Below are 72,089 nucleotides of genomic sequence, written 5' to 3'. Positions count from 1 at the left end.
TGGTCTTTAAATGGACAATACCATGGAGTGTAGTCAGTATATGGATAAAAAAGTATCAAACAAATGGGTATCATAACATATGTAAAGAATATGATAAAAAGTAAAACTACCTGTGTATGCAGTAGAACCCGAAATAAAACTTGTCTCAAAGTTTTATGGCTACTCAGGAAGAAAGAATTAGTAGAAATTTAGGTAAATAACACATACCAAAGAACAGTTAATTTTTTTAGTTTGATAACTTATCTTTATAGACTTTTATGAGCTGAATCCAAATCTGCCTTGGTTTTTTGTATCACCCATATTTTTCGAGCAATATCCTTTTTAATATATAGTATAAAAATCCTATGCTATATGGAAAATGGGGAAATTAATGAAATGCTTTGTTACAACATGAGCATGGTTTGTGTTTACAGTAAGCTACTTAAAACAATGATATATGTTAATGTAGGTTTCACTTGTCAGCTGGAATTAGTTTGTATTTTCTTTCTCTTTTTTCTTTGAAGCTTCTTGTGTAACTTTTTCTATAATGAGTCGCTTGCTGAACTTCTCAGTGAAGTGACCAACAGTAGTCCCCCATCACGTTGGTGTTCCAATGGCCTTGGTAGCGTTTTTCCCTCACTTCAATGTCCTGGTCAAAACGCTCTCCTTGCACCTCACTAACATCTCCCATATTTTCTGGGAAGTAATCAAGGTGACTGTTCAAAAAGTGAGCTTTCAGGCTCATTAAACATGCTAAAGTTTTAAACTTGTTTAACATTGTAGCTATAATAGAAACATATTATGGGTCTTTTTCATCTTCTAAGAACTTTGTAACGACTTGCTTGAATGATACCCATGCTTCTTTCTCATTTAAGGTCATTGTGGATTCAAAGTTAACATCAAACATCAATTTTCTAATGTCAGGTACAATAAAGACTCCTTCCTTTAGTTTAGCACCTGAAATGTGTGGAAACTTTTCGCAGAGATATTTAAAACATGGTCTATCTTTAGGCAAAGCCTTTAAAAACTGTTTCATTAGGACTAACTTTACATGTAGAGGTGGTAGGAGTACGTTTTTTGGATCTACAAGATATTTGCATAGAATGTTCTTCTCACCAGGTTTTAAAGACTCCCTTACAAGCCAGTTCTTTCTGCACCAGTGTTGATACCTAGCCTTACTGTCCCATTTACACAAGAAATATAGAAGTCACCTTTCTGACCACAGAGCATGCATGTTACTTTTAGATTGCCACATATCATCCAACCATGAGCAGAATAGCCTATTTTATTTAGCACTATTTCTACGTTTTCATAGCTTTCTTTCATCTATACAGAATGTCCAACAGGTGTAGATACGTACTTGTTAACACTGTGTAATAAAACAGCCTTTAAACTAGTTTTGGATGAATCAATAAATAGCCTTCAGTCTTCCTTTTTGTATTACTTTATCTTCGTCGTTTACCAGCCATGGCTGGACAGACTGTGTCACAAATACAATGTTTATCAACTAACATTTATACAACACCATATACAAAATTTATATTACAAATAAAAGAAAATATTCAATACCAAACTCATTCGTCAGACTGGGAATGTCTGAGCAGTACACTAAATCACCTTCCTGCTGAAAAAATTCTATAAATGTGTATGCTGGATCCAACTGCCAATAAGTTCTTTTCTTTTAATCTAAAGCCAACCAATTCAGATTTTTCTTTCGTGAAGTCCAGATCCCTAACCAAACCGTTAAGGTCAGCCTGAGTAAACAATTTGGCCTCTTGACATTCTGTATTACAACGGAATTCATTATCATCTGGTTCATATAAATCACATTGTACATCAGAAAATACTTCAGTTGGAATAGGATTTAAATCAGCTGGTGGTTCTGGAACCGGCAAATCTGCACCATGCCCTACTGGTTGGATGGTAGATGGAAGGTTAGGGTAACTTATTATCTTCTTGTAGGAATCATCAGAATGATTTCTTGTCTCTCTCTATATCGTAGGAACAGCAAATCTAAAGGCTTCTTTTCTCCTTTTTGGACCATTTTCTCAGATCTTCAACATACACATAACACACCTTATGCAGTGCCCAAGATTTATATTGATCACCAAGTTTAGATCCAAAGTATGATAGATAAACCTTTTTCACAAAGTCTAAAATGTTTATTTGTTGTTTTTAATCACAAATTCACCACAAATATAACAAAAACTGACAGCAGAGTTTTTATAACCATGATTAGACATTGTACTGAGCATGTACAGGAAACAGGAAAGTGAGGTTATGTTGTCAGTAAGCAAAACACCATTTGTTAACACAAAAATAGACTCAACCTTTTTTTGCCAGTTAATGTTTGTCAGCAGTGTTCTACATTCATTGCACCTCCTTCTATTTAAATTATTTTAACTATATAAAAACTGTTAAATTCTTTACAAATCGCTAACTGTAATAAATGTAACTGTAAAATGTGAAGAAATGAAATTACTATGAAATGAACACCCTTAGCTGCTTACAGACTTTGACATACCTCAACAGGGACAGATGAAAATGTGTGCCCCGACTGGGACTCGAACCCGGGATCTCCTGCTTACATGGCTGAGACACCGAGGACACAGAGGATAGTGCGACTGCAGGGATTTATCTCTGGCACGCCTCCCACGAAACCCACATTCTCAACGTATTGTCCCACAACGTATTGTCCATCTTTGGCCTGTGTAACTATTTCTCTTATTTCTTTAAATTTGATTTTTATTGTATTATGTCCACCTTTTTTATAAAAAAAGAAATTTTTTTATAATCAGTGAATGTAATATGAAAAATATTCATTCCTCTTAAATTTCTGTTTATTTTATAATAAAATATACATTTTAATGAAAATAAATAAGTTAGACCTGATATTTGGGGGATAGTAATAAAAAAACAGCATGTTCTACGTAAAATTTGTTATGAGAGTGAGTGAGTGAGTGAAACGAGTTTTATTTTAAATATTGATCTAGAACCTACTCTTCTTTACTACTTGAGGTGTAGCGACTGACTCCTCATCATTAGGTCAGCCACTCGAATTTCAATAGCCTCCGTCAGAACACAGTCCCAAAATGACGAGGTCTTTCTTAATATTCCCATTTCTTCATACTTCATTGAGACCCTGTAGCCATGCAATGTCTGTAGCTGCAGATTTTGTTGTTTGCTTAAGCTCTAACACCCGTCGTGTGGAGCTGCAAGTCGTCTTTCGGCATGTCTAGCTATGCAGGCGTTTTCAGAGGTGGACAGAAAATGCATTTAATATTACGTCGAGCCAGCGTTCTGCCGATTTTACCAGATAATTTGCCAGCATATGGCAGAGGTCTCATTGTCTTATCTTCCTCATTGTGTTCTTTTTGCTGAGCCTTTACATACTGCTTGAAACCAGGATTCCTCCCCCCCCCCCCCCACACCCCCCTCCCCATTCCCGCTCTTCCTTAACTCCCTTGGCAGGCTCTTCATCCAGTATCGCACAGGCCCTGTGTACCAATGCACATCATACCTCCACAATCAATGTGGGCGGCTTTCCTGTACATGTTGTATCCCACAGTGCCGTCCGTTTTGCGCTTGACTAACTCACCCAAAAAGGGCATTCTCTTCTAGCTCCACGAGAAATTTGATACTGGGGCACTGAGAGTTCAAATGCTGGAAGAACTCCAGAAGTTTTTCACTTCCATGTGGTCACAACACAAATGTGTCATCAACAAAGGCTTCAAGGCAGCTGCTTTCAGACCTTTCTCATCGAAATCCTCCATAAAGAAATTTGTCACATCCGATAATAGAGCACATCCATTGCGACGCCATTCGTATGTTCATAATAGTCGTCATTGAAGACAAAGAATGTTGATATGAAAACAAATTGAAAAAGATTAGTCGTTGTTGGGTTGAATTTCTTTCTGATTGTGTTGAGGAAGTTAGAAAACTGGACTCTGGTGAAGAGAGAGACCACATCAATGCTCACCATAAGGTCCTGGTCATGAAGGTGTAGTTCTAGTAGCTGTTAAATAAAATCTGTAGATTCCTGATGTGGTGCTGACTTTTACAAAGGAAGGGATTTAATACGCGTAGGTGTGCCTACATTATTCACAATTGGATGTAGTGGAACATCTTGTTGGTGAACTTTTGTAAACCGTAGAGCCTTGGTGGTGCAGCCGCTTTTGGTCGAACCTCAGCCGCCCATCACACCACGAGAAGCACTAATCCGGCCCTAGTAAGGGGAAGGGCCGATACACATGTCGGAAACTGGACGCAATACCTGAGGAAGTACACACACATCACTTACAGATGGCTTGTGTACTCTTGCCTGATTCTTGGGAAGATGTCTGTTGGGATAATGAGGACCGATATCGATACATACTACCAAATAAGTCTCCAAGTTCCAACGTCTGGCTGTGAGAGAGTAACACCCGCAAGAATAGCCATGACGAACGGTAATCAACGTCGGGGGAAAGAGATTGATGATGCAGCAAAATTAGTTTTGGAAAAGGGACAAAACTTCACACCATCACCCACTGCTGTACCAGGCGCAAATTGCATTAGTGGTATAGAACAAGTAATTGTCACCCTCTCCAAAGAAAGCGAAAGGAGTTGCGATTTGCGAAGTATGGAATGATCTTGTAATAGCCATTCTACTTGTGGGCAAAGGAAATGCCAATGTACTACTTCCGCTGTCACTGTACAACCACAAAATGTACAACTTACCGTAAGATCCAGTGTACAGGAAGCCTACCTACAGAGTGAAAAATAAGACCACTGAGATTTTATGTCAGTCCCTACCGAAGGAAATCGTTAAGAAACTTCGCCCATGAGCTGCTGCACCATCAAGTGTCTACAGCTTATCAAAAGTACACAAATTAGATATTGCTCTTCGTCCTATTGTGAGCAACATAGGCGCACCTAAGTACCAGTTGGCCAAATATCTAACGGCAGTATTATCAGCCTATATCTTTAAATTTCAGCACAACATCACAAACTCTGTGCATTTCATTCAACAGCTGTAAAAACTACGACTTGACGGTCAAGACCTTACGGTGAACTTCTATGGGGTCTCTGTCTTCAGCAGAGTATAACTTGTTGCCTCTCTGAAGTTGATCTTGGAGAAGTTCAACCCGACAATGACTAATCTCTTCCAGTTTGTTCTCACATCAACAGTCTCTCGTTTCGATGGCTACTATTATGAACAAGAAGATATCGTCGCCATGGGCTGCACTCTGTCACCGGTTACGGCAAACTTGTTTGAGAAGGATTTCGAAGAGAAGGGTCTGGAAACAGCTGCACTGAAGCCTCTATGCTTCTCCAAATACGTTGATGACACAATTGGGGAGGGGGGGAGGGGGTGGCCACATGGGAGTGAAAACTTCTAGAGTTTTCTCCAGCATTTTAAATCTTGGCACCTCAGTATCAAATTCACCAAGCAGCAGGAAAAGAATGGCGAACTCCTCTTTCTGGACCTCTTAGTCAAGCGCAAAACATGCAGCGCTATGGGACATAACATGTACAGGAAAGCCATCTACACCAATTTGTATCTCCACGCTGTCAGCTGCCATCATTCTTCACAGAGGTGAGGATGCGTTATGTACCCTGGTACACAGAGCCTGTGCAATGTCATACGAAGTAAGCCTACCAAGGAAGCTCAACCACTTTAAGGACATATTCAAGAAGGATGGATACGGCAGGAGACAAGTCCGACTACCTTCAGGCAGAAGATACAGACTCAGCAAATAGATCTCAACGAAGAGGATAAGACAATGGGCAAAATTTCTAATAAATTCGGCAGATCCTAACTCGTCCTAACATTAAACGCGTTTCCCGCCCATCTCCTAAAACGCCTGCAGTGCTATGCACGGTGAAAGACGATTTGGGCCTCTGTAAACTGTATTCCATGTAAATGCAGTAAGACATATATCAGGCAGACTGTGTGGACAATCGAAGAATGATGCAACGAACACAGAAGATACACTGAACTTAAGCAACCAACAAAATCTATGATTGCAGAAAGTTGCATGGCTACAGGGGACTGAATGAAGTATAAGAAACGTGTTAACGCAGACCTCATCGTTTTGGGGCTATGTTCAGAACGAGGCTATTGAAATTCGAGTGGCCAGTGGGCTAATCAACAGAGACAGTGGCTACCCGTCAAGCAAGGCTTGGGACTCAGCACTCAGCCAACTGCAGTCACAACATTGGTCAAGAGCCAATGGGGTTGCAGAAGCACTGAGGGATCGAGATTCGCACCCACACTTCGGCGATGCCACCACCCTCTACCAGTCCACCTGACTCATTGTGCGACCAGTGGATGGGGGGGTGGGGTGTTAGGGGTGAGGAGAGATCATAGTATAAAGGAAATGGGATGTTAAGAAGACGCTCGTTCTACAGGTGTCACACAGGTATGGACACAGATGACTTCGAAAATAGTGATGTGAACGACTAGAATTTTCATGTGCGCTTAGTAGAAACCTGGAGATGATGGAAACATACGCTGTCAAAATATCGTGTTACGAAGACAACTGCACCTGGTTGGTCACCTGAGAACATTACAAGCATAGACAAAACATGATTGGCGGTTTGTTATTCGAGAGGTACTACAGAAGAGTCAGGAAGACTGGGATCCTTGGTGGTTGATATAATGTGATAGTTTTAGCCAACAAATAAGACATGCTCTCATTATAAGGCAGCAGGCGGAATTATGGTCGAGAAATGCTCATCTGAAACTAAAGAGTGATTAGATTAGACTAGGTTTACTTTCATTCTAATTGATCCATAGTGAGGAGGTCCTCCAGGATGTTGAACATGTCAGAAAAACAACAATACATGACAAATATTTACAACAAAAACAAATAAGTTAATGTACCAGTCCACAGGTCCCAAGCAGAATGAGCGTCATTTTTTAATGAACACCATATGAAAGGATCATTTTACAAATACTAATGCACTGAATTTAAAATAAAAAAAGTTTTTTTATTTATTTATAAGGTAATAAGCATGTAATACAACTACTGAAATACTTATTTACAATGAACACATTACTACACTGAAATGGTGCAGAAGTTAGATTGTACTTACACACACACACACACACACACACACACACACACACACACACACACTTACTTACAATGAAAACATTACTGTTCTGAAATTGTGCAGAAGTTGTATTGTACTTTTATATATATATATATATATATATATATATATATATATATATATACACAAATCAGTTGGTTCTACTCAGTAATTCATCAATGGAGTAGAAGGCGTTGGCCACCAATAAATCCTTTAGGCTTCTCTTGAACTGAATTTCATTGGTTGTTAAGCTTCTTATGGCTGCTGGCAAGTTATTGAAATTGTGTGTTCCTGAATAATGCACACCTTTTTGTGCAAGACTAAGTGACTTTAAAGCCTTGTGAAGATTATTCTTATTTCTAGTGTTAATTCCACGAATTGAGCTGTTGGTTTGAAAAAGTGATATATTTTTAATGCCAAATTTCATTAAAAAATAAGTATATTGGGAAGCAGTGTTTAGTATCCCTAGTTCCCTAAACAGGCTTCTGCAGGATGTTCTTGAGTTTACACCACATATAACTCTTACTGCACGTTTTTGTGCCCAGAAAACTTTAGCTTGGCTTGATGAATTACCCCAAAAAATAATCCTATATGACATTATGGAATGAAAGTAAGCATATTATGCCAGCTTTTTCATTTTTATATCCCCTATGCCTGACACAATTCGTATTGCAAATAGAGATTTGTTAAGACGCTTCAGCAGTTTTGTGGTGTGCTTTTCCCAGTTGAATTTATTATCAAGCTGTAATCCCAAGAATTTAACACTGTCCACTTCTTCTATCTGCTTGTCATCGTATGTTAGGCATATACTCGTGGGACACCCCTTACAAGTTCTGAACTGCATGTGGTGTGTTTTATCGGAGTTTAGTGACAAATAATTGGCTAGGAACCAGTGATTAATGACCACAAATATTTTATTAGCTGATCTTTCTAAGGATACACTTGATTTGCTAATTATTGCAATGTTTGTATCATCGGCAAACAAAACGAACTTCGCATCTGGTAATGTTACTGATGAAAGATCATTGATATACACAAGAAAAAGTAAGGGCCCAATAATACCCTTTGTTTCCTGCCAGAGATATAGCAGAATTTCCTGCTACACTATACTATTCTAATTTGCTTAAAAGGATATTGTGATTTACACAGTCACATGTCTTTGACAGATCTCAAAATATACCAGTTGCTTGAAATTTTTCATCAAATGAATTAAGCACATTTTCATTGTAAGTGTAGATAGCCTCCTCAATATCAGAACCCCTTAGAAATCCGAACTGTGACTTCGACATTATGTTATTTGAGATAAGATGGTTATAAATCCGATTGTACATTACTTTTTCTAAAATTTTTGAGAATGCTGGAAAAAGTGAAATTGGACGAAATTTGATGCTATTTCTTTATCTCCCTTCTTAAACAGTGGCTTAACTTCAGCATATTTTAACCATTCAGGAAATATTTCACTGATAAATGACTGGTTACACAGGTAGCTTAATATGTTACTTAACTCAGAATCACATTCTTTAATTAGCTTAGCTGATATTTCATTATACCCAGTAGATGTTTTTCATTTTAAAGCTTTTATGATGGACATTATTTCTGCTGGGGTAGTGAGGGTCAAATTCATATTATGGAAGTGCGGAAAGGTGTTAGGAATTGAAGGTTGTGGGAGTTCCTGTATGTTTACTCGATACACAAATTATTGGGGTTGTAAAAGTAACAGAGGGTAATATAGAAGAGACAGCTCCAAGATCTTGTGAAAATGTGGGGTCTAAAGCATCTGAAGTGACAAAAGAAGTATGTGTGCTCCGTATGCATGTAAATGGGTGATTGAGTAACAACATGGAAGATATTGAATTTTATGCAGCAGTATCCAGCCCATTCGTTGATAATGGTTGTTGTTTTGAGGCTGTGGCGCCTGGTCCAGACGTCCAGGGAAGCAGATGTGCCACTAATTTTTGCGTTGCATGGAATGGAAATGCAGATGGTGATTGAAAGCAGATGCTATGGAGGATGCTCATTAAACTATTGATAATGTTAGTCAGTGTTGCAATATGTTGTATAATGAAAACATGCAGGCACACAAGCAATAAGTATGTTTCCAGTCAATGCAGTTAAACTAGTGCCTTAGGGCGCTACAATAACCCCCACTCCAGCTCCAAAGTTTGGCCTCCTGCACCTGTAGCATCACCACCTAACCTGCTCAGGCTCCAAATCCACTAAAAAGCCTGACCTGAGGGGTGACGACTACACTACCATTTCTTGGCTATTAGCAAAGGTGAACTTGACTTTCTCAACATTCACAGCTTGTGCATGATATATCATGGTAGAGAGATAACATGGACACAGATGACTTCAAAAATAGTGATATGAAAAACTAGTATTTTCATGTGTGCTTAGTAGAAAACTGTGCATATATAAAATGTTGGTTATTTTTCATAAGGTATAATACAGCCAAACTACAGGAAATATTAGTATTCAGTCTCTAAAGGAAGATTGTCAGGGCTCTGTATTTAATTATTAAGAGTCTGTGCTCTCACATAAAAAGGCACTGGAATTGGTTCCAGTATAAATGCTTTTTCAGAAATGAATGTGAAGGTAGTACAGTCGTTCAAGAAGGAATGTTTTACATTTTCTGAACATTTTGTTGACAATTAAGAATGTATTTGTACTGAAGTGATTCTGTTTCAATATTACCAACTGATTGACTGTTACATTAAGAATATATTATTCATATTGTATAAATTTTGCCCACAAAATCCAATTCAATGTCATTTCGATTTTATTAGGGCAGATACAGTTGTATAAACTTAGAAGGTGGAGTTACCTCAAGTACTGCAAACTACTGTTTGCAATAGATGATATTCTAAAAAAGGGTTGAAGATGAAGCAGAATATTTACTAAATTTATATTTTCCACTGTGTGTGACAGTATTAAAAGTGATTCTATTTTAGTATAAGGAGCTGGTTATCTTTGTAGTGTGAAAAATACAAAACACATCAAAAGTGTGGAAATTGTAAAAAAAAAGTACACTGTACGATTCCTTGTTGCTTGTAAATTTTCAATCAGTTACATGTGCATGTAACTTTCGTTGAAATGTAATAAATTTTATATCTGGAATATTTTTTCTTTGAGTGTTTCCTTTCTTAGTCCTTCTTTATTGCGTTACAAAGACAAAGACGAAATTTACTGATGATTTTATCTAGTACAATGTTTTGACATAAACATTAGTGGGGTATAAAAAAAGACTGTAGTAGTTGATATAAACATTAAGTGCCATGCGGGATTAGCCAAGCGGTCTAAGGCTCTGCAGTCATGGACTGTGCAGCTGGTCCCAGCGAAGGTTCGAGTCCTCCCTCGGGCATGAGTGTGTATGTTTGTCCTTAGGATAATTTAGGTTAAGTAGTGTGTAAGCTTAGGGACTGATACTTTTAGCAGTTAAGTGCTATAAGATTTCACACACATTTGAACATTAAGTATGAAAGCAGAGAGAACATTATGCAATGTGTGATGGAATTTTCAGTTCAGTATTTGGCGTAAACATTTCTATTTGTGTGTGTGTGAGCGACTGTATGTGCATTTTCTTAGCGAAACTTATTGACAGATGATCTAGTACTTTATAACCTGATGCTAAAGAAGCATATGGAAAATACTGAATTCTTTTTAAAACAACAAAAAAACAAAAAGTCTCCATGTGTGTGTGTGTGTGTGTGTGTGTGTGTGTGTGTGAGTGTTGTACCATTACCTCCTTTCTGCATAATTGTTGTGGTGTTGAATTAATATAGTTATTCCATGTAAGTCAGTGAAGATTGTTACATGTGGTTTGAAATATGTGCACAGGCGTCAGTCGCAACCTACAGCGATGATAATGTAATGTATCAGTTTAAATTTTACATATTGTATTTGGGAATGCTACGTATATTAAGGGCGCGAGTAGATGCGTCTTAAATATACGTAGTGTGACTTAATCTCAGTATGCAGTCAAATAGTTATTTATTGTTAATGGAAATGTTACACTCTCTTTCAATGAATGACAACATAACGTAACCTGCAACTAACACAAAGATAATACAGTGCATGAAATGAACTTTTTTCCCAGCAAATTAATTTAATTTTACACAGAAATAAAGCATGGTACAAACACCAGCGCATTATTAGGATAATTGCAAAGAATTTCTTTATCACTGTAATAACTGAGTTAAGTTTTTAATCCTTTGAATGAACTGCAAATATATTAAATAACAGGTGAAGCCTCATTTAAGCCTTGCAGTGTTAAATCTCTGAATAAGTTTCGTAATCAAAAATATTAACTAACTTTAATATTGAAATCTGACTGTAAAAATTCATAAAAGCACTTAGAATTATTTTCCTTTGCGAGTGAATCTTGCAAACACTGAAATATTTTTTAGTGCACGTAATGGTGGACTCAGCGCCAGTCGAAGCCAGATGGGCAATCGACAGCACTATTATTATTATCTTTAAATAAAGTTCACACAGAGTGAGAAATATTTTTGAAAGGAAACATAAGATACTTTCAATTAACAATATATTGTAACTTTAAAGTACAGACAGTGAACTACACATACATGGACCCACAGGTGAGAAAGAACAAACAGACGAAAAACAGAGAACAAACAGGGGGCGAGCAACATGGCTCTTTTGTATATATGTTACACTTGAAGTTCCATGCTTTCATAGAATGTATTGAAATACAGTACTTTTAATGGAAAATATTTACAATATTTGTCACAAAATATTATCAGACTCGACAAAATGACTTATAATATTACAGATATTACTACTTTCTTATTTTGCATTACCTTCATATCGGTAAATAAATAGCGTCATACATTAGATAGGCTTCCAGGTGACGTCATAGTATGTGTGTATGTTTCTGATAACAAAACTATTTGATAAATAATCAGATGCCACCATCTTGTGGTGTGATTAGCTGAATCTCAAATTTTTAAATTTACAGCTATGTGGCATAACTGATTTCTTAAAAATTTACCGCCATCCACCATCTTGCAATTTTTAAATTTCCTGCCTTACTCCATCCTTAATTTTTTTGATTTCACTCCATCCGACATCTTTAATACTTCAATTTCCCACTAGTCACCTTCTTGATGATGTCATGTTTTCAATGTCTTTGATGCTGTCAAAGGAAGAGGGGGGGGGGGGGGGTGTAGATTCTCTCAGGTACTAGTGATGTGGGAAGTGGTCCAGAATTGTCACAGCCAATACAAATCTTTAATCAGTCTTAAACTTCACAATATTACCCTTAAGACATTTAATATGCTTTGACAGGTCACAGAGTACATTTTTGTATCTGTCTCCTTGCTGTGCTACTGTTTGTTTTTAAAGTAATATACCTGTAATAATATGAGCAGCATAAATAGCTGAACTAAGGGGCTTCATTAATTCTAGCAAGTGGTTTCTCATCAAGGTTGGGATCATCGTGTGGTCTCAAAGACAACACCATTCGTTGGTGTTTTCAAATACTTCGCTACTGTGTTTGCAGTAGGAGGACTGGTACTACTTTTTATTTCTGTACTTGCATGGTCTGCAGTAAGAACAAAATTTTCATCTTATTTCAGTGTATGCACAGATCTTTTTTGTGTTGATGCGAGAAGAGCTTTTCAGAATGACATCCACTACCTATGGATTTCACAGATATCATTAACAGCATACACACTCCGTTATGTACTAGCACTGTGTGATGCTTACGGTAATCGGACTCTTTGTGGACAATACTTGTGCTATATGGAACTGATACAGCCATTATGTAAGATTAGCAGACAAAATGTGACCCTAAACACTAATATAAGTTGTGGCACTAAACTCGTGCATATGTGCCAGTATGTAGAGTCAACAGAGTAAGATGATTCGAATCGCAAAAAAAGAGGTGGAACTTCCTGACAGATTAAAACTGTGTGCTGGACTGAGATTCGAACAGTGAGGTTTACCTTTCCTCGAGCAAGTGCTCCGGCTACTGAGCTACCCAAGCACGACTCACTGCTCGTCCCTATCTCCCAGTTTCCAAACTTCACAACTCTCCAACGACTAGCAGTCCTGGAAGAAAGGTTACTGCGCAGCCTGGGGGATGTTTCCTAAGTGAGGTCCCGAGTTCCTCGGTCCAGCGCACAGTTTTAGTCTGTAAGGAAGTTTTATAAAAGCGCACCCTCAATGGCAGAGTGAAAATTTCATTCTGGAAACATCCCCCAGGGACTGCGGCTAAGCCGTATTTCCGCAATTTCCTTTCTTCCAGGAGAGCTAGCCTTGCAAGTCTCGCAGGAGAGCTTCTTTGACGTTTGGAAGGTAGAGGATGAGGTGCTGGTTGAAGTAAAGCTGTGAGGACGGGTCGTGAGTCGTGCTGGGCTATCTCAGTCACTAGAGTACTTCGTCACGAAATGCAAACGTCCCCATTTCGAGTCCTGGTCCGCCACACAGTTTTAATTTTCTGGAAAGTTTCATAACAGCACTCATTGCACAATGACAATTTCATTCGGGATGTAGCGTGTTTGGGCGTACACAGGACCACAACGCGTATGAAGTTGTCGGATTTGTTGATGTGTCGATGTCATCTGTTCAATGTGTATTGAAGGAAAGTTGTACCACTCGCAGTCCCGTAGTACTGTGTGAGAACAGTGGTCATGGAAAGATCGTAGCCATCATAAATGGAGTCGAGTGTCACACGTAGGCAATGACAATCGGTTTCATATCCAACAGGAATTGCTATTGACAGCGAATGCAGGTCTATTTGGACCAGTTTAAGAGCGATGAACTGCATTTAATGTACATCTGAGGTCGTGCAGCTCGCAAAAGGCCATTGCTCAGAGCAGCACATTCGGGGAGGGGTGGAAACACCGCAATAAATGTATGCTTCAACATAAATCCAGAGCCGGCCGGAGTGGCCGAGCGGTTAAAGGCGCTACAGTCTGGAACCGCACGACCACTACGGTCGCAGGTTCGAATCCTGCCTCGGGCATGGATGTGTGTGATGTCCTTAGGTTAGTTAGGTTTAAGTAGTTCTAAGTTCTAGGGGACTTATGACCACAGCAGTTGAGTCCCATAGTGCTCAGAGCCATTTGAACCATAAATCCAGATTGTACGTATATAGATTGAAGCGATGGGTGAAAATTTGTACCAAAGCCGGGAATCTAAATTGGGTCCCCTCCTTACTAGGCAGGTGCGTTAGCCACTAAGCCAGCTTGGTAGTCCACACAGCTGCAAGGATTACCGTGGCGTGCCTTGCTCATGAAGCCAAATTCTTACTGCCACCCCAGCCCGCTTTAAATTCCCCCTTCCGCACAACAGAATTGCCGATGTCATCTCATATGCATAAGTACCCTGTACCTGGGTTTCAAATTTGATACTGCCCCCCCCCCCCCCTCCCGCCCCATTTACGTTCGATGGTTAGGTGCTATTCCGGGACATGAAGAGCGTCGGCAATTCTGTTTGTGTGAAAGGGGGAGTTTAAGGTACACTGGGGTGGAACCGAGAATACGGATGGAGGCGAGAGTGTGTCAGGGTAATCCGTGCGACTGCGTAAACTGCTGTCTCAAGATGGCTTAGTGGCTAAAGCATCCGCCTAGCAAGTAAGAGAGCTGCGTTCAATTCCCGGCCTTGGTACAAACTGTCAGTCGTCCTTGTATTTCTGTTCACAAAATCATATCTCTATGAGACCAGTAAAGTGGCTGAAATTATGTCATTTCATTTTTAAACGCAGATGCTAGCCGAGCCTGCAGGTTTCACTTTTGTATTTGATCACGAAACGCAAGCTGTGTAATATCCTCAGTAGGCTGCGTGCGAGCGTGGGGAAATTCTTGGTGCTCCTATAGTGGGTGCTTCCGTAACCGAGGTAGCCGAAATGTTTGACATTTCAAGAGACACCGTAACGAATTTTGTACCGCATACCGGGAAAGCGAGAAAACGTCATCCGCTAAGTCACAACACGGACGAAAGTGTGTGTTGACTGATCGTAAGGAACCGTCATTGAAGAGTATTATGATGAAAAATAAGGAGACAAAGGCTGCAAAGCTCACTGCAAAACTGAATGTCGCACTCGCGAACCCTGTCAGCACCAAAATATCAAGGGAGCCCCAAAGAAGGGAATTTGAGGGAGACCTGGGATTACAAAACCACTCACCAGTGATACAATGCCCATAGAAGGAAAACGTGGTGCCGAAGACATAAAACCTGAATTACAGATCAATGGAGGAAGTCACTCAGTTTCACACTGCTTCAAACTTCTGGGATGGCTTAAATCCCAAGAGTGAAACATGACCGGAGGGATTGGGGGGGGGGGGAGGGAGGGGGGAGGGGGGCGATTTGGTGAGCCAGACAGTGGTGTTCCGTGGGTCTCGTGTTGCTCTGCAAGGTCTCATTACTGTCAGGCTGTCAAAGATTGTGTGAGGCGTTTTGGCTGATGATAACCTTCCCATGGTACAGTGTTTGCTCCCCAATTGTGAAGCTGTGTTCCACCAAGATAATAGGACCCTGTCACACAGCTCGCAATGACCAGAACTGGGTCTGAGAGCACGGGGATGATTCTCTCGCCTCCCCTGGTCACCATAGTCGCCAGATCTCAAGCCTTTGTGGTCTACTTTTGAAAGAAGGGTTCGTGATCGCTATCGACCTCCATCATCGGTACCTGAAGTGCCTCTATTTTACAGGAGGAATGGTATAAGATTTCCTTGAAGAGCCATGTAGGACCTGTATTTACCTATTCTGAGCAGTTTTGAATGCAAACGGGTTTCCTAACCTACATTAGGCATGGAAATGTGTTGTAATTTAGATGTTTCCATGTTTTAATGCACCCCCTGAAAAGTTGCAAGCTTTAGTGGGCCTAGAGATGGTTTCAAAAATTCGATTCCATTTCTGGGGAGCTTTCCTTGTAAGTGCTCTTCATACCAGGAACGTATGTGTTCAGCTCTATGAAATAGGCTGTTGTCATCCTGGAAGATGGGAGCATTCACAGCATACTTATCATGAAGATGTAGAAGAAAGGGCAAGACTTGGTCACCAAGGGAGTCCCATAAGGCGCCTCTGTAACTGCTAAATTGAATGAGTGGGCCCAAGTCATGGTACGAAAAACACCCGCAAAACATCACTGAACCACCTCTGGCTTGAGCTACAACCTCCACACATTACACCCTGCAGCCATTCACGCAGGGGGGCCCCTTTGTTGCGAGTAATAGAAGAAAAAATTTTGAAATTTATATGATGGTATATACCCTTACAATAAGGAGTTTTGTGCAGATTGCTTGCGTAGTGTTATGGTTAAGGTACAGTCCTCACATGTAAAGGCTTCTGGCTTCGAATCTCATCAGGTGTTTTCAATTTCTTTTATTTTTAAATATTTAACAAAATGAGTTTGGTCTTTATTCATATTCTATTAATTTCCTCAAAAATAATTTTTTAGTATTTCTAATGCTTCGTTGCATCATATTAGTCACCATATTAATTTCTTCAGTTAGTATCGTTTATTGTTTCTATCATTCTATTTGCACTTGGAGTCTTCGTTAACGTGTTTTTAATTATTTTTGTGTATTAATTTCGATTTAATTCCTTCCCTTTTATCATCCTATGTTCTCGTCCAAGCTATTGCATTCATTATTTCTATTTCTGATTTTGCTTGAATTTCGTTACACTTATAACCTCTTCTTTCGTTTAAATCTTCAAGAGTCCAAGCAGAAAAAGAATGACAAAAAAATAAAAAACGACACCAACTGAAAAAGTTATATGGTGATAAAAATGACGTCACGTGACAAAGGAATAAAAATAAAAAATAGATTTAAATCAGTTAACTGGATAAAAATAATGATCAAATTCATTTCGATAAATTTTTGGACAACATGGTCGTGGAGATGAAGCAGCATTTAGTACGATTAATCAATTATTCAAAAAGTCTTAGTCGTATTTATTATTATTATACCGCATAGTTTCCTGCCGTTATGTAGACAGGAGTGACATCACCAGCAGTCGACCAATGGTGTAAACGCCCAGAAGATGACCCCTACGTCGGTTTGAAATCGATTGGCGGTATAATAATAATGATAATAATAACGATTTAGACTGTTTTTGAATAATTCATTTCGATAAAGATTTAAACATAAAAAATTTCAAAGTAGCTAATGAAATTCGAACCCACAGCCTTTTGGATGCGAGGTTTATACCTTTATCACCATGCTACACAAGCACATTATTTTTTCAAGGCTTTGTGGCATCATGCGAAATTCTGAATTTTTTTCTTCGATTACTCGCAAACGCGGGTGCACCAGGGTGAATGGCAGCGAGGTATGATACCCGGCGAGTGGCTTCAGCTGAATATGGGAGACCTAAGGAAACCTGTTGACTTTCTTACGCGCCGAATTGAGGCCATTATCGAGGGCAGAGGCGGTATTACGCGATATTAGCACAGTGTCTCATGATGATAATTATTAATTTTTCGGTGTGCTTACAATTTAAATGGATAGTTTTCAAAAATAATTCTAATGTATTGTTTATTTATCAGTTTCAGTTAATTCCATGACTACTTTTGACCTACCTGCATCATCTTCTGATCTATGTAGTTGCATCAGCAATTAGTCGTATCTGAATCAGAATCATACATCAGATTACCGTCAGTGACGTGTGAGTTAGTTAGTTACATCTTCCACAGATAATTTGAACGATTATTTTATAGAAATCATGTGAAACGAGTCAGTTTACAGGATATGACTAAGCAAATTGTGTTAACATTAATGAACACATTATTTTTTAGTACAAGTGTACTTAAAAACTAGTTTTTTTTCCTCAGGTTACGAGTTTTTAAAGAGAAATTTCTCCATGGAATAGAAGGAGTTGTCCAGAAGAAATGATTTGAGGTTAGATTTAAAACTTGTTTTTCTACCTGTCTGATATTTTGGACTGTGGGCCAATATTACATAATTTTTGCTCTCGCTCTTGTGCAATAAATACTATCTTTCCAATTATTTCATAAGACAGCATTGAGTGGAAATGTGCAAAATACGCCAGGAAGTTAATTCGTTTCTTTACTTGAATAGCAATAACATAAAAGCAAAAGCAGCTGAAAATACGATGTCTGCTACGGAGATATTTTTTTCAATTTCTTTGTGTGAGGCACCACATCCGTGTATTTCTTAAAGAACATTTCAAAGTTTTCCACCTCGGCTGTTTTTCATAAATATTCACTTTATTGTATCTTGCACGATTGGTCAATTTCGGCCTTAAAGACCATTTTCATGTGGAGTAGGTTTCAATGTGTTTTTCAATTATAACAGATAAGCTCTTTTTTATGTGTGTCATGAATTCATCATTTTGGTTGACTTTAGTGACACCCGCCACATAACTTTTTGAGTAATCGTTATTTTTATTTCTTGATTTACAGAAGTCGACGTTTGATTGCCAGATGGAACTTTTATTCAGCAATTATGAACATTCTCCTTCCATTAACTTTCATATTGTTCTCCATTATATTTATTCATTTCTTATGTGCCCTTACAGTCGTACAGTCCTTCGTGGATGCTTTTTGGACTGCTGTGAAGAAACAATTTTGTGCAGCAAGTTACGGTTTCTGAAGGAGGGTGTGGGGGGGGGGGGGGGGGGGGGAAGCAGGAAGCTATACAAGTCTTCAGATATCATAGAACAATGGGTGAAATACTGAACTTATTGCAGCCTACTCGAAAAAAGTATTAGTTAGAGAGCAGTTTCTTGTGGACAGGGGTCTTGCTTACAACGGGCACTGGGCACTGATTTAGGGAATCCAGAGACCTTGAGCTGCAGGGTGGTGAGTGACGTCAACTTTGTAGTACTACGAAATCTGGGAGTGTTCAGCGAAACCTTCTGGGCTATAAAGGTCTGATTAAAAGGTCTGCAAGTACTGTACGCACGAAAAGTAACTGAGGAGCTTAGAAGTCACGGGGCGAAAGTGCACCGAGCGAGGCTGTGCAGTGGTTAGCATACTGGACTCGCATTCGGGAAGACAACGTTTCAAATCTACATCCGGCCATCGAGATTTAGGTTTTTCGTGATTCAAACGAGTGTCAGGACGGTTTCTTTGAAAAGACATGATCGGTTACCTTCCCTACCGTTCCAAAGTAATCCAAGCTTGTGATCCATCTCTAATGACCTCGATTTCGACGGGACGTTAAACGCTAATCTTCCTTTTTTTAGGTGTAGAGCACAATGAAACGTACTTTACCACGATTTAAGGAAAATAAGTGCAAAGTTGAGCAAATGGCCCTTTCTGTGGTTGGATGTAATCTGGTATGTAATACAGTTTCCATTTTGTCTGTACATCGACATTAACGTCAAAGAGTTAAATACTCTGAATGTATATCGATTAGTTGACGTTCAGAAATTCATTAATAGAGCATAGCACTTATTTCATTTGGATCCTGTACTGTAAATTGTAATATGACAATGTAAAGCAGGTAAACACAGGATTCTTCTGTACTCTCACAAAAATGACTGCAAAAAACCAAAATCTTTCACATGTGAAGAATCTACACTTCTGACTCAGGCTGCGCCGCAAAAGTACGCGCAGATCTCCATTACATTCTAGTTTGTGGTACTACTGTCGTCTTTGATAACCGCTTCGGCTCTCCTCTTCGTGAGGGAGATTTATGTTAAATCAATGGTAGCTTGATGGAATGAAGCACCATGTCCGTGATGTATTTCATGTGTATTGGATTTTCCACCGTATGCTTCGTATACCTTTCACTGTGTTGTAGTTCAGGATTTCAGCTGTTTTGAAGTCTGTCTTCTACATCCTTATGATAGCAAACGTTTTGGAAGCTTTAGCAACTAACTGTAGCCATTGTTCTGGGACATATATATCTCGCTAACACTGATGTTTACTTTTATCGATTATCGTGAAATCTAGATCACATTCGTTAAAAGAGCGTCCTCCCTTCAAGTACTTATGGGTATTAGTTCCAATTGATAAACTGTTCAAGACTCGCAGTCTTAATTTCGCCACATGGTGGGTTTCGTTTTGCTCAACACAGTTGTCACTAAACATTTCATTGTGCTCCGCACCTAGACGTAGTACTACCAGGAAATTCAGTAATCAACAGTTTATTCGTAGCGACCACGATAAAGTTCATCCACACTCTTAATCTTCATTGTGTGATTCAGTTTTCAGTGATTTCCCCCCAAAAAATTCTGCTGAAAATCTTGCCTGCAAAAACCTTTCCAAAATAAGAATTCATTTCAGCATCCATATTCATCACTCCCGAATGAAAGCCGACTGCCTGTGAGTGTCAACATTTTGGGGTTCATGGTTGTCTCAACTGCTCACCAAGCAATGCATTTACAATCATTCTTAGTAAGAGTACTTATTTCTGCAGCTACATTTCAGCACCTGCTTGACTTGCAACAAAACCCTGCTCATTCTTTCGGTAGACTTTGATACCCATTCATGTGTGCAACGAACGTTATGCACATGGAACCTGCACTTACACCAAGGGCTTCTAGGCGCCTCAATTGAAAGCATTTCACAACTCATCTCAAAGCGTGTGTCCAGTTCTATGAATCTGTGTACTATGAGCAGTTCACTTGTATGCTTGATTTGTATTTACCGTATGAGTACGCCGACAGTAAACTGTTCGCTAATTGTTTTTAAGACGTCACTTTCAGTGTTTCATGAAATTGTGGTCGGTACGAAGTGACTGATTCTAAACAGATCTTATTGATATTACAGATTGTTTCATGAATCATTGATCTCTAACAACTTCCTTTTTTAACACAAAATAGGTTTATCGTGGTTGGTCTCTCTGAGGACCGAGCGAGGTGGCGCAGTGGTTTGCACACTGGACTCAACTTTTCATAACTGGGATTCACAGTCATGTGAAATTTCTTGAAAGATATCATTTTTACGCCAGTGACTGTTAAACTTTTTATTTCCACTATTGCAATTTCGGCCTTAGGCCATTATCAAGTGCAGATGTTTTGGCTTTAAGCCAAATGTGTCAGCTTGTATAAAGTACACATGGCTTAAAGTTCAAATGGTTCAAATGGCTCTGAGCACTATGGCACTTAATTTCTAAGGTCATCAGTCCCCTAGAACTAAGAACTACTTACACCTAACTAAGCTAAGGACATCACACACATCCATGCCCGAGGCAGGATTCGAACCGCTCGGCCACTCCGGCCGGCCATGGCTTAAACCTAAAACATCTGCACTTGATAATGGCCTAAGGCCGAAATTGCAATAGAGGAAATAGAAAGTTTAACAGTCACTGGCGTAAATATGATGTCTTTCAAGGCACTGGACTCACATTCGGGAGGACGAAGGTTCAATCCCGCGTCCGGCCATCCTGATTTAGGTTTTCCGTGATTTCCCTAAATTGCTTCAGGCAAATGCCTGGGCGATTCCTTTGAAAGGGCACGGCCGACTTCCTTCCCCATCCTTCCCTAATTCGATGAGACCAATGACCTCTCTGTTTGGTCTCTTCCACCAGATCAACCCAAGTTCTTTCTCTGTAATAAGTTATCCAATTTTTATGAAATTGTAATCATTCTGTTTGTCTGTACATGAACATCACATCTACTGATTTCCATCGCATTCCGATAATTCCTCCGTATTTTATATTTTATTTATTTATTTATGTCTTAGAGTGTATATGGGAGTAACGCTCGACAGAACTCTTATACTCAAAAACCATTATAAGAACAATGAAATGAAAGTATCCACACAAAAAATCTCATTCGTTAAATTGGTAGTGTGAAATATGGCTTACGCCGTTAAACAGTCCGTCTGTGTTGTTCTGCTGCTGAATATGCCTCTCCAATCTGCTACAGACCATCGTATATCATATTTGGATACAGCGTCAATGAAACATGCAGGCTGATTACAGATTGTCTCAAGCCTACTCCAACAAATAAACTTTGTTACGTAGCTGGACTAGCGACACCCCTTGTACGCAGTTAAGTGGCTGCTAAGGTTTCAGTGCTGATGATACGGATTGTGGATATGATCAAGAACAAACTACAAGCCCCTTGCTTCGGTGCCTTCTGCTCCCAACTTACTGCTCGAAAAATGATGCCGCACATGCTATCCAAGTGCCTTGGAGGTTGCTATGTTCTGGGTACACGGTACGTGAAGATACTAGTTCGCTATGTGTGTTGTATTTCACCAGTATAAATTATATACTTCCTGATTTGATTATCGGAAGGTATATTTGTATGCTTCTAGCTCCAGAATAAATGAGGGTACTGAACTATAGATGATGACGAAAATCTCAGGCGAATCGTAAAGGGCACTATTAACTGTGATTTTTTCTGCCTGCCTTTCCAATGACATTGAAATTAAAACTTACAAATAATATTCAAACATTTCATTACGATAGCAAAATATACTTGCCGATACTGACTAACCAACAATATGAAAATATAATTCTGTAAATAAATTTTAATGGGTAGTTGCTACCGTTACTTACTAACCCTTTTAATTACTAAAGCCACGGTTTCCAGAGTTTCGTAAATATTCACTATGGATGTAGTTAGATAAGTGAGTGTTCCGAAGCATCTTCATACATGTCACCTTTCAGAGTTAATGCTTAAGATAAGAAACACAGATTTTTTTGTGTAGTGGTATTAGAAAGAATTTATATTTAATGTGAAACTAATGTTGTTAGAATCCTCTCCTGTGACTTAAATAAACAAAAATAATATATGTTCGCAGGAGTGCGAATGAAAAAGTGGAATCGTTAGGCGCGACTGTCTTCTTGATTCTTCATATTTGTGACTTTTAGATAAAAAAAAATGACTATTATTTTGTTGTTGACCAGTAACAAAAAAAATTCACTTCTTACATCCCTTCGAGTCCGGAACGCACAGGATCTTGATTTAGTCCGTCGAAAGCGTTGTTGTAGGGTACTTCTGAGTAACAAGAAGTATTTTGTCAGCCTGGACACTATAAGTAATATACAATGTTTGAATCTGATGAGAATTCCTAATGAGCAACTGATCAGCTATTATGAAGTTATCTTCGATCGTCTTTTGTTTCTTCTTTTACTTGATTTTTGTTTAGACATCATATTAGTATACGTTGGTGGCGGCTGTAAGAAACCTATGAAAGGTGCGAAACAGAATTCTACTAACATGTAAACATCCACTAAGTGGATAATGGGATGAACGTTTTTTATGTGCTCTTGGCGGAGACGTTTTTAGACTCATATCCATGTTTTCCTGTGTCAGGTCGAGAAGATGTTGAAAGAATATTTATGGGAAGCAAGGTCTGTGGGTACGTCACGAACTCTGAGGTAAACATTGTAGCGTATTTCACACGCTAGTTTGGAGTACATTTCCGTGTCATGACTGGAGATAAAGGATTGTCAAAGAGCAAGACAACAATGGAATTCATGTTTTGTAAGGAAATTTATTACATTTAGTTGTATTCATCACTCATGCAGCAAAGAGACTATGTTTACAAGAATTGTAGAAAAAAAATTCAGTCTGAAATTTCACATTCGACTTCACACGTAAGAAGTTTTACACACATTTTACAAGTTAAAAGATAACGCTGAAATTTACCTTGTAAATTGGTTTAATAATTACAATTCTAGTCTCTGATACTACTATTATGGGAAGAATTATAAACTCCAACCAGTAATAGTTAACACAAAGTAAATGCATTCCTTTAACATGGATCAGGAAGCGAGATGTAGTTCGCTAGTGATGATCTTTCCTGAAATAAAAAGTATTTTTACTGTGCATGACTTAGCAGTGTAGTTTAATTAACGATGTGATCGATATGGCGCTGTTCCGTAGATATATATGTATATATATATATATGTTTCCATTTTGTCAGCGCTTGGGGAAGGTCGGATATTCGGTAACACACCGTAACGAACGAATCCTTCCGGGTAAGCATTCGGTATATTGGATGTCGTAAATGATTTTTCTCGCTGTCTTCTTTTTTTACGAAGTACTACGCGTGAGTGAAAATGACTGAGGAACGATTACTCTTAAACGAGACAAGACTAAACATCATTTTCACTGCCGTAAACGAAATAATAATCACAACACATACACGACAGACGACCTTTTAAAGATCATATTTCAGGTGCACTGACTGGTGTGCCTCTAGGTGTACCTAAGCATTAAATTTATTGTATAAATATCTAGAATGAATGGATTATATCGTATATGTGAGACAGCTGTGAAGACGACACGGCGTACTTGCTACAACAGCGTAGATTTTTATGCGAGCTAAGGTAAGAACGTTGTCACGGTAGAGAGGGTATTTTTACAGATGCATTGTCGATTTACGGTTGTTGTAGGTTCGAGTCGAGTGACTTACAGCGGTGATAGATCGTCGCTATTTACTTTATAACCGTAATGCGTGCTTTCTGAGATGTTAAACACGACATACTGCATAGTTTAGGGATATTTGTTTTTTTAACATTTTTCACGCTTGAATAACTTTAGCGTTGTATCGATCTGTTAAGTTTGGCCAAATATGATAGTAGTAGGCAAGCTTTGTGATGGTTCCGAGACAGTAGCGGACACACATTTGGTGAAAAATCGCGAGGCGGCAGGATAGGAGGAACAGAGAGGTGAGGCAAGAAAGAAGTAGAAAGGACAGTCCTTTTTTTTTTGTAGGAAAGAAGTGAAGCGGTGTTTCACGTAGATTGCTGGCTGCCCGACGCGTGCTGTCCGGGCGAAGCAAGACGTCGGTTCTGCTCGCGAGGTCAATCGACTGAGGGCGAAGAAAGCCGATCCGAGGTTCACGTGGGGTAGGCGAAGGATGATTTTTGACGCGTCGGGCAGCGACGCGAGGATTTACGGCGAAGGTGAGGGATGCGAGCCGCGGGGGCTGGGGGTGCTACTGTCGGTGCGGCGGGCGGGCGCGGGCGCCGGCGCCGCTTAGGCCTTCTTCTCCTTGTCGGCCGCGGGGGCGGCGGTGGGGATCTCGGGGTACTCCAGCTTCACACCGGGCTCGCACTCGATGATGGGGCAGCAGCCGGGGAAGGGCGCCGTCTTGTTCGTCTTGTCGCTGAGCTTGCACTTGGGGTTGGCCTTGGGCAGAGGGCCGCAGTCCTCGACCAGCTCGAACAGCCTGCCGGCGTTCTCTCCCTCGCCCGGGGTGCACGTGGAGCGGCCGCAGAAGGGGGTCAGGTCCCAGGTCTGGCCGGGCTCCACGAAGCCGCAGCGCGTCGACGCGAAGCACATGCCGGGGAAGTCTGCAACAGGAGCGCCACGTTAAGTCCAGCACTCGAAATGACTCGCGACTGCACAGTTTCACATGCGGCTCAGGAACGCTTTAAGGCAGGGCTTCCCAACGTGTGGTCCGCGGACCCCTTAGGGGTCCGCCGGCTCTTTCTAGGGGGTCCGCGGCCACCTTCCACCAAATCGTGTAAAATAATGAGTAAAGTTATTGAATAAAAATGTGAAAATCAAATTCATCACTATTTTTTTTTCGTGTAAAAAACATGTGTACTTTTACTTCAGGTCGTATTCCCAAGCAGCCTTTGCGGTTCCTAAGTGAGAAAGCATACACAGTTTAGTGCCGGAGAATGCGGCTTCTCTGATCGACTGTTCGCAACAATACGGGGGTCGTTTGTGCACCGGCTCACGGCGCTAGATACGCGGAAACCTTTTACGCATGTGCGGAGCGAGCTTCGTCGACCAATCCCAGCGCTCGCTGGCACGTATGCGGCCCCAGGCATCATTGAATGTTGGACGACCAAAGGAAGACACTACAGACATTTGAACGTTTTTCTTCGGATTTCACGAAAAACCAAAGACACACACACACACACACACACACACACACACACACAAATGTTACGAAATACGCATGCTCCTTACACAACAGTAGCCAAATAGTGGAAGTGAACAGTCCGTAAGCGGCAGCTTGTCAACAGCGGACAGTTTGGACGTGACATTGATTGCTCTTGGAGGAAGACAGCTCCATCGTGTGAAATTTCAATTACCAAGTAATTTTAACCACGCTATAGTGTGTTGAACAAAGGGAGTAAATCCATTAGTAACTGTCTGGATACAGTGGGAATTCAAATTGGATCGTTAATTTCAAGTTGTTTTCATTCATCTCCAAACCAAAGCCAAAGAGTATTGATACTTCGGGGGGGGGGAATTGGGAACATGGCAGATAGCACTTGAATTAAGAAGCTTTCAGTTCCCATGGGTTTCGCTCTGAAATTTAAAGTTACTGTGCTCTTGACTGACTAGGGGTCCGCCATGGATTTTCGACTGAAGAAGGGGTCCGCCAGCTGAAAAGGTTGGGAAGCCCTGCTTTAAGGTATTGTGGGATTTCAAGAACATCTATTACACAAATGCTGACCCCAGGCCCCTCCTATCCGCATCCTCCACTGACAAGGGAACCTCCCCATCGCACCCCTCTCAGATTTACTTATAAGTTGGCACAGTGGACAGGCCTTGAAAAACTGAACGCAGATCTATCGAGAAAACAGGAAGAAGTTGTGTGGAACTATGAAAAAAATAAGCAAAATATACAAAGTAAGTAGTCCATGCGCAAGATAGGCAACATCAAGGAGCCCGCGAGATCAGGAACGCCGTGGTCCCGTGGTTAGAGTGAGCAGCAGTGGATCGAGAGGTCCTGGGTTCAAGTCATCTCTTGAGTGAAGAGTTTTAATTTTTTATTTTCAGACAATTATTATCTGTCAGCAGTGTCGTATAGAATATATCAGACGTGTTTTCCTGTGGAGGAATCGGTTGACCTATGACCTTGCGATCAAATGTTTTCGGTTCCCATTGGAGAGGCACGTCCTTTCGTCTACTAATCGCACCGTTTTGCGGTGCGGTCGCAAAACACAGACACTAAACTTATTTCAGTGAACAGAGACGTCAATGAACGAACGGACAGATCATAACTTTGCGAAAATAAAGAAAATAAATTTTTCACTCGAGGGAAAAATTGAACCAAGGACCTCTCGTTTCTCAGCTGCTCACACTGACCACGGGACCACGGAGCTCCTACGCTCATGCTCTCCTTGATGTTGCTTATGTCGCACATGGACTACTCACTTTGTATATTTTGCTTATTTTTTTATAGTTCCACACAACTTCCTCCTGTTTTCTTGATTGATCTGTGTTTAGTTTTTCAAGGGCTACCCACTGTGCCAACTTATAACTAAATCTGAGGGGGGTGCGATGGGGAGGTTCCCTTGTGAGGATGACACGGCGGTCGGATGGTCCCGGTAGGCTACTCGTGGCCTGAAGACGGAGTGCTTTTTATTACACAAATAATTATTCCTTTTTGTGTTCAAAAGTGAAACAGCACCTTTGTCCCGCTAGTAGTGGGTACATACACTCAGTTCTTATTACACTCAGTGCTTACTTTCTAGAAGTTAGATTTTGGAGAAAAGAGAAGTCACGTAAACGTAAATACCGTGGTGAAGGCATTGTAATATTAACATGTAGTGTTAGAAATTAAAAGCTGCAGATTCTCAATTGTTAACAGTTAGAAATATGACCTACTAATGCACTTAGGTGGTAGGTTAAATTGTATAATTATAATGTTTGAAAAAAAAAAAAACGTAAATACCGACGGGAGAAGCGCTACTTGGGAATTACCATCGATGAAAGGTGTAACTTCGGAAGGCACATTGAATCCGTGACCCAAAGAGCATTACAAGCACTTAATAACCTCATCTCGATAGGTCATAAAGGGCAGCGGCCTTGCCGCAGTGGCTACACCGGTTCCCGTGAGATCACCGAAGTTAAGCGCTGTTGGGCGTGGCCGGCACTTGGATGGGCGACCTTTCAACCGCCATGCGCTGTTGCCATTTTTCGGGGTGCACTCAGCCTCGTGATGACCCTAGTCGTGCCCCCTACATCCAGTCAATTTGAATCAAGTCGAGGGGAAGTTTGTACCGTCCCCCCGTAAGCAAAGACTGGAAGGCCGACAGCTAAATGGAACACATAGCGATCTCCATAACGTAACCAATCCTGAAGACAATATTATAGAAAGAGACGCGGAAGTAAACGAAATTGAGATGTGAGATATGATACTGTGAGAGGAATCTCACAGAGTTCTGAAAGAGCTAAGTCGAAACGAGTCCGCTGGAGTGGGTGACATTCACCCAGAATTACTGAGATCCTCGGAGAACTATCCGTGACAAAAATATTCCATCTGGTGTGCATGATATATCAGGCAGGTGAAACACCGCAACACTTCGAGAAGAATATAACAATTCCTGTTCCAAAGAAGGCAGGCGCTAACAGATGTGAATATTACCGTACCACAAGACTAATAAATAATAGTTGCAAAATACTGATACTAATTATTTTCAAAAGAATGGAAAAACTAGAAGACGCCTACCTCGGGGATGTCTGCATAAATGCAGGAATACGCGAGACTGTACCGTCCCTTCGGCGAAAGAGTGACAGAATACGTTTATAGGTTCTGTAGATTTAGAGAGAGATCTTGATAGTGCTGACGCGAACACTCTTTGAATTCTGAAGGTATTAGGTGTAAAATGCAGCGAGCGGCAAGTTATCTACAACTTTTACATAAACCATACTACAGTCATAAAGAGTCGATGGGTATGAGAGGGAAGAGGTAGTTGAGAAGCGGGTGAGGCAAGGTCCCGATGTTATTCAGTTTGTACACGACACGCAGTAAAGAGAACCAATGAGAAATTTAGAAAGGCAATTAAAGTTGAGGGAGAATGAACAAAAACTATGCGGTTTTCCGATGCCAATATACTTTTCTCAGCGATGGCAATGGAGTTGGAAGAGAAATTGAGCGGATGTTAGCCTCTTGAAAAGAGGTCATAACGTGAATATCAACAAAACTGAAACGAGGGTAATCGAGTGTAATCCAATTAAACCAGGTGATACTGCGGGAATTAGATTAGGAAGTGAGACCCTAAAAGCAGGCAGTTAAATAATTGACGATGGCCGAACTAGCGCGGATATGAAATGTAGGCTCGCAATAGTCAGAAAATCTTTTTTGTAAGAGAAATCTGTTAACATTGAATATAAATGTGAGTGTTAGGAAGTCTTTTCTGGACGTATTTGTATGTAAAGTAGCCTTTTACGGAAACGAAACACGTACGATAATCTTTCCGGACAAGAAGAGAATAGAAGTTTCAGAAAATGTGATGCTGCAGAAGAATGCGGAATATTAGATAGGTGAATCAATTAACTATTAAAAGAAGGTATCGGTTGATAGGACAGATGCTGCGGCATCGAGGAATTGTCAGTTTGTTGATAAAGGAAGTGGAAGGAATGAACGAAAATACTGGGCAGGAGCTATTTAAGAACGATATTGCCCTGCCTTGCTGAGTAGTTTCCGCACGGTCTGTTCCTGGGCTACAAATTCGTGAGATAAAGTACGTACTGACTCATAAGATAAGGTTGATACGTGACAGACAGCTACCCGGAAACTTTAGTGACAACTTGTGTTATCGTTACTGGGAAAAGAGAAATGGTGATTACTGACGCACGCCTCACGTGTAGTGGTTGATAAGTATCGCCAACGACAAACTGTTGTTGCGCACCAGAGAATGAAAGTTAGACGTTAGCGATGTACGAGTGAGAATACATGCATACGGATACGTGCTTGTGTGTGTAAGCAGGTCTGCTAGAGAAGGGAAGTAGAGAGACGGAGTGAGAGAGGCTTGATATACAATCCCGAGGGCTAGGCGTTCCACTTTCACTGACTGGTCCTCGGCCAGTAAAGGAAAAAGAAATTTCTGGGTCGCAATCGATATACCTGCCGGCTACCGCTACACTTTCCCTTGCACGCTCTCCGGGGGCGAGACATGTTTGGAATGTTGTCGAGCCGGTGTTTGCGAGTTGCGAATACGCTGGACGTATTGAATGTGAACAGGTACGATCAGATCTCTCACATAGTAAGAAGCTGCCAGACGTTCTAAACCGCGTACAACTGTGTGAATCTGTCTCTTTCGGGGAAAAAAAGATCACGTTAGGGGCCTTGGTCGAAACCAGCTGTCCATGCTGTTACGTAACGGATACGGCGAGGACAAGGTATTGGGCCGTAACACTCTTCGGAAAAGGCTAGACTTCTAAAGAGCAGTTGACTGAGTACAGAGAATTAAGATCCATCCTTACACATTTTAAATGAGTTGACAGGGAGCGTATAGTGAAGACTCAGTGTTGCCAGAAGCATTTCTGAAGATGTTCAATGCACCTCTGGATGAAACATCAGGAACAATAAAGTTTCATGGACTACGACCATACACCCGAAAAAACCACCAGTAACTTGACACGAAGAGTTTAGTGAAACATTCCGATCATAACAAAGATCTCTATTTTCCCAAAGGCTGTAGTTATAAAACATATTTTGCAATGGTTTAGGAATATTAGTCGATCTTCTAGTATAATAATTATAGCCGCTTGTGTGATACGTTACTCGATTCTGATATAGTGCAAGAAAAATTGTTATTTCGGTATAGTGTAGTTAGTTGTGCAAAATTCTATTGGCTAGTATCGTCCCATCAGGTCTGAGTCCGAATACTGGGTGCAAGTTTTTTTGCTTTCATGTTGTTGTAAGTGCTCTGTATTTGTCTGAAATGTTGTTATCCCAAGAAACCAGATTAAAACGGAAAAATGTGAGTGCAAAATTAAAGTATAGTGAAAAATGTATGTCAGTATAACACACCTGTACTTCCCGTAGCGCGTAAATGCATTGATCAGTAAATTAAAAAGATTGTTTTTAGATTCAATCAAATCAAATTATTTCTACCTTTAGTTTAATCGAGAATCAGTTAGTAGTGATAGGATACATCGAACTGTAAGATAAATCCGCGCAAATTAGTGAACATTTCTGTTAAAGTTCGTAGAAATACGTCCCACATATTCTCTCTCTCTCTCTCTCTGTGCTAGAAATAAGTGAAAATAATTCTATCTCCTGTTTACGACAAAGATTTTCGGGTAGTTTCCCTTGGTTATCACTGGTATGCTGGACCTGGAAATCCCTGCCCAAAAATTCTAATTGGAAATTCCTCTGTCCCGCCCCCAGCCTCTGGGCTATTTGACTGAAAAGAGCAAAGTTGTATAACAATCCGCAATGCTCTCATCAGCAGGGACTGAAAAACGTCAAATAAAAATAAATAAATTGTACAGACGCCGCGATAGTTTCTCTCGGGCGTCTAACGATTAAACGCTGGTACGCAGTTCCACTGTCGTGATCTACTTAATCTGAGGAGCTGTCCTCTGTCAGTCATATAACATTGTGAGCGTCAGCCGTATATCTCTCGACGCTGGAACACCTGTGATAGCGTCCCATTGACATCTCCGCAATAATTCTGATAATAGAACAATAACGTCGTTACAGCCATAAAAAAAAGCAGCCGTGATATTCTCGCCCTGACACTTAAAGTATACAATGAACATAACAGTTTACATAGTATGATACCCACGTGCAGTTGTAAGTAGGCTGTAGGTTTTCTTATTGGTAACGCCACGTAGCGCTCTGTGTGAGAATCACTGGCTGTGCTGTGTGCAGTCTATGGCTGGTTTGCATTGTTGTCTGCCATTGTAGTGTTGGGCAGCTGGGCTGTTAACAGCGCGTAGCTTTGCGCAGTTGGAGGTGAGCCGCCAGCAGTGGTGGATGTGGGGAAAGAGATGGCGGAGTTTTGAAATTTGTCATGAACTGCTATATATATTATGACTTTTGATGACTATTAAGGTAAATACATTGTTTGTTCTCTATTAAAATCTTTCATTTGCTAGCTATGCCTATCAGTAGTTAGTGCCTTCCGTAGTTTGAATCTTTTATTTAGCTGGCAGTAGTGGCGCTCACTGTATTGCAGTAGCTTGAGTAACCAAGATTTTTGTGAGGTAAGTGATTTGTGAAACGTATAGGTTAATGTTAGTCAGGGCCATTCTTTAGTAGGGATTTTTGAAAGTCAGATTGCGTTGCGCAAAAAAATATTGTGTGTCAGTTTAAGCACAGTCTCGTATAATTGTTCAAAGGGGACGTTTCATACAGTGAATGGGAAAAATACTATACTAGCGTTATGGTTAAACTAAAAATTCCGTTTGAAGGCGTTGCCTTGAGTCTACTGTAAGGAACAACATGCTCGAATTTTCCTGAAGCAAACGCGGAGCTCCCTTTCGTCGCCCGCGGAGCGGCATTCTCACGGCTTATGACACGGTTGGTCGGTGCCCTTCAGGAGTCGGGGACCGTGTCGCTGGGAGCGGTTTCTCCGCGGTATCCGCTTTCGCTTTTTATATGGTAGAGGATAAAATCCGCTTCTGTGGTCGGGTGGCGCGAGGTACGTCTGATACGTGGCCGGCGAACAATGCACAAATGTCACCATCGCCGAGGCTAAGGGGCTCGCTACTCTGCACGACTACACTGCTTTTGGCCTTAATATAATACCGATCACATCTGACCCTTCTCTTATTACATTTACGGTCGACCAGTGAGGTGGTGTGATTCGCTCACGTCTTCATCTTTTTTATGGTGAATCTTCTTTCGTAAGCGTGACTTGTAGGTAGTGGAGTTATGCTAACGTTCGAGGCAGCTAGATCGGCTACTACTGGTTTAATCTCTCTTCATCTCTAGAATTTCATGGCCGGTGAAAGAAGATGATAGCGTCTCCAATCCTCAAATTGCCAGATTGCACGCTAACTGTGTAGATTAATCGGAAAGCTCTCATCTGATCATTATCCAGTGAGTGAAATTATGTTCTGGTTATTAGTAGAATATTCGTGGCGCGGAAACATTAAACTTGAAAAGATACTTGGTGCTTCTCGAGGAGGTCATCAGAATCAGACTTCATCTTCTCTCTTTCCATTACACTTTAAACGCTCTCGTCGTAAATACATTTCTCCATAACAACTGTCTCCAGTACTGCCTATCATCTGTGCTGAAGCTGAAACAGCTCAAAGGACACCCCTATTTTCTTCTGCTGGGGCCCTCTCCGATCGAATCAAAAATGTTTCTTGCCACATTTTTTTACGCTGAAGTTGGTCTCGAAAGCTGTCGGGATTAATAACAGAAAAATATAAAATTGTTTGAGTTTAGCGGTGGGGGTGACTGTTGCACCTCTATCACGTCACTGTACGAAATCCCTCTTTCAATGCATCCATTCATATTATGCAAGGAGATGGCCCAGTGGCTTATTCCACATCCGAAGGCGAGGTTCGAAAGTCCGAACTTGCATTCCGATTCAGATTTCCTGCAATTTCCTGCAGTCACTTCCGAAGGCTGTCAGGATGGTCTGCTTGAAAAGGTCAAGATATTTCTGCTCCCGTCCTTTTCCAGGTTAGCAAATGGATCATTCCGCCTGCAGCTGAATGTACCGTGTTACATAATTTCGTGACAGATTATAACAGTCAGCCAGATTGAAGCTTCAACCTGAATCGTTTACCTCTCACGGTCTACGTTGAGGAAGTTTCATTTCGACAGACTACTTATTTTTCTGAGACGGATTAGTCACAGAATGAGAGACAAGGGTGTATATTCTGGGTGATATCAGTAGCCTCTGTTCTGCACAATTACGTTCTCCAGAGTTATGTCGGTAGTTCTACACGATAGCACCGATAACTCGTGTAGGTTTATCAGCACGACACTATTCATACAGATCTTTTTTTTGTTTTTAGTGATGCGGTTGACAGTGACGGCACAAAAATCACGACCAAGTTGGTGGAGTCAGTTCTTCATGGCCTAACACAGTATACATCTCACACATCAATATGCAACCAGGTATTCTTCATTTTCTACTATTATCCCACTGCCTATATCTCCACTGGTTATACTCTTATGTCCTCGTTGTTGCAAATTGTACCTTTTCGTTTATCAGCCACTAGTATTCCTACGGGATAGTTCCGTGATTAATATTGACGTAATCTCTACCGTTCAGTATCAGCATTATTTGTTTTGCCTGCAAAAATTTCTAGTCCTCCTTTATTTTCACGTCGGTGAACAACTATAATTTGAGATATAGGGTCGTTTTGCAGTATTAATCTGTTAATCTCCCTGATGGGCAGCGATCGTGGCTGGTACCGCAAGATAAAAAATTGCGACACACAGCAGTGACTTTCAGCAGCTGCTTTGCCGAACGTCAACGGCTATCGATTTGAAAGTTCGATAGTGCTGGCAAGACATTTGGAGCGCAAGAAGTTAGACGTTTCCCCCTCCCGCGAGCCAGCGGCCAATCGCTATACGCCGAGGTGTCTCTACAAACCCACCAGTAGCTCCACAGCCTATAGTCGTCCTTGACGGGTTCCTCTCGTCTGGGGTTTCACTGTTGCAAATGGCCGGCGAGCTAAGGCGCCACGTCGCTGTCGGTTCTAGAACACCTCCCGCAGAATGCTGCACACTTTCCTAGCTGCAACTGACTCCTGAGTTACGCCAAATACAGCCTTGTACTTGTGTAGCTGTCAGCGCTTTCTTGGTCGATTCTTTTTGTACAAATGGCCGTTTTTTTAGAACACCGTTCATGAAAATAAAATTGTTGATCGTCTTACGCTATTTAGGGTATGATCCTAACGAAGCTTATCACACAGAGCACAGAACTCCATGCGACTCTGCAGAAGCCGTATACGAATTCACAAATTCGTTGGTAGACCTTTTTTTTTTTTTTTTTTACTAGCTGTAGCGTTTACATGATCCTTAAAACCTGAAAATCTAGTCTTTAGCGTGATTTATGCTGTGACGATAGGAAACTATCTGCGCTGATGCAGTAGGAAGGACCTTTGCCTTTCGCGGGCAAGTGCTCTACCATCTGAGCTACCCAAGCACGACTCACGCCCCGTTCTCACAGGCTTACTTCTGCCAGCATCTCGTCTCCTACCTTCCAAACTTTACAGAAGCTCTCCTGCGAACCTTGCAGAACTAGCACTTCTGAAAGAAAGGATATTGCGGAGACATGGCTTAGCCACAGCCTGGGGGATGTTTCCAGAATGAGATTTTCACTGTGCAGCGGAGTGTGCGCTGATATGAAACTTCCTGGCAGATTAAAACTCTGTGCCGGACCGAGACTCGAACTCGGGACCTTTGCCTTTCGCGGGCAAGTGCTCTACCAGCTGAGCTACCCAAGCACGACTCACGCGCCGTCCTCACAGCCTTACTTCTGCTAGTATCTCGTCTCCTACCTTCCAAACTTTACAGAAGCTCTCCTGCGAACCTTGCAGAACTAGCACTTCTGAAAGAAAGGATATTGCGGAGACATGGCTTAGCCACAGCCTGGGGGATGTTTCCAGAATGAGATTTTCACTGTGCAGCGGAGTGTGCGCTGATATGAAACTTCCTGGCAGATTAAAACTGTGTGCCGGACCGAGACTCGAACTCGGGACCTTTGCCTTTCGCGGGCAAGTGCTCTACCATCTGAGCTACCCAAGCACGACTCACGCCCCGTTCTCACAGCCTTACTTCTGCCAGTATCTCGTCTCCTACCTTCCAAACTTTACAGAAGCTCTCCTGCGAACCTTGCAGAACTAGCACTTCTGAAAGAAGTCGGTAGAGCACTTGCCCGCGAAAGGCAAAGGTCCCGAGTTCGAGTCTCGGTCCGGCACAAGTTTTAATCTGCCAGGAAATTTCATATCAGCGCACACACCGCTGCAGAGTGAAAATCTCATTCTGGAAACTTCTTTTTCGTAAATTCTTTACAATTTGGGACCACTGAGCAACCGAGAAACGTACAGCTACTCCTAAGGCGGGAAGGGGTTCTGCGCGAGGCGACTGGGAGCGTTGGCTAGACCTTCTCTGGTGGCCTTTCGCTTTCGTCGGCGAGTGCGAGGCTCCTCCTAGCAACAAACAAGGGGCGCGGCGGCTGTGTGGGCGGACAGGGCGTCGTGTGGTGTGGCTGCTGGAGCTGGATCTGGACCACGCCCCGAGCACCGTTAGCGGCGACCTTGGGCGCGGCTGCCGCTGCCGCTGCCGCAGCCGCCCACCGTCTGGTTGTCGCTGCGCTTGCTCCAGTGCGGAGCCGGCCCGCTCACCTAACTGGTTTCCTTTGTGGGCAAACTGGGTCCTGCGCGGCGAAGCGCTCGTGCGCTGCATCCCAGCGCTCGATTCCTACTCTGCCTTCAGTATTAGTCCGAATGGAAGGGATGTTGGTCACGATCAGCAAGGGCTGGGGTCGCGTCTCTTCCGGATAATGTACAAACCAGTACCTGGCGCTTCTGGCGGAAAGCCTATGAACTAGACGAGATTTGCTGGGATTATTGTTTCGTAACGAAATGCAAAAATTATATAAACTGAAGATAGAGAGGGTAGAAAGGAAAGCAAAGGGAATGAACTGATGATATCAGCTGTATCGCGACTTCAAGAGGAAACCTTCTTCGTTGATCCATTATGGATCGTGGGACGACGGCTGGCATGAACTTCTTGATGCAATAATTGACCAACAGCCGTATGATTTGTAGAAGTTTATTTTATTTTATGAACTATGTGCTCCCAGTTTCGGCATTATATTGATGCCATCGAGTGGGGCCTGAAGATGGCATCAATATAATGCCGAATCGGGTAGCACATAGTTCATAAAATAAAATAAATTCATACAATACATACGGCTGTTGGTAAATTATTGCATCAAGAAGTTCAAGCGGAAACAGTGGCGGCTAGCGAAAATGTGTGACAGATCGGCCTGGGAACGCGGGATCACCTGCTTACAAGGTAGTTGCGTTAATGACTGCGCCACCGGGACACAATGTTTACTGGACATGCGCAGGCTATCTCGGCAGGGCCTTCGGGCGACCCTCATTCCCTCCTAGCGCAATCCTCGCCCATGTCCTCCGTGCTCGCTAATTTTTGATTCCTGCTAGAGGTCGAACAGAATTGTACAGCTGCGCTGGTGGTTGTGAATTCTTAGCCCATCGAGACGCCGGCCGAAGTGGCCGTGCGGTTAAAGGCGCTGCAGTCTGGAACCGCAAGACCGCTACGGTCGCAGGTTCGAATCCTGCCTCGGGCATGGTTGTTTGTGATGTCCTTAGATTAGTTAGGTTTAACTAGTTCTAAGTTCTAGGGGACTAATGACCTCAGCAGTTGAGTCCCATAGTGCTCAGAGCCATTTTTTGAACCCATCGAGACGCGGTAATTATACAGGGTGTTTAAAAATGAATGTACAGGTTCTAGGACTTTGTAGCATTTATTACATTCAGCCTACAGTTATAAATAATACATCAAATGAAAGCGCAGATGAAACAGTTTTTCTTACAAGTGTTCACTTAGGTGAAATGTCAAGTCATCACTGAAGATGACATGATCCAGAATATCTTCTTCATCATGCAGCAACATTCCATTTGCAATGTTGACACATAAACCGTATGCTGTAGGATTTTTACAGCTTGCAACAACTGCAGATGATAAGGACATAGTTGTAAGCATCTCCTTAAATGTCTCCACAGAGACATCACTGGAAATGCTAAATCATGCCTAGCCATCTGAACTGATTTCTTGGTGCTATGCGTGAAAGGATCTTACTCATTCAGCACATTCTGCAGCCACTCTTGGCCATTCCAGTCTCTCCCCTTTGCGTACAGGTATACAAACAAAACTGTCTGAGTTGCTCTTTCATTTGATGTATTATTTATATTTGTAAGGCGAGCGTAATAAATGCTACAAAGCCTTAAAACCTGTATATTCATTTTGAAACACCCTGTATATATGAATGCATGGTGACTGCTCTTCTGGACATGCATTCGTATAATAATGCAACAACTTTGGCACGCAGGGAGACGTTACCAAGTGATGTATGACATTGGATTTTACTCGGAATATATAGCGATTTCTGAGATGGTGTTTGAGGTGGTACTTCATATTAGCACAGCAAAAGACAGTTACAATTTTCATTGTCACATGGTTTTGGCGGTTCTTAGGGATATGGCGTGATTTCCGAGGTAATGACTAGATTGGGATCTGAGGGCATAGCCTAAATTTAACTGCACATTTCGCATTGTATCATCTCCTACCGACAAATTTAATCATGTTGCCGCATACCTTCCTATGGGTAACGTCACGATGGCATTTATCTAACGCCATTTTGCAATGGTCTGCCATCTTCTTTAATTAAACAGCATCAAACATTGATGATTCGTATTTCGTACATTTCTTTGCAAAAATCATTTCTGATGTACACAACGGCGTTTTTTATGATTTTAAATAATACATGGACTTCATGTCAATAGCTGAGTACCATACTTGGATATGAGAGACGCTCAGCTTTTCTCTCAGAATATATGTAGAACATATGTGTATTTGATATACAGTATGTTAGAGGTATAAGTGCAGATATTTTGAGTGGTGACTGAGGACAGCGTTCCAAACAACATTACATTCATTACTTCATTTTAAGACTAATAATTCTAGCTGTTAGGCGTAGTATGTTTCTAGGTTTGTTAGGACCTCCGAATGCTTATTTTTCACTGGCCAGCAGGTCAAATGTTGAAGTTTGGACACGTGCACGCTATATGGTTAGTGTATACTGACTGGAGTAGTCCACTTAGTGGTGCAGTTATGACCGTGCAGAAAACATCAGGCTGTAAATTATGTGACATGTTTGTGGGAAGACTGTTAGACACACCGAAAATGCAACAAACGCACTGAAGTGAGTACATATTAAGGTACAAATGACCACAGTATCTACACTTATACGCTAACACCCTATATGTTCATGCCTTGTAATCGCTTTCGAACTTCTACTAAATTTTACCACTATATTTCCCAGTCTTATTCTAGATAAATGACGAAATCGGTGTCATACAGTGTTAGGGCAACTGTAAATTAAGATACGCAACTGCAGGATCCTCTTTTCCAGAAAAAAGCGTCACGACGGTTCAGTGATATGACCTGCCGCAAAGCCAGAGAATCTCATCGTTAATAAGAGAGTAATTTATAATGACACAGGATGTTGAATCATCTCAGACTGACGTAATTTACGAGCGTTTACCTTTCAGTCCGCTCGTGAACTGTTATTACTCTGAACGGTAATACATTTACCGAACTAGTAAGTAATGTTTCGGTACGATATCGAGGAGAATACAGACTAGGCGATTTAAAGGCAGATGGCATAGACGAATGTTCTCTCTTTTGGGACAAAGTGGCAGTTTCGCAGCAGTTAAGGCGTGTTGCTAATCTGCTGCTCTGTCTCACCAAGAGCGTACGCTTACCATAGGGAGAAACACCACGAGAAAACGAAAAAAAAATTTGCAGTCTAAGAGTGGATTCCACTGCTATTGTGCGGCAGGTGAGGACGAAATGAAGTACAGGTTATAATGTTCTGTCGATGAACGGTGTAGCTGTGGAGTCGTACACTAAGGACATTTCCTCTCCAGCCACTGTAATGTGCTGCCCGGAAGTCTTCTATCATCCGCGATAAATTGGCCTCTGGCAGCCATGGGAGAGCGTAGCGTTTAGGGAAGCATATGAAGTAACATCGTCAGCCTCATGTAATGCTGCTCGAGTTGAACAACAGAACTAGTTTCTACAACATGGCCACGTACTGTGCCATCTAGCAGGAAGAAATTGAGACATATCAACAGGTAGCTCTAAATGAAAATCACGTGGTACTGCTAATTAATTAATGATACCTCGCTGCAATAATTTATACTGGCCTTATGCAATGCAGGAGTGTAAGTAATGTAGTGTGGAACATTTGCTTGCTAGTATGTCATTTTGTGATTTGTATTTGCACAATACGACAAAGATCACGATCCAGTTGCTGACTTCATCTCGCAAAGTGTCTTTCTCGTCTAATTAGTTTGCGATGAAGTCATTCGACGCGAGTTTTATTGTCTAATGGGCCTGCGACTGGCTCATTGTATCTCATCCGCTGTGCATCGTGTCCAGCTGTGTCGTAATTAGCTTATAATTCGACAAGTCAGTTTGCAACAGGAACACCATTGACGTGGAAGAGCGTATGTAGCACAGAATCGCTGGGCTGTGCCACCTGATTCATCGGAGACTGGAAACGAATACTACAGACCACAGACAGCGGTGAGGACGCTGTGAAGGCAACACTGATAAAACGAAAGCATGGCTGCGCGAAGGTGTGGTTTCGTGAACAGAGGCTGTGGCTTACGATGTGGTTGAATCGCCGTTCACCTTGTCGTATGAGTAATCCTAGAGGAGGGGGAGGGGTGGAACTTCACCATATTCTCAGTCATAGCCACTACGCATCAAAAGTAGCGTTCTCAGTGCGAAACAATACGCTCGTTTCATCTGGGGAGCAAGCAACACGAGATGGTTTGTGTAACGTAGATAACTTTACCAACCACTGATAATGCAAAGTAGAAGATGGGCATTTATAAACATACAGACTTGAAAACAAATATAACGTAAGTGATCAATTAGAAGAAAGTGTTAATGCGGAAAGAAGGAAGGCTGAAGTGGAACGTCGCATCGACGTTGAAGTTATTAGCGAAATAGCAAATCGGCAAGTGCTGTATGTGGGAGAAAGTCTACGTAACTTTATTGAAGCAACAATTTCGGAACTTGCTTGAAGTAATAGATGAAAACCATGGAAATATGTGTCGCAGGAGAGGGGTCTCAATGATATTGCGTTCTAATACGAGTTCAAAGTCTTAAAATTTAACGCCGCCTCGCTCCTTTGCGATTCCGATTATTCACGCGTTGTTACGAAAGTAATAATGATATTCGAACATACATTACAGATGCTCACTCAGTCAAAATCGAATACAAGACTGAAAACGATTTCTCAGCAAAATATGTAAATAGTTGAGCAGGTTTTTCCTCGTCCATGGCAATCTATCTGCAGTTCTCTAACGTGTTAAGCGGAGATGGCTGACGAGCAATTTTCGCAAGAACAGAACAAAAAATACTATTTTTGAAGGGAGAAACAAAAAGAAATTCGGTTAACGTCGGTCGTACTGTCAACATCAAGTCATTTGCAGCAGAACCGTACCTCACTTGCAGAAAGACTGGAGACACAAGTGACGAAAAAATTCTTCCTGGCTTTTGTCGCTTACAAGGGAGTAACACTGGACGTAAATCAGGGTATCCAGACGGTGGTCTGAACAGCACTTCTCCCAAAGGCAAGTCCAGAGTGTTAATAACTTTCCCGACTCACCGGGTAATGTCCGGTGATCAAGATTACACAACACCAAAGCAGGTTCGATTGGAAGAATAAATCAAAAATTGAAAACTGAAGGTATGTTGATCATCATTTCATTGTTGAACACACTTTCAGCCGTTTACTGACCCAAATTGCTCCATTGTAGCCGACTGTTTAGTCCAACGATGACGGAAAGCATTTCCTTGTTACAGTTTGAGCGATAATAGGCATAGAAATTTGAATTAATTTTGGACGGAATGCCCTGAGACCTGCAGCAAGTGGCTGAAGAAATGCTTCGCGGGGCTTCCCCGCTATACCAACTGCAACAAAGGCCGACGCCAGCTTCGGCGGCGTTGTTGCTAGTGACGCAGTGTGCGGAAGAGTAGCGTGTAAGCCCAACTGTGACCTCGGTGCGCGCTGACACATCGCGGGCACGCCTCGTGCGTACAAACAACAGGTCGGAGGGTTAGTCACCTGTGCACCTGAGCGATATTGCGTCTGCGCATCGCTGAGTCTCGACACAATGCAACGTGGAGACCGAGGTAACGGCCCACCACGGTTGCCATTCCGGTATCCGCCGATGATCAGTTCTCTGCTTTGTTTAGCAGGGACTGGCGGCTTTGGCTGACTTGGATCTACCGTTCCCAACAGGCTAAAGCCAATCGCTGCGTTCGGGAATGTACCCTTTCCGAAAACGTCGCCGTGCTTTTGCACGTTTGTTTCGTTTCTTTATTGTTCATTTTATGCTCCAGTGTCATGGGGGAGGGGCTTTGTTTCTTGATTGGTCATTTTATCATCCAGTGTCGTGGGGGGAGGCAGAATCAATATGCTGGCAGCAGCCATATTGCTGGTATTCGCCGAATTATGCTAAAAAAAAACATCCTGTAGTTAAAAAACAAACTTCGTCAGAACAGGTCTTGAACGACGCTGTTCGGGCTGTTGTCAGTTTCCGTGACTGGAGCCGCTATTTCTCGACCAAGATGCACCTCAATTGGGCTCACAAAGACTGAGAGCAACCCGCTTGCCAACAGCGGTCCGCAGACCCAGAGGGTCACCCATCCCATCACTAGCCCAGCCCGACAGCGCTTAACTCCACCGAGCAAGGTGGCGCAGTGGTTAGCACACTGGACGCGCATTCGGCAGGACGACGGTTCAAAGCCACATCTGGCCATCCGGATTTAGGTTTTTCGTGATTTTCGGAAATCGCTTCGGGCAAATGCCGGGATGGTTCCTTTCAAAGGGCACAGTCGACTTCCTTCCCTAATCCGATGGGACCGATGAGCTCTCTATTTGGTCCCTTGCCCCGAATCAACCAACCGTTTAACTCCAGTGATCTGGTGAAAACAGATGTTTCCACTGTGGCAAAGCCGTTGGCATAAAGTTTAAAATAATGGTCATAAAATGCCGTGGAAAATGATTGTGTTGGTATTATTTTTTATGAAAAACAGATATGGAAATAGTGTGGTTGTTGGCTAGGGTGCAAATGTAGCTGCTGCTCCTGGCAAGTCCACGCATGTCAGTTCCCAGTACTGTAAGGGTAGGAAAAGGTGATGGACAGGGTGAGCGCACAAGACGGCCTGTTTCATCACTGGATCGATGTGTGAAGAATCAGTGTGCAGGGGTATAATATTGGGCTGGGAAATGTGATCGATAACTGCACTCTGAAACAGGAAGTAACGAGGGTGTGTTTATGGTGAAGAAGAGACTGGGAGGGGAATTATAATGCATTAATAAAATTTAAGTAATCAGTCAATGAACTGCGGTTTGTAGCGGCTATTAAAAAATGGGGCTGACTGCCATGTTATCCTGTCCCAATGGTGTCATGGGATGTTGTTTGGAGGGGCATGTGGTAGACACCGTTCTCTCCGTCGTTGTAGGGTTTCTTGACTTTGGAGCCGCTACTAATCAGTTGTGTAGCTCCTCAGTTGCCCTCAAGAGTCTGAATGCACCCCGTACCAGTCCTGTCACCAAGAAAATAATCCCTGACAGCACCGAGAATGAATCGAACACGGATCCCCCGGATAGCAGTGTGACAGATACGGAGACGGTCGCTATTAAAAGAATGTTTATTAACTGTAACAAACGGGCGATGCTGATAAATATCCAGTACGAGTGTCGATTGTTTTCAGATCCGACGAGTGGTTTCAGTGAGATAAAATATTTTCGTGGGACTGTGTTCCGGAGTTTGTTTGGCTCATTTGGGGGCGTTAGAGAGATACTACCGAAACATACCTATTATCTTACGAATAGTTTTGTTAGTGAGGAACGTAAACGTAACTCGATCTGTAGGCACCAGCAGATGCATCGGTAGCGACTGACCACTGTGTCATCCTGGCAGTACTGCGAATCGAACCCGTGCCCTCGATATGTCAGTCAGTCGCACTGAGCATTCGCTTGTGGAGGCGGACTGTCAATGACGAACCTAGGAGTTATTTCAGTCCATGAACACTGCGCTTATAGAAATCATAGGGAGAGACGTGAAAGCAGAAACTCTTTCCGCCCTCTGTCCGATGAACGGGTTAGACAGAAACGTGTGTTACGTCACACATTTTACAGATTAGCAGAGCAAAGACGCAACTGCGTCAGAACGTTTTCGGATGATGGGTGTGAGAGGAGGGCGGGCGCGGAACCGGCTGGGTGCCGCACGGCGCGTGTGGAAACTGTACCGCCGCTTTCGCAGTCCGCGGTTCGTATCGCGGCACGCGCCCGCCAGCCCGGCCGGTCGTAAAGGGAAACTGCCGCTTGCAACAGCCGCTTGCAGCGGCCCGCCTCTCTCTCCTGGCCGCTGAAGCCCGCAGGCTCTACAAATGCCGCCTCCACCTGCAGTCTCACGTCCGGGCGTAGAAGCACGGACGGAGTGCTCCTGGAGTGATCAACTGTGCTTCAAAGAGCGCCATACATAGCCCATATACATAAACTTGGCTCTTTTATTTTTGAAATCGTTCTGATCTGTGGCGTCGGTGCGCGTCACATTACTGTTGCTGTGTAGATGCTAGGACATGGAAAGCCCTGAACTCTATCCGGGCCTGACGGATCAGCCCTGGCTCCAGTTCTGCTCAATTTGCATATCTCATACATTTTAGCTACTAACTACAAGAAAATCCAGTATGCAAATGATCTGGCAACAATACGTCGGGACAAAGCTGTCAAGAATTGTGAGAGTATACTCTCTTGTAGCCTCACCGTACTAAAAGAGTATTTTTGTAAATGGTGGCTTCAGACATGCCACAGTAAAACAGAGCTCACAACGTTCCATATCCATAATAGGCACGTAGAAAGTTACATATGCTATTTGATGGAGTCCAAGTATCCAGTAACTTCTCTGAATATCAGAGACTGCCATTTAAGCAGCATTGCACTAATTTGTCAAAGAAGCTTGACTCAAGAATAAATCGGCTTAACAAAATTGCCGGAAACAACTGTGGAGCAAATGCAGATCGCTACGTAATGTTAAGATGCATGCCAGAATGAGTACCATTACCTACACTCTCATATCGATTCCCATTCTCTGACTACCTGTTCTATCCGATATTGCTCCTTTGAATCGCAGAAGAAAAGCTGAAGAAGACCGACTCTCATAACAGTAGGGTTCCAATTAGTGCTTTACAGAACCGATGAGTTGCACGCTTGAAGACATGCAACCTACCTCGGGACGATTAACAAAAACACAGACCGATGTCACCGAGAAGTGAAAAGACCACTGCAAATAGACATTCACCACAGAACGCGTCCCTAACTGAAAACCGAATCGCAGTCTGGAACCGCGCGACTGCTACGGTCGCAGGTTCGAATCCTGCCTCGGGCATGGCTGTGTGTGATGTCCTTAGGTTAGTTAGGTTTAAGTAGTTCTAAGTTCTAGGGGCCTGATGACCACAGCTGTTAAGTCCCATAGTGCTCAGAGCCATTTGAACCATTTTGAAAACCGAATCCCAAAAGTTACAGGATTTGATCTACCCCCAAAGCACGTGGTCGAGACGCATCAAGACGGGACAAGAGAGACGTGACCACATCTTGAAGAAGTGGCTCATGTGAATGTGCTGTGAAGAAGCAGACAATTAGAGATATTGTGCAGAACTGCTCACTCTAGGTTTTTAAAGAACGTTATCAAGTAAAACAGGAGGGATATCTGTCGTTCCCCATGAAAGTGTTACTCTGTTGTTCTTAATCTGCATAAACGATTTAAGAGACAATCTGAGCAACCCCATTAGATTGTTTGCAGATGACGCTGTCGTTTTTCGTATAGTAAAGCCATCAGAATATCAAAACGAATTGCAAAGTGATTTAGACATATCTATACGGTGCAAAAAGTAGCAGTCGATATTAAAAAATCAAAAAAAATGACGAGCACTACATGAGCTCTAAAAGGAAGCCATTACATTTCGGTTACACGATAAATTACACAAATTTAAAGGTTGGCGTTTCGACTAAACCCCAAGGGATTTCGAAAATGGTACAAATGGCTCTGAGCATTATGGAACTTAACATCTGAGGTCATCAATCCCCTAGATCTTAGAACTACTTAAACCTAAGTAACCTAAAGACATCACACACATCCATGCCCGAGGCAGGATTCGAACCTGCGACCGTAGCGGTAGTGCCGTTCCAGACTGAAGCGCCTAGAACCGCTCGGGCACATCGGCCAGCAAGGGATTTCAATGAAGAGCAATTTAAATTGGAACTGTCAAATAAAAAATGTGGAAGCTGAGGAGAATGTGAACTAAAGACAGTGTTTTATTGCCTGAACGCTTAGAAGACGCTACAGATCACTGAAGAAATTGCCTACATTACGGCCGGCCGAAGTGGCCGTGCGGTTAAAGGCGCTGCAGTCTGGAACCGCAAGACCGCTACGGTCGCAGGTTCGAATCCTGCCTCGGGCATGGATGTTTGTGATGTCCTTAGGTTAGTTAGGTTTAACTAGTTCTAAATTCTAGGGGACTGGTGACCTCAGCAGCTGAGGCCCATAGTGCTCAGAGCCATTTGAACCATTTGAACCTACATTACGCTTGGCGGTATTATTCTGTAGCCTAGTTCACAGTATAGGATCGTTATCGGATAGGATTGACGGAAGATATCGAAAAAAGTTCAAAGATGGGCAGCTCGTGTTGTATTACCGCTTAATAGGGGAGGGGGTGTCATGGATATGATACGCGAACTGGGGTGGCAATCATTAAAGCAAAGGCATTTTTCGTTGCAACGAGATCTTTTCACGACATTTTAGTCATCGACTTTCTCCTCCGAATGGGGATTCTCCCACCAACATTTGTTGGTAAAAAATTGTAAAATGTACGACTTACTTTTTAAAATAGGCAGTAGCTTTTGAAATACGCAGTAAATCAAATGCAGAAAAAAAACCTCCCATCAACATAGGGAGAACGAGCATCGTAATAAACAAGAGAAATCAGATCTGTCAGGTAAATATTTAGGTGCTAATTTTTCCCATGTGCTATTCACGAGCGGAGCGATCGGTAAGTAGGCTGAATGCAATTGTATGAAGATTCTGCCAAACACTTAAGTGTGAACTACAGAGCTGTCATATAGATGAGGCACCTAGTATTGCGATCTAGTTGTCAAATTTAAATACTAACGTGTAGGGCCATTGAGTGTGTATATGTGTATGTAGCGTAATGTTACTACTGTTGTATGGATATTAAAGAAGATAAGTCGAGGAGTCTCTGAAGGAGAGGCAGTTGACTCAGAGCACGGTACTGGCGGTCCGCGTGGAAGAAAGCTGCCGGAAGCGGGGGCGGCCGGCCAAGCGGAAGGCTAGCATTGCGTGGGTGGCATCGGGCCAGGCCGGTGCGGGAGCGACTCACGAGCGCGACAGCTTCTGCTGGGACTGCACTGGGCAGCGACACAACCCGAAAGTCTCTACAGATCTGCAGCAACAGCAACAGTAACAAGCTCGGTTGAAGTTCAGCCCACCATGGCCCACGAAGTGTCCGCTTCCGAGGTGTAGTTGTTTCCGTTGCTGGCTGCTGATAGATTCGATTTGCGTGACCACTTGCCGTTTTCCTCAGCTAAGAAGTCCAGAAACGAGGTCCATTCAAAGGCAAACAGCGTATATAGCAAATGATTTTACAAACAAGTGGTGTCAAAGCGATTTCGAAACATTCTTTCGAGGTCGCGGCGTTAGAGGCGGAGAAATAGGAAAATTGCCGGCGGGGTGGGAAGGAAATCTGCTGCGGCTTACTCGAAGTTACTATCCCAGTATTCGCACGACGTGGTCGAGGAAAATGGCCGTACTGCAATTGGAAACTCCATTCTCTATCAGTACTGTGTCGAAATAACAGCGAACACACGAATTATTTATAGGAGAATAGAAAAAAAATGTGGAGGTCGACCTCCAGAAACATCAATTTGGGTTGCTGAGGAACAACCTGAAGCAATACTGACCCTACGACTTGTCTTAGAAGATAGGTTAAAGAAAGGCAAACCTAAGTTTGTACCATTTATAGATTTAGAGAAAGCTTTCTGCATGTTGACTGGTCTGCACTGTTGGAAATTTGGAAGATGTCAGGGATAAAATACAGAGAGCGGGTGGTTATTCACAGCCAGGACACAAACACAACAGTAGTTGTAGCGTACGACGGACATCAAAGGGAAGCGGTCTCTGAGAAGGGAGTGTGGGAGATTTTTAGCCTCTTCCCGATGTTATTCACTCTGAACAATAACCAAGCTACAAAGGAAACCAAGGAGAAATCTTGAAAGGGAATTAAAGTTCAGGGAGAAGAAGTAAGAAGTTTGCTCTTTGCCGATGACGTTGTAATTTCGTCAGAGAGGGCGATGGATTTGCCATCAGTTGAACGGTGTGGATAGTGTCTTGAAAATAAGTTACAAGATGAACGTCAAGAAAAGTAAACAAGGCTAATGGAATGTAGTCGAATTAAATCAGGTGATGGCGAGGGAATTAGATTAGGAAATGAGGCCCTATAACTCGTAAAAGAGTTTTGCTATTTGGGCTGCAAAATGCGTGATGATGGCCGACGTAGAGATGATATTAAATGCAGACTAGCTGTAGAAAGAAAAGCGTTTCTGAAAAAGAGAAATTTGTTAACATCGCGTATATAAATTTAAATGTTAAGAACTCTTTTCATAAGCTATCATACGATGATCAAATAGTATCGGAAGAGGGTTATAGAAATACAACGAAGTTTCCACCTCCTAAACCATTGTATGAGAATGTGTGCACGCTGATGTCAACCATTTCTGTGGCTCCTGACAATGACTACAGGAATATGAGAACGAGAACACTTCATGGAGTAGTTGGTATTATTTCCTAGTACAAGGCCGTGATGGTGTTAGAGTTGTCTTGCACAAAATGTTCTTCAGAAATACAAGCCAAGAGAAAGAACCGATGTAATTATTAGGTAAAAGAACGTGGATATGGCTCACTTGTACCTACACGTAACAATAGGAAAACAGAAAATCGTTGGTACATAGTTAACTCGTTTTATTAATTCTACACGAAACAACTAAGGAAGTAAAGGGAAAATGGAAGCAGTAATAAGTCGGTTACTTTATTCTTTATTATGAGGTGCCTTGCTCGGCCAATGGTTTTTTTTATAATGTGACATTTATAGGCTCACTCCCTCAGTGTTGCCCAGAAGAGTCATAAAATGGTACTCGAAAGTACAGAAATGAACCTGCATGGACGTCAAGAAGAAACATGTGGTTCGCAGCGAGAGCGTGCTTTGCGGAGCAAGGTTCCGGTGCCCGCCGTGGCGTGGCCTTCTCCACAAGGTGACATTATTGACAGAACCGCCGCCTGTTCTAACGCGTTCCGCTCCACATTTCTCTTTTTTTTTTTTTTGCCCATTATTTTTATGTTCCTCTCGTGCTGCGCGGACAACAGAGAATGGCTCTATTGTCGTTCTCAGTTTCCGCCCGTTAACCAACATTCGCGCTCCTGTGAAACCCTTCACCGTGTTAAAAATCAAAAGAGGTGACTCACCGACACGCCGGATGTACATTATAGGCAAAAGTGGCTGAGTCATAGTTTGTCCACCACGATTTTTTTTTAAAAAAATACTTGCGATTGTGGTTCGATAGTAATGTAGTTACAGATTCACTTTCAGCAAGGGATAGAAAATTGCCATTACCTCTTCGAAGTAACCACTCTGATCTCATTAAAATTTGTTGTCGACAGCCAAGTCGTTACAGATTTGCACAAACTGCTTAAAAATAAGGAAAGAACCGCTTTTTTGTCATTCATATGAGGCACTTCAGGGAAGTCATAAGGTTCTTCCATCACAAGGAACGGTGTGCAATACATGCACGAACAGATTCCATGTGTAAGGTATTATCCCTTCACATCGAAGTCAACCAAGAACTTCATTATTCTGAGATAACAGCTGTTGTTTTCCTGTGTGTATTAGAAACTAACAAAAATTAGCGACCAATGTCTTTATGCATGAAGTAAAGTCTCAAGAACTACTTTGTGCTGTAAGTACCCGGTTTCTCCAATTTTAGCAAACAGACTAATGGTTTGTGTCATCGGATTTAGGCAAGTGCATTTAGTGCTCAAGGACAAGGGTGAAATGCTTTTGGCTTTCATTTTCAAACCTGCCGCGATATGCCTCAAGATATATCATTCTATTTCGTCGTGAACTATAGATAGCTCCTGAACAATTACGTAGATTTCCTGTAAAAGCATAGAGGGGGGCTGCGTTCGTTTTTAACTTCCCGTGGAGAGTAAATTGAACAGAGAAATAAGCATTACTTCGTTCTGTCATGAGTTAAGAAAAGAATTTACCATGGCCTTCCGTGCTAAATGTTTCCAGTGCTGGTATGTTATTGTTCACTTCGAACAGGAAAAACTTAAAACGAAATGACCACTCTCGATTTCGAACGGGATCCTTCAGGGCACAAATCTCATTTTCTCTCTGCGCTTCAGCCCTATCCGGTTGACGTAGCTCTCTTTGTGAACGAACCACATTGTCGTAAAACAAGAAAAACCAGCAGTTTCAGTGACGTAAGTGAATTAGTGTGTAATAACGATGAATGGTTGAAAAGGTTAATGACTAAATTAATGTAAGTGCCTTCGAAAACATCTGCTACAAGAACTCATCGCATGAGCTACCACGCCTCTCCACGTGGAATTACTGCAGGGAAAATCCCGGTGTTTTTCATACACTGGAAGGTTACCGTGCGCTCGACAGACTTAACTACGTCATTACCTGTGGGGTTCTCCCGTAACACCGGCGGTCACGACAGCTTATCTTTCACAGCTAAGAAGCGAAGTAAACTGTGTGTTCCGCTGGTTGCACCACAAAATAGTAGACCCTTCCCAGACACTGCAGCCTTAAACCTGTTCTACAAGTGAATCTTTGATCATTAAGATAAAGCATAACAGGGTGCACAGAAATGTATAAAAATTAAAGCTAGAAATACTTTCCTTCTCAAAATTGCCAGAAAAGGTACTGTCACCAGGCTATATCGTCAGCAGCACCTGTTTTTATTTCCAGGTAATTAACCAGTGGAGCTGTAGCCCCTAGGTAAAGCTGTTCTCAATAGGTTAGAGGAGACCACGCTACTACCTCGGTGTCGCATTCGTGAGACCAAGAGGCAGTTCTACTGATTAGTTTAAACTCAGAGCTGATTGTCCAGCTTGATAACGGATTACAATTGAAACACAATATCTGTGAACGCGCATGGAATAAAGACTGCTCTTTACTGCTCTGTTGGCAACAGCCTTACCGCAGTGGATCCACCGGTTCCCGTGAGATCACCGAAGTTCAGAGCTGTCGGGCGTGGGTGACCATCCAGGCCTCCATGCGCTGTTGCCATTTTTCGGGGTGCACTCAGCCTCGTGATGCCAATTGAGGAGCTACTCGACCGAATAGTAGCGGCGTGGGTCAAGAATACCATCATAACGGCCGGGAGAGCGGTGTGCTGACCCCACACCCCTCCTATCCGCATCCTCCACTGAGGATGACACGGCGGTCGAATGGTGCCGGTAGGCCCTTCGTGGCCTGAAGACGGAGTGCTTTTACTGCTCTGTTAGCAACAGACAATTAGAGTCCTCTCACTTGACACTACGTCATTGGGACAGGGAAGAAGGAAATCCGTTTTGGCATTATCAACGGAAACATCCCACCGATACTGGTCCAATAGTCGCACTTTGAGGGAAGTTTCTGGATTGAAAAAGACATATGTCGATCTTCTTAATTGTCGCTTTGACTTGGGTGACCGTATGTGTTCTTTACATAGCTCCACCCATCATTTCTGTTCCTGGCTCTCGTGGTCCATTCTCCTTTTCTCGAGCCATCGTCTCTGTATCGCTTCCTCTGCCGCCTCTACATTTCCCCGACGATGATAACGCGACTCGCAGTAGCCTTTTCCATTCTAATTAGGGCTTCACCCACATTAGTCTTTTTTCTCTTCGTCCTTCGGCCAATATCTGCTTCTTAGTAAAGGTCTGCCAGTTTCTGTTTTTTAAATATCTTCCATCTCTCTGTCTGCATGTCCTTCTTGGGGCCAATTATTTTCCTTCATCTTTCACTCTCGAAGACAAGCAACTTTTCTTCGTCTGCTTTCATTAATGTGAATTTTCAGACAAGTATAAGGCTACCGGGAGAAATCAGACTGGTTCTCTATTTGCCGCTGCAGTAATTGCCTTAGTCTCAATTTCCTTCTGTTCTTCTTCCTAAAAGGCAACGGCCTTGCCGCAGTGGATACACCGGTTCCCGTCAGATCACCGAAGTTAAGCGCTGTCGGGCGTGGCCGGCAATTGGATGGGTGACCATCCGGTCCGCAATGCGCTATTGTCACTTTTCGGGGTGCACTCAGCCTCGTGATGCCAATTGAGGAGCTACTCGACCGAATAGTAGCGGCTCCGGTCAAACAAAACCATCATAACGACCGGGAAAGCGGTGTGCTGACCACACGCCCCTCCTACCGGCATCCTCAACTGAGGATGACACGGCGGTCGGATGGTCTCCGCGGGCCACTTGTGGCCTGAAGACGTAGTGCTTCTTCCTAAAAAATATTTATGTATGTCCACTCTTTTGAAAGTGACTTTATCAGCTATCAATGGGGTACCATCGTTGGGTGCCCTGCTCACAGCTATCTATGGGGTATCATCGTTGGGTGCCTTGCTCACGACCGTGCACACAGGTTTCTCCTTATTAATTTCTAACTCTGCTTCCCTTACAACATACACGTAAGAACTTGACATGAGCTGTGCAAGTCCTGTCTGCTACCACCTATTAGAACATCTTTCGCATGTATGCAAATCGATTTTATGTGTTATTACCCAGTCTTCTTCCAGCTGGGTTTAATGTTGTTCTCCGCCTATTTTCTCTAAAATTAAATTAAGAAGTGCTGGAGATAGTGCATCTGCTAGTCTAAGATCAGTTCTGACTTAAAAATGCTCAGGCATTCCTGAACTCGTCTCTACTCTGCAATAATTTTCCTCCAAACATGTCTCTATTACACGTATTAACTTTAGTGGAAACGGAAATTCTTTCAAGACATTCTGAATAAGCTTGAGTTTCTCCAACAGTACAGTAGTGGTAATCCGCGAAATGTGTGCCAGTGTTGATGCTTCCTGGGACGCATACCGCCCACATTTGTTTGAATGATAAGCCTTTCACACAATAAGCACCCGGCTGCTACGAGGCAGCATCTGAGTAGCGACGCCTCGTCTCGTGGCGAGCGGACGACCTGAATGCGTCTTTCAGACCTGCAACGGTGCAAGTGAAAGGAACCCGCCAAGTCCAGCGGAGAGGCGTAGCGTTTCTGCGGCCGCGATGACGCGGCGGCCGGCAACTAGACTGGCGGCTGCAGAGGGCGACAGCGGGGTCAGCTGCAGCAGCGGCTGGCTTGGCGAAAGTACGCGGACTGGCCCAGCAGGTCTCGCTTTCGCAACACCGTGCCCATTCCTGTACGGCCGCCGACTCTACATAATGGCCAGCAGCCACTGCGCGCTTCGCCTCCGGGCAACGAGTTCGCGATATCTTCCCGCTTTCGTAACCGGTACCCGCCGTTCCGCATCCTTACGTGCACACTTTCACGCGATGGTTCGGCGACAAGTAGCATTTTAGAAGACTGCTGCTCACTTCCGGGCTGTTTCAGCTATGGTTTAAAGTTTTCCGTGCTTCCACAAAGGCTCTGAGCACTATGGGACTTAACAGCTGTGGTCATCAGTCCCCTAGAACTTAGAACTACTTAAACCTAACTAACCTAAGGACATCACACACATCCATGCCCGAGGCAGGATTCGAACCTGCGACCGTAGCAGTCGCGCGGTTCCGGACTGCGCGCCTAGAACCGCGAGACCACCGCGGCCGGCGTGCTTCCACAAGTCTGCTACGATTTCATTAATTTGTGACCAGACATGAGTCCTTGTGGCAGCATGATTTGGGTCAACAAATCAACTGAGCGAGTCCTTTTTGCATTTCGATATCGCACGTATTTCGCATTTCGAAAGAATACTCATGCATGTACTCGGTTAGCCTTCTTTAATCAATGAGATTTTAGGCAGCTTCATCTTGCGTTGGTTACGTACGTTTGCCCAGAAATTGCTCCCCTGGCGCAAAATGTGTTTGATTCCACAATAACACGTTGCAGCCCCACGTCTTTCCGGCGATCTACTTTTCTTGTCTTTTAGTTGTAATACTGTGTCGAGGCTATGGAAATGGAAATCAGTGTTTGGCGTCATTGGCCGGGAGGCCCATTGCGGGGCAGGTCCGTCTGCCATGGTGCAGGTCTTATGACATTCGACGCCACATTGGGCGACCTGCGCGCCGGATGGGGATGAAAGGACGATGAAGACAACACTACACCCAGTCCCCGAGTGGAGAAGATCTCCGACACAGCCGGGAATCGAACCCGGGCCCATAGGACGACAATCCGTCACGCTGACCACTCAGCCATCGAGCCGACTGTGTCGAAGCTATAGTTATCAATATTAACTACTTAGAGAGATACTACGTCCTTAAATGTTCCATAAAAAGGAGTGCGGTGCGTACTTTTCTTTTTCCTGCCTATCGTGACAGCAGTGCCAAAGCAGCATTATAGAAAAGTAAATTATCAACGATTTTTAATTACTGCTATCAATTAGGGTTCTCTGTACATCGGCTTCAAGATTTTACCCACCAGTGGCCGTTGCCTCGGCTGTCAGTTGGGAATCGTTGGAGAAAAAATACTGGAAACGTCATTATAGGCGAATGATAGTTAATTCATGGGGAAGTATTATGCCATTCAGGCTAGACAAGAAAAATCATTAGTATTGAGGGATATGACTGGAAAGATAATTTGAACCAAAGAAATCTACCGAACATGGGCTCCAAAATGCATACCTTAAAAACTATAAACACTTGCTCATCTACGCTAATGTGAGACGCATCCCTTCTACTGAACAAGTGGTCATAGCTCTTAAAGTACGCAGTTTAGAACCAATGTTTACTAGACTTTTTGCTTCGAATGACCGTTCCTGTCACATCACTGAATATAGACCATTCCTTTTGGATTTTCTTACCTAGCAATATACTGAAGTTCTCTATATCTCCTATTAATCAACCTGGTAGGTGTTCCTCATTACTACAAAATATTAGACAACCCTTTGCGGACTATGTTTTTTTTCTAAACTCGTGTTTCGATATGTGGTACTGTTTATGAAGTTTATGCTCTCGCGCTTACTAAACTTTCCAGTGAGGAAACACGTCACTCTTCGTTGGATCTCCTCTATCTCGTTTATTAATCTAAACTGGTACGTGACCTAGGCTAATACAGAACAAAAAATGACTCTTTGCGTACTATCACTTTTCCGAAAATCGTTCTCCGATATCTGGTACTGTTTGCGAAGTTTACAGATGACCGCGTTACGCCGGTGACCCCCAGCAACAGGTAACAATCTTTCAGACCATTATGATGAACAACAATTGTTTCTCAAAGTGAGGTCGTAATTTCATCCTGTCTCTCTCCTGCTTTTATGGACTCAGCAAGTAGAGGTCACTGCTTGACCGACATATCACGAATATGCTAATCATGTAGAGCAATTTGGAATCTGGAAATCTAGAAGACGATATTACCAGGCCGAAGATGTGGACTGACACATGGTTTACTATCATGGTCCTGCGCAAAATGCTGCTTGTGAAGAGCTCACACAGTTCTGCTCTTTCGCTATTGCTTAGCTACGCAAAGTGAGAGATTTCACGCTGTAAACGGTACGTTGTTCCTCGACGGTTCCCCCTTTTCCTTTCCTGTTTACGTGCGCGGGCTCGACTGTGTCAGCAGGATGTACTCTCACGCAGAGCAGCACAACGAGGCACCTCGTGAGACTGCAACGCGAGGAGCTCTCTAGCGTGGGTTTCTCCCGGAGGCAGCCAGCTGTGCGCAGGCGCGCGTGTTCTCCAATATCTCCTGCGGCGCGGGCACTTTCTCACCTCTGAGGACATCAGCGGGGATGAGCCTCTTGAAGATCTTGGGCCTCTCGTCCTCCTTCTTCTCATCGGCCGCCAGCACGGCCACGGAAAGGCAGATCACCAGGATGGAAAGTACCTTCATTGTCTGTCAACAAGAAACAAAACATTCCGATAAATTTCGTGCCGTCGCATGGAAATTTCTTGCAAACAGAAATTATGTACCGATGAGAATTACTCCATCGGTTTTTCAGCGTAGAAGTAACAACTAACATACAAAGCATTACTACTACAGACAGTTTACTAATGTCTTGTTTTTCGAGAACACCGTTCTTGATGTGGAGTGAAGGAAAGTTAACATTTAATGTAGCGTCAACACGTAACTCATTAGGGGAGGAGCACTGTCTCTGTTGTACAAACAGGGGAGCAGGTAATAAAGATTAAAGTTTGCCATCCCGCCGAGATCAGAGTCGTTAGAGACTGAACTATAGCTCATTTGGAAAAGGAAGGGGGAGAAAACAGACTACATCCATTTGGAAGTTAATATGTAGGCACAGTCACGCGGTGCAAAAACACTAATTTAACGCTTTTCGACGATACGAGCCTTCATATTCAGAAGTATCGAGACACAAGAGTATTCATTGCATGGAATGCATTTAGAAACGTTGATCCACGAATTTTCCTTACAGTAGTATCATTAGTTTTGTATGATGTCACTATTATGAGGACATTGCGTGGATTTAAGTTCGTAAATTTGTTGCTCGCAATGAAGATTCTTGTGTGTAGGCATTTCTAGTGACGAGGGCATACATGCCTTTGAAACGCCTTAAATTCGTGCTTTTGCACTGTGTGCGGATAATACCACATTTTAGCTTCGAAACTTGAGTACGGGCACGACCTCACAATCAATCAGCATCCAATTTAAAATAATCATCCCTGCATACGAGTGGAGTGATTTAGGAAGACTACCGAAGTATTAAATAAAGATGACCAATGACCGGAGGTTTATTTTACTGTTGAATTTCCTATCTAATTTTGCGTAAAAACTTATCAGTGTGGTACTGCGACTATTTGACAGACAAATGTCATGCAACCACCGTGAATGTGATTTTGAGGAAGGATATAACGGATTTGACTACTAATATTAATTTCAATGTTTTCAAAAGGCTATTTTCCAAGGACTGTTTGTAAATAGTCTGACTAGCTTTGGAATTAGACTGTATCAGAGAAAATGAATATCTCATTTAACTGTAAATACTGCGCTAAGTAATTTTGTTTGAATAAGTTGCTGATAATTCAAACAATGGATCTCGTGGATATTACAAGCATTTTTCAGGTCATAAGGGTGAAAGCTCCTTCAACAACGATTTCATTAGGGATGGAGCACAACCTCGAACAAGGCAAGAATGTGGAAGGAAAATGACCGTCGGTTTTAAGGAATCATCCGAGCATTCGTTGTAAACTGTTTGCAGAACTTAAATCTTGATGATCTGACAGGGATTTGAACATCACTCCTTCCGAGTGTGAGTCCAATACCTTGACGACTGCGCCATCTCACCTGACTTTTCACTTCGATTTTTGGTGCAGGAATGATGACTTGAAATCCAACAAGGCGTAATGTGACTGTTGAGGCTATCCGTCATCACTGAAAGAAAAAGATACCGTTTCAGCTGTATAACCAGATTAACCAGAACATGAGAAGACTGTCCCGTCCTACGAAGGTATCATGGAAAATTTTTTTGCAGTACCAGCAAAAACAGTACCTCAACGGTTTCACACTGAGATTTCCTCTGACTGAACCAAAATGCCACTTACAGCCAAAATGGAGTATTATTTTTAATTTTTACGGTATTACTAACAGAACTGTTAATCTGTTGTAATGCGGAGTTACATGTGAAACTCATATTCCCCTGTCTGAGAAGAAACCTATAAATACAGGAGCGCTTAAAGAGAATATAGAGATAAATTCCACTAACCACTAAAAAGAGAGGACAATAAGAGCTCTGGGTACGAGGTGGTATAAGGAACGACAAAGCTCTGACATGTTTGTCGGCAAGAGTTTTAGTGCTGTTCCACTTTCTTCGTAAGCATCTGAACGAGAAGCACAAGTCACCGTACGTCCCGACAGAAACTCCTTTGAAGACCGGTCCTGCTATTAAGCTCGCCGGTGAAAGGCGCTGAACAGGCATACGAGGAACACTCCATATAACAGAAACGTAGGTTACAGTACACAAAAGAGATGCGAAGAACTATCTCCTTCTCCTTTTCCTTTAGTGTTCATTTACTGTCTGCGCACAAAAAGCACAGACGTTTAGCACAGTTGTTTATGTTTCTTCCTGTTAACTACCCTGTCTAAGTCATCTTTAAGGCATAATGACGACGAAACAAATATTCTGTTCTCTGAAAAACACCATTCCACGTATATCTCCGCTTCCATAATAATTTTTCATGAAAAACTCTCATGATATTCAGTCGTAATGCTGAAAAACCAGGAGTGCCTCGTGAGGAAGATGAGGGGGGGAGGGGGGGGCGGAAAAAGAAAAAAAACAGTAGTATATCATAGCGGTGAAACAAACATCTGCATTGCGCAGTCGGGTTTTCCTGTTGTAGTGAATGCTGGAATCAGCGGAACTAATTGCTTTACCGAGCATGCCATTTTACGGTGTTCGTCGGGTGAATGGCGTACTTTGCAAAAGGCTCTGCTCTTATTTTATAGTTTACTTGGCTATGGTGAGAACAAATATCGGATTTTACTTAAGGTTCGTTTTAAATTTAGAGTTTACTCTGCTTGTGGCACTTCTCTTGAACTGCCGTTTTCAAACGAGACTAACGTAGACTGGAGACTTAAATGCACGTACAGAACAGCAACCTCACTTTGACACGCACAAGATTTCTGCCACACAGCGTGATTACAGTCTTAACTTAATAATAGCATGCAACAGTTATAATAGTTATAATAGCATCCTGCTAAAGGATAGATTGTTGCACTTCTTCAGTGAACGGCTTCTTGTTATTGACGTACGTACAACTTAATTTGCAGTTTACGTTTAAAACTTTAGAGAGAAACTGCGAGAGAACCTTAGCAATCTAGAAGAACGTTAGTTTGTCTTATAAAAGTGGTCACTAAAGGTGGATGGATATCTTTTAAGATTTTAAACAATCAATTCAAATACGAATAAGAACTTTCTAAAATAGTACTTCAGTTTAATAAGAAAAAAACTGCAAACATACATTCCATAGATAATCTTAATATCGCAATACAGGATCAAAGATGAATGCTTTACATAGAAGTTAGCGTTTTTGACCCAAGATTAAATGTTATCAAATTTATTTCTGTATTTGTCACCAGGAAACGTATTCTCTTCAAGGACTTTACATTTGTCTCAGCATAAATTATAAACTTTATAATGTTACTTCACGCTGTATCACTTCGTCGAATGTGCAACGGTGTGAGAAAAAAGAGCCTTCGTTTTCTTTAGGAGGATTCTATTCCGTTCCCAAACTAACAACAATGTAATGCTTCCTGTCATACGATAACTTGTCCATTGTCCATAGTGTATCTACTCTTTATGCATAATTTATTTTTTGCTTTTTTTCGTTTTTGGCAGCTGCATTACAACTTTATATATTTGTGAGGAATGTGTTTTCCGAGGGATTAAGTTTGAAGCAAAGAAAGCAGTTAGTTTCCGTCGTCCGTCTGTGGTATGATAACTACAGATTTCGGAATTAATGATATAGCGATGAAGCGAATGCTGTGAATGACATTTTTTGTAGCCAGCCCACTTACCAATTAAGAAAGAGACGGACGAAAGGACTTACAGCCTATGGCAGTAGCCATAAAAGCATCGTCTATAAGCGTTCCGTGCTAGTTGCACTGTTTTACTGCATTTCGGGAAGGTAACAACATTATGGTCTGAATTAATTATTCATGCAACCCTCAGAATCAACATAACCCTCCGTATTAGTGGGCCGTTAGCCAGTTGTACACTCTTATTGATTCGGTTAACTCTGAAGAATTTGTCTTGCGGTAACGACTTTCAGATATGTACATCTATAGAGTGGGATTGAGGGCGTACTGTCGTCCCTAGTTAACGATTAAGGCAGAGAGCTTTAATTGATCATCAATGTACGTTTGCATTTATAGTCTGAAAACGTGGAACGGAGCATTTTTCAAAGTACAATATACTAAGGCTTCTTCCTGTTTTACATAGGAATGTAGTGTGGGAAGAATGATTATTTATTTTCCGTTGTTTTAATATTAATAGTGTAATTCCTTCTTCACAGCTCCTGCGGTAGTGACATGTAGGTGGACCATAGATCTTAGATTCTGCTCCTTAAGTCATTCTTGGAACGTCATGAGCAGATTTTCAAGAGATATTGGGCGTCTTTCTTCAGGTGTCCGCTGGTTAAGAGGAGTCAGTATTCTGGTTACCATCTATTTCCAATCAAAACCTAGGCTGTGCTCTATATATATATGCTCGATATCCCTCGTTCATCCAATACGAAATGGACCCCACGAATTAGAGGTCTTTATAAGGAATCTCTTTAATGAGGCGGCATCGAACCTCGCTGAAGTTATGGGAGACTTCTCTACGTTTCCCCGTGAGCAGTTGCTCCGAAGTTTTGTGTGATATGGGAGATTCCAGTTGTGAGTCATTAATCGTGAAGCCTAAAGCTAGTAGACTTTTACTTCTATCGTTTTCTACATTAAGGGCTGTCTATCAGTGTTTACTACAAACTATCTTTGAAGATCTGGCCCGCCCTTGCTACAAGTTTAATACTAGATGAAGTACAACCGCGCCTTCTACGAAAGGCTGGAGGTTCCATTAACCGCTAAATCATGCGGGAATGAACACTTGTAACATGCGGAATGAATGTATTTAATATTACATAAATACTTCAAGAATTTCGGCAATGGGTAACGGGCAAAGGGTGAGTATTTTACTGTATGGGCTGTGAACTGTATTGACAGATAAAAAATTATCAACACTGACCGTACATCAAGACTGCAGTCGATTCTCAAATTTTTACTTGCGGAATATTCTGTTTAGGTAATTTCAGCGGTTCAGCATTGATTCCACATACAGTGTAACATGTGCAGTAGCGGTTCTAAAATACTTCCACAAGCCACTGTACACTGCTTGGCGAAGTTATCAAGTTACACTTCAATTCCATTGGCTTACTGAAATGACTGTCTATTTGCCTCTTAAGCGCCTCTCTCTCTTTATCATGATATGTAGGCGAGATATACACTGTCGGTAAGAACTACCTCGTCCTTCTGCCTAGGATACTCATTCACTTCTCAGAGCATTTCTGTTACTCTTTCGACCTGTTACGATCCTATCTCTGTGAGATTTCCTTTACAGATGCACCGCACTTCCCCAGAAGGCTTGCAACAAATCTACCGTAAGTCTTCCATTTGCCTTACCTAATACTGGTTTTACGCGATCGTCCTACTTTATACAGTTTTTTGTTATTGTCCCCAAATTCTTATACGACATGACGTGCTCAAAATGTTCACCACTAATCTTTCAGTCAGATAGAATCCGCTTATTTCTCTTTCTTATAGATATAATCTTGAATATATCCACATTCTGTGAGAGCTGCTACTTGTTACATCAAGCGGAAATTTTGTTGAAGTCTTTCTTCAATTCCTTAGGATCTTCGAATGATGATACTTCCCTTCACATAAAGGCACTGTGAGTGAACAATTTTATAAATTGATACTGTAAATTGATGCTGGTCCTATATTATAAATCGTTTATGCATATAAATAACATTGGAGGTCCAATTACATGTCCTTAGGGCGCAGTCACGGTTACTTTCGCTTCTGTAGACGACCCCCCCCCCCCCCCCCCGTCCAGTGTAAAGGTACTGGTCTCTATTAGTAAAATATTCCTCAAGGCAATTTGATGTGTATTCCGTATGATCGTATCTGACCCTGTATTTACTTCCAAGGCTATGGGCGACTCACCACCCAAAATGACGTGCTGCCATATGCCTACCACCAAGTTTTCTATAGAGTCAAAAACGTGGCTGCCTATCACTTTAGCTGCTGCATTTCACTGCCCCGTGAGAAGAAAGTCTTAATGCCAGCACGCGACAGGTAAAGCCAGTAAGTTCTCCTGCCTCGTGGCGTGGAGAGAAGATACACTGGTAGATAAACACAGATGATGGAGCACCTGTTAGTTAGCCTTACATCAAATATGTGACCAGTTCTTGAAGGACTACCTGTTGAAAATTTAGTTCTGAAAATTGCAGCAGTTCAGCTTAGGTGCTGCACTGAGTACGTCACGGAAAGTACTGGATCTAGCACAATTCCTTGTGGAACCCTCTTATTTACTTACATAGGTACAGAGGAATCTTCTCCCAATATGACTTTCTGCCTTATGACTATCATGAAACGTCTGTCGAGTTAGAAACGTGGCTGACCATCACTTTAGCTACTGTATTTTGCTCTCTGAAGAGGGGAAAGTCTTAGTCTGAGCAGACGACAATGAAAGTAAGTTCTCCTGTCTAGTCGCCCTCGTGGCTACGCAACGAGAAGCACAGAAGGTGACATTATATCAAATATGAGACCAGTTCTTGTACTATTACTTGTCGAAACTTTAGTTTTGATATTTTCGCACTCTGTATGTCATGAACAATAGGGGTCCTAGCACAGTTCACTGGGGGACGTCCGCATTTACTTTCTTGGCTGTGGACTACTCTGAACCCAAAATAAGGTGTTCCCTTACGCTTATCACAAGTTTTCTGCAGATAACAAACGTGGCTAACCGTCACTTTAGCAGCTGCATTTCATTCCCCGTAGAGGGGGAAGTCTAAGTCCGAGCAGACAGTAAAGAAAGTGACTTCTCCTGTCTAGCGGTCAGAAGAGACACCGTCGTGGCTAAGCAAAGCAAGCACAAAAGGTTGTGAAGCAACTGTCAGTTGGCCTTACATCAAGTATGTGGTCAATTCTTATGCTGTTACATGTCGAAAGCTCTGCTACTTGAAGCAGTTCAGCTGAGCTGTCGCACTCTGTTGTCGTGAACAATAGTGGTCCTAGCACAGTTCCTTGTGGGACACCCGTATTTACTTGCATAGGTATGGACGACTGTCCAACCAAAATGACGTGCTGCCTTATACCTATCACCAATTTTTCTGTAGACACACAATCTGGATTGACCATCACTTTAGCTGCTGCATTTCACTGTCCCGAGAGGGCAAATTCTTAGTATGAGCAGACGACAGCGAAAGTAAGTAACTTATCTGGTCTCGCGGCCCGAAGAGAAGAGGGGCAGGCGGTCTAGCAACGAGAAGCACAGAGGTGCTTAGGTGCTGCACTGAGTACGTCACGGAAAGTACTGTATCTAGCGCAATTCCTTGTGGGACCCTCTTATTTACTTTCATAGTTACAGAGGAATCTTCTCCCAATATGACGTTCTGCGACATAACTATCATGAAATGCCTGTCGAGTTAGAAACGTGGCTGACCATCACTTTAGCTACTGCATTTTGCTCTCTGAAGAGGGGAAAGTCTTAGCCTGAGCAGACGACAATGAAAGTAAGTTCTCCTGTCTAGTCGCCCTCTTTGCTACGCAAACGAGAAACACAGGTGACCTTATATCAAATATGAGACCATTTCTTATACTATAACTTGTAGAAACTTTAGTTTTGATATTTTCAGCGGTTCAGCTTGGATATCGCACTCTGTACGTTATGAACAATAGGGGTCCTACAACAGCTCACTGGGAGACGTCCCAACTGGCCGGAGTGGCCGAGCGGTTCTAGGCGCTTCAGTCTGAAACCGCGCGACCGCTACGGTCGCAGGTTCGAACCCTGCCTCGGGCATGGATGTGTGTGATGTCCTTACGTTAGTTAGGTTTAAGTAGTTCTAAGTTCTAGGGGACGAATTACCTCAGATATTAAGTCACATAGTGCTCAGAGCCATTTGAACCATTTGGGGGACGTCCGCATTTACTTTCTTGGCTGTGGACGATTCTGCACCCAAAATAAGGTGCTCCCTTACGCTTATCACAAGTTTTATACAGAGTAACAAACGTGGCTAACCGTCACTTTAGCAGCTGCATTTCACTCCCCCAAGTCCGAGCAGACAGTAGAGAAAGTGACTTCTCCTGTCTAGCGGTCAGAAGAAACACCGTTGTGGCTAAGCAAAGCAAGCACATGAGGTTGTGGAGCAACTGTCGGTCGGGCTTATATCAAATTTGTGGTCAATTCTTGTACTGTTACATGTCGAAAGCTCTGCCACTTGCAGTAGTTCAGCTTTGCTGTCGCACTCTGTTGCCGTGAACAGTAGTGGCCCTAGCACAGTTCCTTGTGGGACACCCGTATTTGCTTTCATAGCTATGAGCAGCAAAATGACGTGCTGCCTTATACCTATCACCAAGTTTTCTGTCGAGTCACAATCGGGATTGACCATCACTTTAGCTGCTGCATTTCGCTCTCCCGAGAGGGCAAAGTCCTAGTACGAGCAGACGACAGCGAAAGTAAGTAAGTTATCCGGTCTGGCGGCCCGAAGAGAAGACGGCCGGACGGTCTAGCAACGAGAAGCACAGAAGGTATCGTGGTTGGCCTTACCGCGGCGAGTTGGCGGTCGCAGAAGCGGCGGCAGCAGGCGATGCGGGTGCGGCTGGGCTGGCCAGGCGGTTGCGGTGTCGGCCGGCCGGCGCCAGCGCCGCTTATATACAGCGCCGGCAGCCTTCGCGGCCCGGCCGGCCGCCCCACCACCGCCGCCCCGGCGGCTCTTCCTGCCGGAGACGGCAACGCCGCGGCCCAGTTTCCTACCGTGAACACACCCTCACCTGGACACTCACACACACACACGTACGCTCGCTCTTACGCAGGCTTCCGAATCTGCGCCTCGGCGGCGGTGGGGGCGGCGGATTTGCAGACCGCTGGCGCGGGGATCCGCCGCCGGCGACCGGGAGCCGCCAGTCGCTACCCTACGAGGCGCGCGGCCGAGACGGCCGGTGCTCGGCGCTCTCTGCAACACCCACTACCTGCTTCCGGCGCGCCTGTCGCAACTCCCCGTGCCTCGCCTCGCCTCTTTTCGAAACACGGGAGGCGCCGTGACTACTTCAGGTGGTACACTCTCTTCTTCACAAATGTCTCGATTGCTTTTAGCAGATATTTTACAGTTAACTAAGTTCAATTCATATGAGTCATTTATCACATCGTCCGCAGCTCGTGGTCTTGCGGTAGCGTTCTCGCTTTCTGCGCTCGGGGACCCGGGTTCGATTCGCGGCGGGGTCAGAGATTTTTCTCTACCTCGTGATGACTGGGTGTTGTGTGTTCATAATCATTTCATGATCATTGACTCGCAAGTCGCCGAAGTGGCGTCTAATAAAAAGGACTTACAATACGGCGGCCGAACTTCCCCGCATGGGGCCTCCCGGCCAACAATGCCATACGATCATTTCATTTCATTTATTACATCCATAATCGATGAGAAACTGCAGCTGTGCTTTAAAATGGCTGTTTATCTAGGTACGATAATTATGATATGAAACCAGGCGCTTTTAAAATTTGGTACTGTGTGGCTGCGTGCCTCACAAGGGGAGGCCACGACGTTTGGAACGCGGATTTACTGCAAACTTCGTACAATCGCAGTACTCCACGAGGACAACGTGTCGTGTCCCACTGACGTGTCCTGAGAGGGAGTGGAAGGACTGCGTTGGTGCGCGTCAGAGAACTTACTTCGCATGAGGTCTCGGTGGTGTGGGCCGCCAACTCCTCACTGCTCCGTTGTAGAGAAGGCTGCAAGGTGAGCTAGAGTACGGAACTCGGATAGGATCTTAGGGAAGCTTTCATATATGAACACTCGATGTATAGAACGATTATACTGGAAGTACCCCTGGCACTTGTGATTTAAATAAGATTCTATATACAGTCTCCAATGATTGTCTATCTGGCCATGCAGTTGCCATCCCTAACTTCCCAAACCTAAGTCCTAATACAGCAGAGGCGAGCGCACCAGACTAAGTGTCAGCTGTGTCGACTCAGCCTAAGTCCCTACTTGTTGCTGTGCTCAATACTCTCCTGCAACTCTTGCAGCATCCCGACGCAGACTAACGTGGACCGGCGTCCTAAGTGCCTCACTCCATCACTGTCCTTCGATCTAGCGGCTATCCGCTTTTATAGGGGTTAGTGCACCCGGCACCACTTGTTCTAGAAGGTTCTAGCACCCCGAACTTTGAGCCCTGAGTAGGCTAGTCACGCGGCAGCATGTGATGCCTACGTGATGAACTAGCCATTCTCCACTGTTTGCTGTGTCCACGGGTTGCCACTAACTGTGTTTGAGCCTCGTGATACTGCATACTCCGCTCTTGTTAGTTGAGTACACATTACACATTACACATGAGATAGTCTGGTCACGTCCGCCTCGCTTGATCTGTAGCAATAATTTTCCAGCCTACAGCCTACATGATTTTAATTCTATCTTCTACTATTCGCGACAAACGAAATGTGTAAGCCGTAGCGCGTACTTCTCAAGCGTTACTGAGAAATGTTAAAAAATATATCGGCTCAACCACTTGTTTATAGTGTAAAACACTAAGATTGACGCGTTTCGGAAGTCAAGCTTCTATCATCAGAATAATAAAAAGTAAAAGAACCTGTTAAAACTCGCTAAAATGGAACATGCACCAGGCCCAATAAAATTGATGATTAAATTAAAACATCGTGGCTACTTCCCTTGTTGTAGCCGTGTCTTCCAAGGTGCATCTCCACATAGTCGTCAAAATATAAAAAAACTCTAAAATGGTGTCGCCTATGGCGTTCAACATCTAACCACATGGCTCTCTCCTCTATCGTCGTGTTTGGCTACGTGGTGTGTGGTGTCAACGAAGACGCACGGGCGGTTTACGACGATAGAGGAGAGAGCCATGTGGTTAGATGTTGAACACCATAGGCGACACCATTTTAGAGTTTTTTAATATTTTGACGACTATGTGGAGATGCACCTTGGAAGACACGGCTGCAACAAGGGAAGTAGCCACGATGTTTTAATTTTATCATCAATTTTATTGGGCCTGGTGCATGTTCCATTTTAGCGAGTTTTAACAGGTTCTTTTACTTTTTATTATTCTGATGATGGAAGCTTGATTTCCGAAACGCGTCAATCTTAGTGTTTTACACTATAAACAAGTGGTTGAGCCGATATATTTTTTAACACTGACATTCACAACCGCGACCTCTGATCCAGTATGGATAAAATCAAAGTTACTGAGAAAATCGCAAGATAATTTCGGTCGTCGAATACATATCTGTGCGTGGCTATTTTAACCATGAAGCGGCTGCAGCCGAGTGGTGCCGGCACGGTAGCTCAGCGTGTTCGGTCAGAGGGTTGGCTGCCCTCTGTAATAAAAAAAACTGACTTGATGGATCAACGACGAACTGAAACGGGTGTCTTGCGACGCTCGCAGAGCAGATGCAACGAACGAAAACAAACAAAATGAGACTACGAAAAAAAAAAAAGAAAGCGTGTTCGGTCAGAGCGTTAGTTACCCTTTATAATAAAAAAACTGAGCGAACGGATCATCGAACAAACTGAAGGGGTGTCATCTGACGTCCGCCCTGAACAAATTCAACGAACAATATAGAACAAACCTTTTTTTTTTTTTTTAAAAAAAAGTGTTTAGCATTCAAGCTGCTGGATCTCTGGATCGAGTTCCGTTCGTCAGTTTTTATTTTTATTTTCAACTCAGTCATTTTCTTTATTATTTGTATCACAATTGATATAATGGGGGAAATACGTGTAATCGGATGAAATTTTATTAAAGTTACAATGTTATTTGGCAGTCTACTAATTTTTATTATCACAAATAATGTAATAATCATAACTATCGACCAGTAAACGACCAAATGCATGAAGTGATACTGAAAATGTATGCTTGTCCGTGATTTGAGAAATCCCATATACCAGGAAGGAGCCCGAAACGACTTGTTACCTCCAAGTTTTGACCGGCACAGACGGCTTTCGAAAGATGTACAATTAATCGTCGCTTTCGACATTACGAGTACAAGTTGCAGGATGGTATTTTTCGTAAAAACATGGAAAACATAAAGTTAAACGGCACCGCATACGCAAGGTCTTTTGTCGTTTTCTGTGGAAAAACAAACCTTGTTAACATTTTCAAAAACCTCTCTTTCAGACGATAGTTTGGAAGCAAAACATGCATAACGCAGTATTTCCTTAAAATCGGCGCTGATAATTGGTTATGCAATATCGAGTGTATTTTAACAGCGTCTTCCGAGAAGCAATTTCTCGTTCTCTTTCTATTAAATACGAACAGCTTTGAAGACACGGACAAGCATACATTTTCAGTATCACTTTATGCATTTGGTCGTTTACTAGTCGATAGTTATGAATATTATATTATTTGTGATAATAAAAATTACTAGACTGAAAAATAACATTGTAAATTTAATAAAAGTTCATCCGATTACACATATTTTCCCCATTATATCAATTGTAATATAAGTAGTAGAGAAAATGACTGTGTTGAAAATAAAAAAAAAACTGACGAACGGAACTCGATCCAGCGGCTTAAACGCCTACCACTTCTTTTTTTATTTTATTTTATTTAAAAAAGCATTTCGTTCTATATTGTTCGTTGAATTTGTTCAGGGCGGACGTCCGCTGACAACAGGTCAGTGATTTCGTTGATCGTTCGCTCAGTTTATTTTAATACAAAGGGTAATTAATGGCTGAGCGAACACGCTGAGGTACCGTGCCAGCACGACCATGATGTAGCCGCTTGACGGTAAAAATGACCACGCGTATATATATATATATATATATATATATATATATATATATATATATATTTGACGACCGAAATTATCTTGCGATTTTCTCAGTAACACTTGAGAAGTACGCGCTACGGCTTACACATTTTGTTGTCCTCATGGAGCACTACGAGTGTACGAAGTTTGCAGTAAATCCGCGTTCCAAACGTCGTGGCCTTCCCTTGTCAGTGAAAAAGTGTTAGACTACAAATCTAGAGGTCTCCTGTCAGTCCTAGGATTGTTATCTCTCACTTATCATTTCTTTCCCGTCTGACAGTATTTGTCGATACAAAACTGCCTCTTTCACGGTGGTTCGGAATCCGCGTTCAACTGTACGTACCCCTACAACTGGTCACAGGAAGGTAAGGGCAAATCACCTCCATACCTGCTAAAGCACCGTGGCGTCCAAAACAATCTTCGGATTGATGGCTGCTTTAACGAGTTTTCGAGCCACTGCAGGCTCCATCCGGATCATGTGCAGATAGAATGTAGGGTCGTGTTGCTGGCGAAAATAACGGAAATAAAGGCATAACTTTACGAAATTTGTGCGAAATGAAAATATGGTAATGCTTTATGATGGCTACATTGTATATCATTTTGGTATGAGTGGTAAATTGATTTCGATAACGTACGTTTTAGCCAGTTGCTATAGATATGCACACAGTATTTAGGTGCACTTGGTTTTACAGCAAACCAAACCAACACTGAACGCAAATACAGAGACTATGAGGTGGGAGAACGGCAGAGAAATAACTTGAAGATGGCTCGAAGAACCCTCTGTGAGGCACTTAATTGTGAATTGTAGAGTAGTAGTGTATATGTACAAGGTCTTTTCAGAAAGTGAAGTCGCGAGATGTAAAACACTGTGAAAATCAAAAATGTTTTATTTGTAACAGTAAGCTACATCCTCCAGCTACGTCTCTACACAGTCGCACCTCCGACTTAGACGCATGTCGTAGTGTTGTACCAACTATCCAATACCCTCGTCATGAAAGGCAGCTACCTGTGGTTTCGTCCAATCCTCTACGCTAGTCTACAGCTCGTTGTCTGTGTCAAAAGGTCGTTATAGCTAGCGGTTCATGTGAGCAGACATGAAACTCAGAGGGAGCCAATTAGCCGATTGCGGGCTGTACTGTGGATAATCAAACACTTCCCGTCGAAAACACTGCAGGAGCATCTTCAGAATGCGGCCGAGAATTGTCGTGACGCAAGAAATGCATGGCAGCTGTGTTGTGTGGGCTGCAAGACATCAAGCAAAATCTCTCACGGCGACGTCGAACTTGGCACTATTTTCTAGTTATCTGCACGTGCTCTCTGTGAACTCAGAAATGAAGAGAGCTCGACGTGATCGATGGGCATACTAAAGACACTGCCAAGCTCATCTGTGCAAAACTTCATCGGATTTTCACTGTGCTTTCCATTTCGCACCCCATCGGGCCTTACTTTCCGAATAGCCCTTGCAGGTGCAGGGTGGTCAGAAAGTCTTCATACAACTCAAAAGTATAATAGATGCATTTACATAATACGCATGTTTGTTTATTGTACATTCCGAAGCATCGATCCTATCGTTGAAGAGCAGATCTGAATACGTTCTGAAGCAAGTATTGTCAAATAGCTGATACCGCATCCCCGATTCAGGGCCGGCCGAAGTGGCCGTGCGGTTCTAGGCGCTGCAGTCTGGAACCGCGAGACCGCTACGGTCGCAGGTTCGAATCCTGCCTAGGGCATGGATGTGTGTGATGTCCTTAGGTTAGTTAGGTTTAACTAGTTCTAAGTTCTAGGGGACTAATGACCTCAGAAGTTGAGTCCCATAATGCTCAGAGCCATTTGAACCATTTGAACCCGATTCAGGCTCTTAGATCCTGAAGATCTCTTACATTTATGTTGTACACGCCTATCTTTATGTATCCCCCAAAGAAGGAATCCATTGGTATCAAATCAGGTGAACGTGATCGCTACATTCTAGCTGAACCTCTGCCTCTTCATCTGTTGCGGACTCTACGATTTAGGTGCTTCATTACTATCAGAGCAAAACGAGGTTATATTGCGTCCTGTTATAACACAACAGCAATGCCTTCTTGTTGAAGTTGTGCATCCAGGAATTTCTCCAGCAAACCAAGGTAAACGTTTCCTGTACTTATCCTTTCTACAAAATGAAGGGTTCATAAACTGTAGTCTTTGTGAATCGAAGCCACCACACATTCACTCTTGGGATGTCTCTTTCCCATTTAGTGGTAGCTTGATGTGGCTCCTCACCTCGTATCCAGCAGTTATGTTCGTTAACTTTTCCGCAGTTCTAGAACTTGACGTCATCAATAAACAAAATGTAGTCCTTGAGGCGTTCGTTGGGTGCAGCTTCTTTCAAATGGTAACACGAAGCTGGACTAATCTTCGGGGTCTAATCTGTGAATCACCTGAATAAGGTTCGATTTTTTCTTTAGTGTAAGTGTAAAACTTTCAAAATCGTTAATTTTAAAACGTATAACGCCTTTCTTAAACGATTACTCTTTCGACTGTTCCTCTGGTTCACTGAACAGTCTGTTGTCGTACAGGAGGATTCATCGGCAACGTTTCCAGTTCTTCGGAATTTATTGAGAAGTAACAGGGCGTTTTCTCTCGTTGGTACTGGCATGTGAAACTTCCAATTGAACCCCTGTTGTAGCTGCACATAAGACAAAGAGCGCAATCGCGTATTAGCAGTTGCCACACGTTCTTCTATTGTGAACTACCTTCTTAATTATCCTTAAAAAAAAAAAGGCCCTCGTTTGTCACAGGACTGGTTAGAATTACGTATTATGTAAATGCATCCAATACTTCTTAAAAATGGATCGATATGAGCGCCTTATATTACAGTTCGGTGTCGTGAGGCTCCACGGCCTGGTGCAAGTCTTTCAACTGAGCGCCACTTCAACGACTTGCGTGTCCCTCACCGAACGGCATCAAAAAATGGTTCAAATGGCTCTGAGCACTATGGAACTTAACTACTGAGGTCATCAGTCCCCTAGAACTTAGAACTACAAAACCTAACTAACCTAAGGACATCACACACATCCATGCCCGAGGCAGGATTCGAACCTGCGACCGTAGCGGTCACGCGGTTCCAAACTGACGTGCTTAGAATCGCACTCACCGAACGGCATCCCGTGTTCCAAGACATACAACCAACCAATTAGTAACCGGCCCGAATTCGCTTAACGTCGGTGATCGGGCAAGAGCTGATGTATCGAACGTAGGAAAGCCGTCGGTACCTTGACATGAGCTCCATTAAATTAAAAAAATAAAATATTTACAAGCGTAGATAATGAACGCAAGTGAACATCGCAAGCTGTATTTGTGTCCGTACGTTATCAATATACGTATACGATGAATCAAAACGTTTCTCATTTTGCTACCTTTCTTCAAGCGAAACCTAGTTGATGCGCGCACCTGCAGGTTCCCATATTCACATGTCTGTCATGTATGCTACCGACTCATTCGCTCTTGTTTATGTAATAAATATTTCATTCTGTGTGTTATCTGTAACTTATTTGATCCGTATCACACATATATCGCCTACGTATGCACACACCTACAGCTCGGAATGTTCACTTGCGTTCATTATCAATGCTTTATTCCGCATTTCAAAGATCTCGAAGTGGCAAAGTGTAGTACGTACATTCTCATACTCTGTGGGTTTATTTTCAGTGTTTGTTTACTGTAAAAGTGCATCTAAATACGTTGTGTGTATGTGTGGTTAAAATGCACATTGCCGACATAAATTTATTGTGGATACTAGGATACAATACAATGTAGCATCCTTAACATAACGATCTCTTCATTTCGTACATATTTCGTTAATTTCCGCCTAAATTTTTGTTATTTTCGACAGCACCACGATCCTGCCATCAAGCACC

The 72,089-nt window shown here is 42.6% G+C and overlaps 1 protein-coding gene across 1 annotated transcript; it reads right to left on the bottom strand.

The window, feature by feature from the left end:
- Positions 1-23,423: 23,423 nt before the first annotated feature.
- LOC124546020 lies at positions 23,424-64,138 on the bottom strand. Its single transcript, XM_047124989.1, has 3 exons — positions 63,985-64,138; positions 55,430-55,553; positions 23,424-25,250 (listed from the first exon to the last, which is right to left on the bottom strand). The coding sequence occupies exons 2-3, from the start codon at positions 55,548-55,550 to the stop codon at positions 24,934-24,936; spliced, it is 438 nt and encodes a 145-aa protein (XP_046980945.1). The 5' UTR covers positions 55,551-55,553; positions 63,985-64,138; the 3' UTR covers positions 23,424-24,933.
- Between the last annotated feature and the right edge of the window lie 7,951 nt (positions 64,139-72,089).

Source organism: Schistocerca americana, chromosome 8 (assembly GCF_021461395.2).
Source record: "Schistocerca americana isolate TAMUIC-IGC-003095 chromosome 8, iqSchAmer2.1, whole genome shotgun sequence".
Lineage (NCBI taxonomy): Eukaryota > Metazoa > Arthropoda > Insecta > Orthoptera > Acrididae > Schistocerca > Schistocerca americana.
This window is presented reverse-complemented; position numbering and strand designations above follow the sequence as displayed.

Coding starts and splice junctions, on each gene's coding strand:
- LOC124546020 (XM_047124989.1), bottom strand. CDS start 55,550: ATGAAGGTACTTTCCATCCTGGTGATCTGCCTTTCCGTGGCCGTGCTG. Junction 25,251..55,429: donor CCCCGCTGATGTCCTCAGAG/GTGAGAAAGTGC, acceptor CTCCTGTTGCAG/ACTTCCCCGGCATGTGCTTC.